The sequence below is a fragment of the Rhinoderma darwinii genome (assembly GCF_050947455.1).
Source record: "Rhinoderma darwinii isolate aRhiDar2 chromosome 5 unlocalized genomic scaffold, aRhiDar2.hap1 SUPER_5_unloc_20, whole genome shotgun sequence".
NCBI lineage: Eukaryota > Metazoa > Chordata > Amphibia > Anura > Rhinodermatidae > Rhinoderma > Rhinoderma darwinii.
Window position 1 is genome coordinate 443833 of NW_027461777.1, and position 72089 is coordinate 515921.

Genomic DNA, 72089 nt, shown 5'->3' on the forward strand with positions numbered 1-72089 from the left:
GGAACAAGGTACGGGTAACAACAGGAACGGGAAACACTAAGGGACCATTTGCAAGACAGACTGGGAAAACTAACAACGCTCAGGCATCGAACTAGGGGGCTGGACCCCTCTTATAGCCCAGGGTACTCACGGGTCAAAGGTCGTTCAAGATGTCTTGCGGGCTCCAGCGGAGGTGAGTGGATGCAAGCGCTGGCGTCTCCTGAGGAGGAGGCTGGGGCCAGCGCATGCCGACTCGTGGGTGCGGCTGTCAGCGGGAGGCTGGAGCTGACAGCCCGCAGCCACGGACATTACAGTAAGCAGCAGCAGCAAGGCCAGGAAACAGACTGAAAATAATCACAGGCAAAGGAGGAGCAGGAATTGAGGGTATAAATAGACAGAGGGTCGGGAGCTAGCTCCGTCTGGCCAGGCTGTGATAGGCTCTCCCACTCCTCATCCTCCCAGGCTGATTGGTGGACGAAGGGGGTCACTCGACCAGACTTAGGAGCAGGTGCAGAGTGAGTAACCACGGGCGTCGACACAGAAGCTGTGTCTGGCCGATCCTTTACAGTAACCCCCTATTATGAGGGGCCACTGGACCCTTACTAGGTGGACCTGGCTTATAGGGGAACCGAAGATGAAACCTCCTGAGCAATACTGCAGCGTGAACATCCCGGGCGGGTACCCAATTCCTCTCCTCAGGCCCGTATCTTCTCCAATGGACCAGGTACTGGAAAGAGTCTTGGACCATCCTGCTGTCCACAATCTTGGCCACCTCGAATTCTACCCCTTCAGGGGTGAGAACAGGGACCGGAGGTTTCCTCGCGGGAGCCAAGGATGGGGAGCAGCGTTTCAGGAGGGAGGCATGAAAGACGTTGCGTATTCGAAAATACGGGGGTAACTCCAGTCGGAAGGAGACAGGGTTAAGGACTTCAATGACCTTGTACGGCCCTATATACCTGGGAGCAAATTTTTTGGACGGGACTTTAAGGCGCAAATTTCTTGAAGACAGCCACACCAGATCCCCGACTGCAAACAAGGGGTTAGCAGAACGTCTTCTATCTACCTGGGTCTTTTGTATGCTCTGGGACACCTCTAGGTTCTTCTGAACCTGGGCCCAGACTGTGCACCGTTCACGATGAACGACATCTACCTCAGGATTGTTGGAACCACCAGGTGAAACGGAGGGGAACCGTGGATTGAACCCAAAATTACAGAAAAAGGGGGAGACCCCTGACGAGTTACTGACCCAGTTATTAAGGGAAAATTCAGCGAGGGAAATGAAGGAGACCCAATCATATTGACAGTCAGAGATAAAACACCTTAAATATTGTTCTAGAAACTGATTAGTCCTCTCCGTTTGGCCATTAGTTTCAGGATGGAAGGCCGAGAAGAAGGACAGATCAATCTCCAACTTTTTACAGAAGGCTCTCCAAATCAATGAAACAAATTGTACCCCTCTGTCAGAGACAATATTGACAGGAACCCCATGGAGACGCAGGAAGTGTTTGATAAAAAAGGTAGCTAACGTCTTAGCATTGGGTAGTTTCTTGAGGGGCACAAAGTGGCACATCTTACTGAAGCGGTCCACTACCACCCATACCACCGACTTGCCTTGAGATGGAGGCAGATCGGAAAAAAAATCCATGGAGATATGGGTCCAAGGTCTCTGGGGAATGGGCAAAGAACATAGTAAGCCCGCTGGTCGGGACCTGGGAGTCTTGGACCTAGCACAAATTTCACAAGCGGCGACGTAGGCCTTAACGTCTTTAAGCAACCTAGGCCACCAATAGTCTCTGGCAATGAGGTGCTTGGTGCCCAGGATGCCTGGATGGCCAGATAGTGCAGAGTCATGATGTTCCCTGAGTACCCTTAGCCAGAATTGCAGAGGAACAAACAGCTTGTTCTCAGGAAGGTTCCCGGGAGCTGAACCTTGATCAGCCGCAATTTCGGAGACTAAGACAGAATCAACAGAGGAAATGATTATACCTGGGGGCAAAACACAAGCAGGATCTTCCTCCGAAGGAGGGCTGGCCATGAAGCTACGCGACAGTGCATCAGCCTTAATATTTTTAGACCCAGCCCTATAGGTGACCAAAAAGTTGAATCTAGTAAAAAATAACGCCCATCGAGCTTGTCTCGGGTTTAGCCTCCAGGCAGATTCTAAGAAAACTAGATTCTTGTGGTCGGTAAGGACCGTAACCTGGTGACTAGCCCCCTCCAGGAAGTGGCACCACTCTTCAAATGCCCATTTAATGGCTAAGAGTTCGCGGTTGCCAATGTCGTAGTTACTCTCAGTGGGTGAGAACTTCCTGGAGAAGTAGGCACAGGGACGGAGATGGATGAGGGACCTGGTACCCTGGGACAAAACAGCACCCACTCCCACCTCGGACGCGTCAACCTCCACGATAAATGGCTCCATTTGGTTAGGCTGAATCAGCACTGGGGCCGAGATAAAGCATTTCTTAAGGATCTCAAAAGCCTGGACCGCCTCTGGAGGCCAATGGAGGAGATCAGCACCTTTGCGAGTGAGATCCGTAAGAGGCTTAGCGATGACCGAGAAGTTAGCAATAAATCTCCTGTAATAATTAGCAAACCCCAGGAAGCACTGTAACGCCTTCAGGGAGGCAGGTTGGACCCATTCCGCCACAGCCTGAACCTTGGCAGGGTCCATGCGGGATTCATGAGGAGTGAGGATTTGACCCAAAAATGGTATCTCCTGCACCCCAAACACACATTTTTCGGTTTTAGCAAACAGTTTGTTTTCCCGAAGGGCCTGGAGCACCTTCCTGACATGCTCAATGTGGGAGGACCAGTCCTTGGAAAACACTAGGATGTCATCAAGGTACACTACAAGAAATACCCCAAGGTAGTCTCTTAAAATCTAATTTATGAAATTCTGGAAGACCGCGGGAGCATTACACAACCAAAAGGGCATGACAAGGTATTCGAAATGACCTTCGGGCGTGTTAAACACAGTCTTCCACTCATCCCCCTCTTTGATGCGGATAAGGTTATAAGCCCCCCGTAGATCAAACTTAGAGAACCATTGGGCCCCCTGAACCTGATTGAAGAGATCAGGAATCAAAGGAAGGGGATACTGGTTCCTTACAGTGACCTTATTCAAGTTTCGGTAATCAATGCACGGCCTAAGACCACCATCCTTCTTCCCTACGAAGAAGAAGCCAGCACCTACCGGCGAAGTAGAGGGGCGAATGTAACCCTTGGCCAGGCATTCCTGGATATATTCTCTCATGGCTTCACGTTCGGGACAAGAGAGATTAAATATCCTACCCTTAGGGAGCTTAGCTCCTGGCACCAAATCGATTGCGCAATCGTATTCTCTATGAGGAGGTAACGCTTCAAAGGCCTTTTTAGAAAAAACATCAGCGAAATCCTGAATAAACTCAGGTAGAGTGTTCACCTCCTCAGGGAGAGAAATAAAATTAACAGAAAAACGTGACGTCATTCATTCATTACCCCATTTGGTAAGATCCCCAGTATTCCAGTTAAACGTGGGATTATGCAACTGCAACCAGGGAAGGCCTAATGCCAAATCGGACGATATACCCTGCATAACCAGTACAGAGCACTGCTCCAAATGCATGGAGCCAACAAGGAATACAAAAACAGGGGTATGCTGTATAAAATAACCATTAGCAAGAGGAGTGGAGTCGATACCCACTACTGGGACAGGTTTAGGCAAATCAATCAATGGCATAGCTAGAGATATAGCAAATTCCACAGACATAATATTAGCAGAAGACCCTGAATCCACGAAGGCACTGCCGGTAGCAGACCTACCACCAAAAGAGACCTGAAAGGGAAGCAAGATCTTATTAGGTTTCATATTTACGGGAAATACCTGTGCGCCCAAGTGACCTCCCCGATGATCACTTAGGCTCGGAAGTTCTTCTGGCTGCTTATTCTTACGCCTAGGACAGTTGTTCACTTGATGCTTGTCCTCCCCACAGTAGAAGCAGAGACCATTCTTCCTGCGGAAGTCTCTACGTTGTTGGGGAGACACGGAGGCCCCGAGTTGCATTGGTTCATCCGAGTTTTCCGTGGAAGAACGAAGCAACGGAACTTCGGGAGCCATCATGGGGGAGCCAGAGGAGAAGGCACAAAAACTTTCAAGTCGTCGTTCCCTGAGACGTCTGTCAAGTCATACCGCTAAAGCCATAACCTGATCTAGAGAGTCAGAAGAGGGGTAGCTAACTAACAGGTCCTTCAGGGCGTTCGACAGACCCAATCTAAACTGGCACCTCAAGGCAGGGTCATTCCACCGAGAAGCTACACACCACTTCCTAAAGTCCGAACAGTACTCCTCAACGGGTCTCTTACCCTGACGTAAGGTCACCAGCTGACTCTCGGCAAAGGCAGTCTTGTCAGTCTCGTCATATATGAGCCCGAGAGCAGAAAAAAAAGGTCAACAGAGGAAAGTTCAGGGGCGTCGGGAGCCAAGGAGAAGGCCCATTCTTGGGGCCCGTCCTGGAGCCGGGACATAATTATACCCACTCACTGGCTCTCGGAACCTGAGTAGTGGGGCTTTAGACGGAAATAGAGCCTACAACTCTCCCGAAAGGAGAAAAAAGTCTTCCGGTCCCCTGAGAACCGGTCAGGCAACTTGAGGTGGGGTTCAAGAGGTGAGGTGGGGGGCACTACCAGGGTAGCATCTTGCTGGTTGCCGCTCTGAGCCAGGGCTTGGACCTGTAGGGAGAGGCCCTGCATTTGCTGAGCCAGGGTCTCAAGGGGGTCCATAGTAGTGACAGGGACCAGGGTAGAAAAGGTTTATGGGCCTGTTATTATGTAATGGTGGGGTAAGGAGACAGACAGGTGAGCCCTAATCTACCAGCCACTCAGTCCCCGCCTACTTGCAACGGCCCGTCCTAAGCGACGGCGCACAACTGGGCGACGGTCCCCACGCTCACTAAGTGCACGACAGACAAACAGACAAGGGTACACAGAAGCTAAGCGAAATGGGGCTGTTGCCCACAGCAACCCCGTGAGCAACAAGAATAGTGAACGAGCCGAGTTAAACCAGCAGTGGACAAGGTACAAAACGCAGAGCAGGAGAATAGTGAACGAGCCGAGTCAAACCAGGAGAGGACGAGATACAAAACGCAGAGCAGGAGAATAGTCAGTCAAGCCAGGGTCAATATGAAGCAGAAGACAAGTAGTAAGCAGCAGCAGCAAGGCCAGGAAACAGACTGAAAAGAATCACAGGCAAAGGAGGAGCAGGAAGTGATGGTATAAATGGACAGAGGGCGGGAGCTAGCTCCGTCTGGCCAGGCTGTGATAGGCTCTCCCACTCCTCAGCCTCCCAGGCTGATTGGTGGAAGAAGGGGTCACTCGACCAGACTTAGGAGCAGGTGCAGAGTGAGTAAAAACGGGCGTCGACACAGAAGCTATGTCTAGCCGATCCTTTACATAGAGAGAAGGGAAGTACTCTTCACCTGAATACGCAACGGCTAATCCGCATCAATTTAAGGCCTGGTTTACACGAGCATGTGCGTTTTGCGCACGCAAATAACGTGGCATTTTGCGTGCGCAAACGGCACTTAACAGCTCCGTGTGTCATAACCATCTGATGTGCCGCTGCGTGCTTTTCGCGCAGCCGCCATCATTATGACACTCCGTTTGGATGTTTGTAAACAGAAAAGCACGTGGTGCTTTTCTGTTTTCATTCATACTTTTTACCGCTGTTACGCGAATCACGCTTGTCCCACGGAAGTGCTTCTGTGTGACATGCGTGGTTTTCACGCACCCATTTACATCAATGGGAGCGTGATGCGCGAACAACGCACAAATATAGGACAAGTCGTGCGTTTTTTGCAGCGGACTCACGCTGCGCAAAACTCACGGACTGTCTGCACTGCCCCATAGACTAACATAGGTCTGTACAACACGCGTGAAAATCACGCGCGTTGCACGGACGTAATATACGTTCATGTAAACAAGCCCTTATGCACATTTTAGGCAAAGCCGCAACAAAATCTGCAACGCAGATTATGTGCGGCATTGATGCGGACAGTGTCTGTAGAAAGACGCCACGTCTGGTCATACCCTTAAAATAGACTAAAGCAGCAAGTCTTCTAACATTCTCAATCCTTGTCTGAAATCTCAATTAAGCATGAGCTGCGCAAATCTTATATTTGTATTGACTGCCTATACCGACATGTGGACCTGCTTTATTTTTTATTTTCCTGCGTTTAGGGTACTATTGCAAATTTTAACTACACAGACTTTGTTTATTCCAAAAGTTATTTTTTTTTACATTTTTAAATTTTCTTCTTTCAAATACAAAATTCTTTCAATAATTTTCATCTATAAAATTGCTTCGCACTGAAAAAAATCGCATTCCCCCCCCCACGATAAAAAGAGAGCAAAAAAATAAATAAATATATATATTTTTTTTTTATTATTTTATTTTCCTGCTTTCAACCAAACAGTTTTTTTTAACATCTGGGGATACCTCATTACACCATCTTCCCCATTGCTGAGAACATTTTCTAGTTGCCTTCATGTTTTTACATGTAATACCTTTAAGATGGATGTATCTCAGGACCGCTACCTTCCATTCTGGGGCTCATTAGAGATCCATTGTTTCAGTATCATTTTTCTAGCAATATATAAACTACACCCTAGAGATCTTTTTGGGGAATTATTTAGAGTTGTCCCAAGACTACATCAAAGTATACATGTAATTGGACTGCAATCTATCTCAACGTTATAAATTCTATTCAAAACTTCTATAACCCTGTTCCAGTATCTTCTTAACTTTGGACAATTCCACAACAAGTGGATCAAATCTCCCTGCAAGCCCTAACATCTTGTACAACTATCCGTCTCTCGATAACCCATTGAATATTCCAAAGTTAACTACTTGTTTGAGATGGATTGGTCAAATCCTTTGTTAGAAAAGCACACAAAACAGTTCTTTGAGACGAGGTTATGTTTTATTGATAGAGAGAATATAGAAATGATAGCTGTTTGTACTGCTATTTCTCTTTCATGAAACCCTTTTTTAAAGATGTTACTTTTTGCACACATGGTGCGGGTCGGTGCGGGAAGTTCTGATATTTGCAAAGAACTTTTGATTGTTTTTCCTGCTTTGCACTTTTGAATTGTAAACATTAGGTTTTTTGAGATTCTGTTAGGAAAGTTTTATTTAAAATGTATGCTTATTTGATGCAATGAAATGAAATATACACTGAGCTATGCAGAACTTCTCAGGAAATGATTTTTCTGATAAAGTGTTAAATATGCTTTGCTTTCAAGTTTGGGGCAGTTGGATTTCTCAATAGAGACAGATGGACTTTAAGGAAGTTCAACTTTATCCCAGTTTCAGTTGTTAGTGTCAAAATATGCTATATGAAGCAAAACTGCATTAGACTAGTATTTTGTGTAAGATACTCACTGTCATGTGCAAAATGTCACCTGGTTGTGGTTAAAGCCTATATAAACGTGTGCTTATGTGATGAAGCTCAGACAACTGCTGATCTGCCATTTGTCTCCTTGCCGCAAGAATAAAAGAAGCACTTATTCAGATGAATCATTGAATTTTTATTGATAAGAATGGAAAATTCTCCCAACAGATTCCTGAAAGCGGATGGAAGGGGCTGATTTTGTAACCCTCTGATAAAGCAAAATTATAGGCTGATCATTTCCCACCAGCCAGATAGTCTCCAAGTTGTTGTATAATCATTGTCATATATTAACCTGAGATTTGAGCGTGGTCTCACAATCTGTCCATTCTGCACTTCTATGATCCTCTCTCTCAGGTCCTGCTCCTCAGATCTTAATAAGTTGATGTTTTCCTTAGGATCTTCTACCTCTTTCAGGACTAGCTCTGTAAGGTCACCCTGCACGGTGGGCTCTGGGTCTGAGCTCTCTGGTTGAGATGATGAAGAAGAGGAGGGTTCTTTAATGCTTTCTGATCTTTCTTTGCTCTCTCTACTTTTTTCTTGAGTGACTTTCTTTCCAGAGATTTTAGATTTAGCAACTTTCCACCAATATCTGACATCATCACTCATTCTTAGCCAGCCCCCTAAAACAAAATAACACAATTATAAAGCCGCAACACAAAGTACCTGCAATACCTTTATATACCTACAATATATAAACTATGCCTCGTTCACACTTTGCAGTGTTGGTTAATTTTTTGTGCAGTGAATGGATAGTTATGACTACCCATTTACACAACTGTTTGTGAATGCTGTGGTTTTGAGGGCCTATTGCATTTTTAACCTCATCATGCCTAAATCCTGGAATTTTTGTACACACAGGTTACGTGTATGGTGGGGTGCAGTGTACATCACTATCGCTGAGTGAGGACGAGCTCCAGTAATATTCTAGTAAATATTGTGGGCCGCCCAGAAGGATACAGGAATAATGTATATAAACAATTGTAGGTAGGAACAGCTGACTTTGTTTATGGCGACCAATCAAATTTAAGTTTCCATTGTACTATTGAAGGTTAAAATATGAAAGCAGAGATATGATTGGTTTCCATGAGCGGCAGCATTGTATTTTTCCTCTAAATTAGATTTAGACCCCCTGTGTATTCTTCTGAAGAGAACGGCGTATTCAGCGATGCACATTTAAGATTTATTAGGGCATATGGACATAATAGAGGGGGACCCCTTAATCAGTAACCCCCTTTATTACCCGGGTTGTGTAAAGTAATCAGGTTCCGATACTAAACTCCTGCATATTACTTCGTCTTGTAGCTCCTTCTGTTCACATGACATTCACATAGGAAGCAGCGTCTCATCCAGGAGAAGACGGAATAACTGCAGTCACACTTTCTATAAGAGCTTGATGTACAGACACCATACACACTATAAAAGACGACTTACTTCTCTTTATATTCTCCTCTTCTATCCAGCATTCAGGATCGATATTACGGATCTTTTCATTGAATTTCCAATCCATTGACCTGTGAAGTGCAAAAAAGGAAAAATGAAAAGATATGTGAATTATTGCATGTTATAGAACAACTTCTGGAGACACAGTCCTTTCTTTTACTGAATTTTATGTTACCCTATTTCTCATACTTGGGGTTTAAATTTATACTATGTTTTAATTAAAAAAATGGTACCTTGTCCTGACTCAGCCTCTAGGGCCTCATTTATTAATATAACCTGTGGGGTCTACATGTCCCAGCACAAAACGTAAAAAAGACATAAAATAAAATGATGAGAGTGAAATAAATAACATACCTTGTATCTGCAAATAATATGTCATCAAGATGAAACTGTGAAAGACAATGAATAAAGACGTTAGTTCCTATTTGTGACATACAAGGAACCCCACAATCCGGCATCTCTAGATTGTAAGCGCTAACGGGCAGGGGCCGCTCATTTGTCCCGTGGAATATATTATACCTGCTGTAGAAATGAAGGTTATTACTATTACTATTATTATTAAGGCTGGGTTCACACACCCTATTTACGGACGTTAATCGGGCGTTTTAGCCCCGAATTACGTCCGAAAATACGGTTCCAAAGCATCGGCACACATCTGCCCATTCATTTGAATGGGTTTTACGATGTTCTGTGCCGACGGTCATTTTATTTACTCGCGCCGCTGTCAAAAGACGGCGTGTAAAAAAGACGCCCGCGTCAAAGAAGTGCCTGTCACTTCTTGAGATGTAATTGGAGACATTTTCCATTGACACAATGGAAAAACAGCTCCAATTACGTCCGCGAAAAGCGCCTGCACTTGCCATTACGTCTGAAATTGCGGAGCTGTTTTCTCCTGAAAACAGCTCTGTGATTTCAGCCGTTACGGACGTGTACGTGTGAACATACCCTAATAAAGCATGAGCGGCTGAGCTGCAGGAAACATTATGTCAAAGATACAGGAGAAGGCCTTCAATCTCCATTAGACTTCACCAGAACGTCCTACTACAAGTCTCTTTGTTCTGTGCCATCAATTTCTCCTTTTCCATCACTAAACCTACAAAACCCCAGTAATTCAGTGGATAAAATCGTGACTCACAGGTTCCTGCTGGTTGATGTGATGGATTATATATTCCCACTGAAGGAAGGTTTTGTCACGTTCTTCTTTTGGGGAATGAACGTGAAATAAATGTTCTCCTTCAGTTTCCACAGACACAATTTGATATAATTGGTGGAGCTGTTTTGTGGCCATCTTGATTTTGGACACCGGCCACATCCTGCAGGAAATGAAGAAGACAGAGAATAAGATTTAGCGGAGAATCATTGTTGGAACAATTTCTCTATATTATAAGTTATAATTCTTACTACATTATAGTTCATATTATTATTATCAGCCTTTATTTAGACAGCACCACATATTACACAGCTCATTATGGGGGAGGGGGCTGTTATAACACAAAGTATATTGAGATTTATAGTAGATAAGACTTGTGGCAATATACCATATGATGCATTACTGCAAAATTAGTGAGGTTTTCTATGGTAATGTGATCAGTTTAGTGGACATATGGAAGGATATATAATTCCCATGATCCCTTACCTTCTAGGCATGAATTCATCCATTAGAGGGTTGTAATCTATCCATAGGAGTTCCTCCGCCAGAAATGAATCCTGCTGCCTTGATATTACAGCCAGCACTGTTATTAGAGGCGCTCTCCTAAACTCGATAATTTTCTCCCTCTTTCGTCCGATCTTCTCTTTTTTAATCAGCTGCGTAAGTAAATGGAGACAGAATTACACTCTGGGAGTATACACTTGTTTCATATATAGCCTTCCCTATCCTAACCTCTGTATACAGATACTAGTCACCACTGCTGTATACAGAGGACAGTGCTGTACAATGTACTGGACAGATCTACAACTTCTCTCACAGCAGAGCTTCATTCTCAGCCCAACCTGGAGATCAGACAGAACATATGGAAGATGTATGACCAATATTACTCTGAATATATTCACTGATAACATTCATAAAGCATCTATGAAAATAACACTCGTCCATATACAATCATCTCTTCATATACAACCTGCTGGTCAGATACATAGAACTGAAATTACCTCAGAGAAGATTCCATGGACGATCTGGGATGTTTTCAGGAAGACCAGTTCTCCAGATAATCTCTCCTTAAAGTCAGGGACATCGGTGATCACTGGGTTTATAAGATGGTCACTGAACTGTCTGCCTTCCCTTTGGAGGCGTTCTTCCGATTCGTCATCGGCGGCCCTAAAAGTTGAATAAATAATTAGGAAAATGAGAACATTGAATGACTGGATCATTATTGTACATGCAGCATTAGCAGTGACTTTAAAGAGAAAGCTGAATGTATTCTGTATACTGCATCTACTATACATGGAAACAATACAATAAATAAACAATGTCTCCTCTGACAGATCCCATTTATTCCATCAGGATGAAAACAAATGGTAAGTACATTAGTTGGAATCAGTGTGCACATATTCTGTATGGATGTCTTATAGGATCCAGGAACTTGGCAGACAGAACTATAAAGTATAATGTCGTCTCTGTTTTTGCTAGAAGCAACCATTGAGGACCATCATAACAACTTAACCCTTTCAAGACCGAGCTCATTTTGACCTTCATGACCAGCCCCATTTTCTCAAATCTGACATGTGTCTCTTTATGTGGTAATAAGGGGGGATTCACACGAGCGTGTATTGGGTCCGTGCGGGCCGCGTGGTTTTCACGCGCCACGCACAGACCAATACAAGTCTATGGGGCAGTACAGACAGTCCGTGCTTTTTGCGGAGCGTTTGTCAGCTGCGCAAAAAGCGCGACATGCTCAATATCTCCGCGTATTTCGCGCATCACGCACCCATTGAAGTCAATGGGTGCGTGAAAACCACGCTGGTCGCATGGAAGCACTTCCGTGCGAACCGACTGAAACAGCGCACCAGCTGTCAAAAGGATGAATGTAAACAGAAAAGCACCACGTGCTTTTCTGTTTCCAAACATCCAAATGGAGTGTCTTTGAGATGAGCGAACCCGGACAATCGAACCGAACTTCACCGGGTTCGGCCGAACTCGTTTTGGCCGAACCCGGCAAAAAAAATTCCGGTACGCGACGTCAGGAGATAGTCACTGTCCAGGGTGCTGAAAGAGTTAATTATGATTTTTCTCATTTTAAATGTATCTGCTTGTAAAACAGATAGTAATACCACACAAAATAGTTACTATTTTATATATTCCATATGTCTACTTTATATTTGCATTGTTTTTTGAACATTATTTTATTTTTCTAGGACGTTACAACGTTTAGAACTTTAGCAGCAATTTCTCACGTTTTCAAGAAAATTTCAAAAGGCTATTTTTACAGGGACCAGTTCAGTTCTGAAGTGGCTTTGAGGGCCTTATGTACTAGATAGACCCCATAAATCACCCCATATTAAAAACTGCACCCCTCAAAGTATTCAAAATAGCATTCAGAAAGTTTCTTAACCCATTAGGCACTTCACAGGAATTAAAGCAAAGTAGAGGTGAAATTTACAAATTTACAAATTCATTTGTAATACATTTTTTTCTGTAACACAGAAGGTTTTACCCGAGAAATGCAACTCAATATTTATTGCCCAGATTCTGCAGATTTTAGAAATATCCCACATGTGGCTCTCGTGTGATAATGGACTGAAATACCGGCCTCAGAAGCAAAGGTGCACCTAGTGGATTTTGGGGCCTCCTTTTTTTAGAATATATTTTAGGCACCATGTCAGGTTTGAAGAGGTCTTGTGGTGCCAAAACAGTGGAAATCGCCCAAAAGTGAGACGGTTTTGGAAACTACACACCTCAAGGAATTTATCTAGGGGTATAGTTAGCATCTTGACCCCACAGGTATTTTGCTATATTTATTGAAGTTTGTCTGTGAAAGTGAAAATCTACTTTTTTTTCTGAAAAAATATTAAAAAAAATAATATTTGCAAGGAATAAAGATTAAAAAGCACCCCAGAACTTGTAAAGCTACTTCACGCCAATATCCCATATGTGGTACTAAACTGCTGTTTGGACCCACGGCAGAGCTCAGAAGGGAAGGAGCGCCATTTGGATTTTGAAGCGCAGATTTTGCTGGATTGGTTTTCAGTTCCATATCGCGTTTGCAACGCCCTGGAGTAAGCAAAACAGTGGAATCCCCCCAAAACTGACCCCATTTTGAAGACTACACCCCTCAAGGAATTGTTCTAGGGGTATAGTTAGCATTTTGACCCCACAGTTTTTTTGCTGAATTTAGTGGAATTAGGCCGTGAAAATGAAAATCTACTTTTTTCTGAAAAAACATAGAAATTTTTAATTTTCACAATGAATAAAGGAGAAAAATTACCCCAAAATTTGTAAAGCAATTTGTCCTGATTACAGCAATACGCCATATGTGGTAATAAACTGCTGTTTGGACCCACGGCAGGACTCAGGAGGGAAGGAACAATATTTGGCTTTTGGAGCTCAAATTTAGCTGGAATGGTTTTCGGGTGTCATGTCGCATATGCAAAGCCCCTGAGGTACCAAAACAGTGGAAACCTCCCAAAAGTCCCTTTAGGGGACTGGAACGAGCGATCATTAGGTCGCTGGTACAATACACTGCAATACTAATGTATTGCAGTATAATGTCATTATACAGGCTCCTGTAACAGCGCGATCGCTGTTCCTGTCCGTTAGTCCCGGGTGTCAGCTGTAATACACAGCTGACACCTGCAGAATATGGAGCGTGCACAGCGCATGAGCCCGCTCCATAAATAACCCCTCGCACCACGACATGCTATTAAGTCGTGGTGCGCCAAGGCGTTAATGCGCAGCGGATGGTGCAAAGTGAAAATTTAAATTTTCCACTGATATGCCATTTTAATGTACAATATATTGTGCCCAGTTTGTGCCACTGAAGACAAATACCTCATACAATGTTGAGCGGGTTCTCCCAGATATAAAATGTCATATATGTGGACGTAAGCTGGTGTTTGGGCACGCTGTGGGGGGAGGGAACACCATTTGGCTTTTGGAGCGCAGATTTTGCTTGGTAACTGTTCTGTTTGGGGTTTTGCTGGTATTTCAGTTTATGATGTGGGGGTATATGTAATCTGTGCGGAGTACATCAGGGCATAATAAGAGGGTATAATAATGGGGTACATAAATAATAATTCGCAGATATGTAGCCGGTGTCGCACTGATAAATGGTGCCCAATCTTATCCGCTTTTGGAACACTCTGCACATTTTGCATCGCCATATTCTGAGAGCCAGAACTTTTTTATTTTTTCTCCAACGGAGCCGTGTGAGGGCTTATTTGTTGCGGGACAATCTGTACTTTTCATTGGTACCATTTTAGGGTACATGTGATTTTTTTAAATCACATTTTATTAGATTTTTTTGGAAGCAAAGTGACAAAGAAACATTAATTCTGACAATGTTTTTCGTATATTTTTTTTACAGTGTTCACCGTGCGGTATAAATGACATTTTACTTTATTCTGCGGGTCGGTACGATTACGGCGATACCATATGTATATAGGTTTTTTATGTTTTGTGGCGATTGCGCAATAAAATCACTTTGATGAAATTATTTATTTTTTGTGTATTCTGAGAGTCATAATTTTATATTTTTCCGTCAAAAAAGCGGTGTAAGGGCTTGTTTTTTGCGGGACAGGTTGTAGTTTTTATTGGTATTATTTTGGGGTACATGCGACTTTTTGATCACTTTTTATTCTATATTTTGGGAGGGTTGATGACCAAAAAAAAGTGATTCTTGACATTGTTTTTTAATTTATTTTTTTTGCGGTGTTCACCGTGCGGGAAAAATAATATTATAGTTTTATAGTTTGGGTCGTTACGAACGCTGTGATACCAAATATGTGTACTTTTTTTTAACATTTTCATTTTTTTCCTATAATAAAAGACTTATTATAGGGAAAAAAGCATTCTTTTTTTTTGTAACTTTTATAACTTGTTTTTACACTTTTATAAAACTTTTTTATTACTTTATTTTTTACTTTTTACTTGAAGCCTGGCAGCACTGATCGCTGCTATAATACATTACACTACCTAGGTAGTGTAACGTATTATAAACTGTCAGTGTGACGCTGAGAGTCACACTGACAGGAAGCTTATGAGAGCCAGCATCCGGCTGGTTCTCATAGGCTGCTGTGCATGGCAGACCCGGGCGCTGTTATATGGCCCCCGGTTCTGCCTTATAACCGACTGCAGCACCCGCAATCGGTCCCCGGGAAAGTTTGTTGTAGCAACAAACGTTCCACTTTGTTATAGCAACAAACTTTCCAGTTCGTTGCTACAACACACTTTCCCTGCGATCACATGACCGGGACCTGAACTAATCAGGTCCCGATCATATCTCCGGGACCAGAGGCAGGTGATAACAGCGCGATCCGGGTGTCAGCGCTACTCTGAGACACCCGGATCGCGCTTTTAACACCCACCGTGAATTCACGTCGGCACTGCACAGAGCCCAGCAAGTGCCGACGTGAATATACAGTGGGCGGTCGGGAAGCGGTTAAACTGTGTGACTATAGTTTCCCTCCTTATTTCAGGTTCTTTCCACGATTGAGTTGGCTCCGAGAGGAGATTATAGATCTGGACACTGCAGATTCTGCAGCCAACTCAATCGTGCAAGGATTGAAATTAGGAGGCTTGACGACTAAAGTGGATAACATCTGTAGAACCGAATTTGTTGTGTGTATTGTCATGTGTCCCTGTAATCTCTATTACATCAGGAGGACCATCCACCCGATATTCAAGAGATTCAGGCAGCATGTACGATCTATTGGGTACAAGGTAGGGATCTCCTCCTTTTAGTGAACGCATGCTTACATATCATGGAGGTAATCCCAGGGGAATGTGGATTGCGGGCATTTTGTGCATTAAACACGCTTTCACAGGGGGGGAATAGACATAACCTTTTGCTTCAAAAAAGAGGCAGAAATTGATCTTACAGGCGGAAGCCCTCGTTCCATTAGGTCTTATTGATCGCAAAGATCTAAGTGCATTTTTTAAGTTAAAGTATGTTATTCTATTCATCTTATACAGATGTAACTGCGTAGACTCTGTCCAAACATTTGTTGTGTCTTATGTATCACTGTAATGTACGATTTAAAGTTGCCTTGTTTCTATATAACGCCGAGGCCTTTACAAAGTATAAGGGTACACGTGAAACTGCCGTAGGTTAACACTCCACATCCCACTACTGCTTATGCTGAATAAAGTAGAAATCAACATTGCTAAATAGTGAGCACAGTGGTTTTTCTCAACATACAAATACTTGATCTAATGCTGCACCGCAGGGTCTAATGACTAATGTCTAATTTTCATAAAGGGAAGCTCTAACCGTGAAAGTGCAGGTGTCTCTAAGAAAGTGGCCATTCAGTACATAAATATACTGATAGAGATATATATATATATATATATATATATATAATACAACACATTCCTCCATAAATCATATCTAAATAGCAGTATTAGGGTAGTGGGGGTTATTACTCCATGCAAACAGCCCTTACAAGCTTGTCCACCATTAACCCCTTCCCGACATGCGCCGTACATGTACGGCGCTGTTGGGAGGTGCTTCCCGCAAAGCGCCGTAGATGTACGGCGCAGTGATGGTGCGGGCTCAGAAGCAGAGCCGGCACCATCACCGCGGGGTGACAGCTGTATTATACAGCTGGCACCCTCCTGTAACTGCCAGCACCGGAGCTACTCTCCGATCCGGCAGATTAACCCCTCAGATGCTGCGCTCAATAGAGCGCAGCATCTGATAGGTTTTCACCCTACCGGCAACCCAGTGATGCAATCGCTGGGTTGCTGTGGCAATCGGACGCCAGAAAATGGCGTCCGAGTTTGCCTTGTACGGGAGCCGATGAGGACCCGCCTGCGGCGTGTCCTCATAGGCTTGCTGTCAGTGAATAACTGACAGCGCTAATACACTGCACTTCGTATGTAGTGCAGTGTATTAGAGTAGCGATCGGGGCATCAGGCCCTCATGTCCCCTAGTGGGACAAGTCAGAAAAGTAAAAAAAAGATAATAAAAATGTGGTAAAACAATAAAAACACACACATTTCAAATAAAAATAAAGCTAAACTGACTTTTTTCCCATAGTAAGTCTTTTATTATGGGAAAACCCATAAAAAAAAAACAAAACTATACATAATTGGTATCGCCGCGTCCGTAACGACCCAAACTACAAAACTATTATGTAATTTATCCCGCACAGTGAACGCCGTAAAAAAAAACATGAAAAACAACGCCAGAATCTTTGTTTTTAGGTCACATTTCCTTCCAAAAAATGCTATAAAAAGTGATCAAAAAGTCACATTTACTCCAAAATAGTACTAATAAAAACAACAATCCGTCCCGCAAAAAATAAACCCTGACACCGCTTTGTGCACGCAAAAATAAAAAAGTTATGGGTTTTAGAATATGGCGACATAGAAAACAAATGATTTTATAAAAAAAGTGATTTTATTGTGCAAAAGCTGCAATACATAAAAAAAACTATATAAATTTGGTATCGCCGTAATCGTATCGACCCGCAGAATAAAGCTAACATGTAATTTATGGCGCACTGTGGATGCCGATAAAAAAAACAATAAAAAACGATTCCAGAATTGTTTGTTTTTGGTAATTTCCTTTACCAAAAAATGAAATAAAAAGTGATCAAAAAGTCGTATGTGTTCCAAAATGGTACCAATAAAATCTACAGCCCGTCTCGCAAAAAACAAGCCTGCACACCGCTCAATCAACTGAAAAACAAAAAAGTTACGGCACTAGTAATGCGGTGATGAAAAAACATCTGAATGTGCAGGCCGGAGGGGAACATTCCTTCAGTTTCAGGGCCCTAGTATTTAGGAACTAGGAAAAGGAAGGGACATAGCACATCCGCTGGAAGCGAGGGCGCCCGTATTATACCAGCGGAAAACTTTCCCAGCAATATTTCCCAAACAACGAAGGAGAAAAAGTCCCCAAAAGGTGCAGAGCGTTACAAAAGGGGGATAAGAAAGAAAACCGTTTATCAGTGTTACACCGGCCTGTGCATAACGGATCGCTTCACAGCGTAACACACATCTATGGAGAATTGTATTATTTACCCCATTATTATACCCTCTTATTATGCCCTGATGTTCTCCGCACAGATTACATATATCCTGATGTTCTCCGCACAGATTACATATATCCTGATGTTCTCCGCACAGATTACACATGCCCCCACATTATAAACAGAAATACCAGCAAAACTCAAACAAAACTACCAAGCAAAATCCATGCTCAAAATGGCGGTCTATTCCTTCTTAGCCCTACAGCGTGCCCAAACAGCAATTTATGGCCACAAGTAAGGCATTACCATACCCGGGAGAACCCGCTTAACAATTTATGGGGTTAGATTCTCCAGGGGCACAACATATTGTGCGATGAATAGGCAGATCAGTGGAAAAATTGCAATTTTCACTTTGCACAATCCACTGCGTATTCATTTCTGAAAAACACCTGTGGAGTCTAAATTCTCACTACACCCCTTGATAAATGCCTTTAGGGGTGTAGTTTCTAAAACGGGGTCACTTTTGTTTTGTACATCAGGGGTTTTGCAAATGCAACATGGCGTCCGCAAACCATTCCAGCAAATTCTACGCTCCAAAAGATAAGTACCGCTCCTTTTCTTCTGAATGCTACCATATACGTAAACAGCCTATTATAACCACATATGGGGTGTTACCGTACTCGGGAGAAATTACTTTACAAATGTTGGGGTGCTTTTTCTTCTCTATTCCTTGTAAAAATGAAAAATGTTGATCTAAAACTACATCTTGTTGGAAAAAAAAATTATTTTTCATTTTCATAGCTTAATTCTAATTAATTCAGCAAAAAACCTTTGGGATCAAAATTTTCACTATACCCCTATATGATTCCTCAGGGGGTGCAGTTTCCCAAATGGAGTCAATTTTGGGGTGTTTCCACTGTACTAGTACTACAGGGGCTCAGCAAATGTGACATGGCGCCCAGACACTATTCAAAATCCAAATGGTGCTAGTTCCATTCTGAGCCCTACCGTGTGTCCAAACAGATGTTTGTGACCACATGTGGGGTATTGTTTTACTCGGGAGAAGTTGCTTTACTAATTTTATGGTGCTTTTTCTCCTTCTGTCCTTGTGGAAATGAAAAAAAAATACCTAAACCTACATTTTATTTGAAAAAATGTAGATTTTCATTTTTACGGCCTACTTCCAATAAGTTCTGTAAAACACCTGTGGGGTCAAACTGCTCACTGTACTCCTAGATAATTTCCTCATGGCGCTCTTTCCATTCTAAGCCCTGCTGTGTGTCCAAATAACTGTTTATTATCACATGTGGGGTATTGTTTTACTCGGGAGAAATTGCTCTACAAATATTGTGGTGCTTTTTCTACTTTAGTTCTTTTGGAAATGAAAAAAAATTAGCTAAACCTACATTTTATTTGAAAAAATGTAGATATTCATTTTCATGGCCTAGTTCCAAAAATTTTTGCAAAAAAACTGGCTGGTCAAAATGCTTGCTACATCCCTAGATAAATTCCTTGAGGGGTGTAGTTTCCCAAATGGGGTCACTTTTGGGGGGTTTCCACTGTTTTAGTTCCACTAGACCTGTTCAAAGCTGACATGGTGCCTAAAATATATTCTAATAAAAAGGAGACCCAAAATCCACCAGGTGCTCCTTTGCTTCTGAGGCCGGTGCTTCAGTCCAGTAGCACACTAGAGCCACATGTGGGATATTTCCTAAAACTGCAGAACCTGGGCAATAAATATTGAGTTGCATTTCTTGGGTAAAACATTCTGTGGTACAAAAAAAATGGATTCAAAATGAATTTCTGGAAAAAAATAATGAACTTTGTAAATTTCACCTCTACTTTGCCTTAATTCCTGTGCAATGTCTAAAGGGTTAAGAAACTTTCTAAATGCTGTTTTGAATACTTTGAGGGGTGCAGTTTTTAAAATGGGGTGACTTATTGGGGGTTTCTAATATCTAAGGACCTCAAATCCACTTCACAACTGAACTGGCCCCTGTAAAAATATCATTTTGAAATTTTCTTGAAAATGTGAGAAATTGCTGCTAAAGTTCTAAGCCTTGTAACGTCCTAGAAAAATAAAATGATGTTCAAAAAACGATGCCAATCTAAAGTAGACATATGGGGGATGTTAGTTAGCAGCATTTTTGTGTGGTATAACTGCCTGTCTTACAAGCAGATACATTTAAATTGAGAAAAATGCTAATTTTTGCAATTTTTCGCTAAATTTTGGTGTTTTTCACAATTAAATACTGAATGTATCGGGCAAATTTTGCCAGTAACATAAAGTCCAATGTGTCACGAGAAAACAATCTCAGAATCACTTGGATAGGTAAAAGCATTCCGGAGTTATTACCACATTAAGTGAAACATGTCAGATTTGAAAAATGAGGCTCTGTCAGGAAGGTCAAAAGCGGCCAAAGAGGGAAGGGGTTATACTGACCTATTGGGCCATATGAGGTAATAGAGGGGGGCCCCATACTCATAACTCCCTCTATAAGACTGGAGATACATTTATTATTTGTGGAGTGATGGCTCCAATGTAAACTACGAGTGACAGTTACAGTCCATAGAGTTACACTGAGTTACATGTACATGAATATTAATCAGAAAGACATGGACATAAAGAAAAGTTGTGCACAAGTTAAATGCATGTCAAGTGCAAGGTCTGTGTCTATATATATTCTCCACATACATATACTGTACAAATATGATTACTGCTCAATAGTCATTGTAATGCAGGAGAAATCAGTATCTGAACATCCCAGGGCAGATTGTCTGTAGCTGGGATCCAGCAGCTCTGGGGGTAAAACACACAATCCCTTGTTATGATTCCTGATGGAACAGCAGATCTGGGATATCTACTTCTCTTACATAACCTGAAGAAATAAACCTTTGTTCACACTATAAAATACAGGATTTATTTATTCCCAGTGTGAACAGGGACAAGCTTCGTAGAGACAAAATGTTTCTACAAAACATCATCTCGTGTTTAATAATATTGTGGAAATCTAAACATTTTAGAAACACTTGAGATTCTCCTCCTTCACTTACCAGATATTTTTTTCGGCCCGGGTCAGACTGGAACTCTTATCGAGTTTCAAACCTTTCTTCACTTTCCTCAACATTTTGTAATCACTTTGCTAATTAACGAGACGTGCAGCGCACAAGAACCAATCAGCAAGATTCTAAAGGCCCCGCCCTGGGAGAGCTGCCCTTATAGTAGTAGTGATGTCACAATGAGCATTGGTATGTAGTAGTGATGTCACAATGAGCATTGGTATGTAGAAGTGATGTCACAATGAGCACTGGTATGTAGTAGTGATGTCACAATGAGCATTGGTATGTGAGCAGCAGGTACATTGATGAAGAACATATCAGTGAATATTATATACAGAGCTGTGTAGATAGTTCTTCAGTGTCAGTAATCATGGATCTTTCCGGAAGCCAGAGGCGTAGCTAGGTTCACCAGCACCCGGGGCAAAGATTCCGTTTGGCGCCCCCCGCAACCTCTTTCCCGACATCTCCTTCCCCCTCGCCGTGTTTGTTTTCTCTACCAATCGACGTGTCATTTCTTTTTATGTAACTCGAGCATATAAACATTTGTACATTTCACAAGCAATATGGTTCTATACACAACACCAGAACCAAGCTCAGTACATATATACAGCCCCAGAAGCAAGCTCACTACATATATACAACACCAGCACAAATACAGCTCAATTTAGTGCAACCCCTGGTGTATAGGTGTGTACGGCGTACAACTACAGCTCCCAGCATGGCCCAAACAATGATAAGGATATGCTGGGAGATGCTGTTTCACAAAAAATAAATCCTATCATAATCATACCACCCATCATCTCTCTGCACATCATACAGTGACTACAATACTGATTAGAGGCAGAACAAACATTTACATTAAGTGACTCACCGGTGACGTCTCAGATTCTAGTTCTTCCTCTCCATCCGGTCCAGACCTCTATGATGACTTCTCCCGGTCACAGCCCATTTCTGCAGTTTGCCGCTCAGATGTCTTCAGCTTCTCACTTTACCTACATTTCTGCACCTATAAATAAATATAACGTTATCATTATACCACACACTACGCCCCTACATATAATAGCGCCATACACTGCACCTCTAATTATAATAGCACCATACACCGTGTCCCACACACACACTGTGCCCCCTGTAGATAGTGCCTGCCATAGGGCCCCTGTAGATAGTGCCCCCATATAGACCACCCCTGTATATAGTGTCCCACAAATAACTCCCCCTATAGTGCTCTACAGATAGCCCACCCCTGTATATAGCCCCCTGTAGATATAGCCCACCCCTGTATATAGAGCTCTACAGATAGCCCAACCATGTATGTAGCCCCCCTGTAGATATAGCCCACCCCTGTATATAGTGCTCCACATATAGTCCACCCCTGTATATAGTGTTTCACAGATAGCCCACCCCTGTATATAGCCCACCCTTGTACATATAGTCCACCCCTGTATATAGTGCTCCACTAGATAGTCCACCCCTGTATATAGTGTTCCACAGATAGCCCACCCCTGTATATGCTATATACAAGGGTGGGCTATCTGTGGAGCACTATATACAGGTGTGGACTATATGTACAAGGGGGCTATATACAGGGGTGGGCTTTCTGTGGAGCACTATAGGGGGAGCTATTTGTGGGATACTATATACAGGGGTGGGCTATATCCACAGGGGGACTATATACAGGGGTGGGCTATATCTACAGGGGGACTATATACAGGGGTGGGCTATATCTACAGGGGGACTATATCTACAGGGGGACTATATACAGGGTTGGGCTATCTACAGGGAGACCATATCTACAGGGGGACCATATCTACAGGGCTGGGCTATACACAGGGCTGGGCTATACACAGGGCTGGGATATACACAGGGCTGGGATATACACAGGGGGGCTATATCAACAGGGGTGGGCTATACACAGGGGGGCTATATCTACAGAGGGGCTATATCTACAGGGGGCTATATACAGGGGTGGGCTATATACAGGGGGAATATATCTACAGGGGGGGCTATATCTACAGGGCTGGGCTATATACAGGGTGACTATAACTACAGGGGGGCTATAAACAGGGGTGGGCTATCTATGGAGCACCATATACAGGGGTGGGCTATATCTACAGGTGTAGCTATAGCCCACCCCTGTATATGGTGCTCTATAGACAGCCCACTCCAGTATATAGCCCCCCTGTAGATATAGTTCCTCTGTATATAGCCCAGCCCTGTAGATATAGTTCCCCTGTAGATATAGTTCCCCTGTAGATAAAGCCCCCCCCCCCGTAGATAAAGGCCCCCCGTGTAGACAAAGTCCCCCCCCCCCGTGTAGACAAAGTTCCCCCCTCCCCTCGCAGATACAGCCACACACTTTTATTACAATTTAAAAAAATAAAAAAATTCAAACTCACCTTATTCCCGCTCCCACGCCGTCCGGCAGCCATGGAGACCTGCTCTCTTCTGCGCAGGTCTTCAGGGAGTTGAACACAGCATCTAAGAAAGGCGCTGATTGGCTGGGCAGGATGACTTTCCCTGTCAGTCAGTCAGCGCCTTTCATCGACGGAAGCTTTACTGGTACAAAAGGTACCAGTTGCTTCATTCGTGGAAAGGCGCGGAAAGGCCGGGCACGGAACGTGCCCGGTCATTCATTGCTTCTAATTGTACCTGTGTCCTTGCGACACACGTACAATTATAGTGCAGGAGGAGGTGGCGCTGGCGCCCCCCTCTGAACTGCGCCCGGGGCACATTCCCCGCCTGCCCCCCCCTAGCTACGCCCCTGCGGAAGGTATTCTGTTATATGTTATGTGATTTTTTCAGTTTGTTTAGTATTTGGTTCTGTCACTTGATGTTTTTATTTCAGTCCAATCCATTTTTGGGAAAACACCTCATAGATTCCATCTATAGCCTAGATTCTAATAATTTCATAATATAAAGTGTACCCCCAATTATATGTAATAAATAACATTGTGCAGCACTTACTGATTACTGTAATATACTCTACTACTGTGTTTTGTCCTCTTGGACTGTTCCGCATGGACTTTTATATTACCCATACTGCACACCTCTCATGTAATACACAGAAGGAGACAGCAGGGCCGCACTGTTCATGAGATGAGCATCTGAATTCAATGGGAGAAGAAGGCTGCAATACCTGTGAATCGCCACTAAATGTGTCTGCTCCATCAACCGAAAAATAAAAAAGTTATGGCACTAGTAATGCGGCGATGAAAAAACATCCCGATCTGAAGACCAGAGGGGAACATTCCTTCAGTTTCAGGGCCCTAGTATTTAGGAACTAGGAAGGGAAGGGACATAGCACATCTGCTGGAAGCGAGGGCACCCGTGTTATACCAGGGCAACACTTTCCCAGTAAAATTTCCCAAACTACTGTAGTATATCTGGGGCAATAATGGGCTGCATATTGTTACAATGTTATATGACTTGACCCAGAGTGCTGGGTGTGGTCACTCAGCAGTGGCGGATTAAGTGTACCCTGTGCCTTGGGCTGTTGACACAACTTGGGCCCCCTTCTCTCCCCTCGCACGCAATTCGACCCCCCCCCCCAACCCGCTGACACAGTACCCGTCAGTGCGACTAACCTGACGGATACAGGTTTTAGCACTAGATACAGACGCTATTTATTCAGGATATAAAGCAGCTGTATCTCAAAAAGTAAAAATAATTTTTAATAAAAAGTATTTAGAAAGTTGCACCAAACACACTGTTTTATTAGAGAAACAAAAAAAAAGAATAAAAAAAAAGGTATCACCTCTCTTTAACCCCTTAATGACCAAGCTTGTTTGGACCTTAATGACCAAGCCAGATTTGTCAAATCTGGTATGTGTGACTTTATCAGAGAATAATTCTGCAATAGTTTTGCATATCCAAGGAATTCTGACATCGTTTTTTTGTCCCATGTTGTACTTTATTTTATTGGTAAAAGTAGACTGATACGATTTGTGTAAATTAATGAAAAAATATCTAAATTTATGACATTTTGTAAAAATTAACATTAACATTTTTCCCTATTTGGAACTGGCAATATGTCACATATGTGTACATACATACTGTACATTTTTTTAATTAAATATATATTTCCATCTCTTTACTCTATTCCAGCAGCAATTTTGAAAAAATAAAATACATTTTGAACAATTTAGAAGACTTACAAATTTAATAATCATTTCATACATTTTGAAGTACATTTTGTTTTCCTGCACCAGGTTTTCAGGGCCTCATAGGGGTCAGAATGATGGAAACCCCCACAAATGACCCCATTTTGAAAACTATACCTATTAAGGTATTTATCTAGAAGTGTAGTGAGTATTTTGACCCCACAGTTTTTTTGTAAGAACTCATGCAAAGCAGGTGAAAAAAAATAAAATTCCACTTTTTCCACAAACGTGTTATTGTAAAGACAGATTTCTTTGTAAAGCGAACATGAGAATAAAGAAACACACCCAAAAATCTATCACCCTGTTTCTCCTGTCTTCATAAATACCACCATTGTGGCCCTAATACGCGGCCTGAACACACGGCAGGGCCCAAAAGGAAGGGAGCACCTGGAGGCTTTCAGGATACATATTTTGCTTGAAAATGTTTTAGACCCCACCGCATATTTGGAGAGGCTTTGAGCTGCTAGACCGATAGAAACTCCCCATAAATTACCCCATTTAGAAAACTAGACCCCCTTTGATGCCACAAACATTTTGACCCCACAGTTTTTTGCTAAATTTAATGTAAAGCACGTGGAAAAAAATAAAATTCCACTTTTTACACAAATGTGTCATTGTAAAGACAGATTTCTTTGTAAAGCGAACATGAGAATGAAGAAACACACCCCAAAATCCATCAAGCTGTTTCTCCTGTTTTCAAAAGTACCCTCATTGTGGCCCTAAAACGCTGCCTGGACGCATGGCAGGGCCCAAAAGGAAGGGAGCACATGGAGGCTTTCAGGGCACAATTGAATAAATTATAGGCCCCATATCAAGCATTTAGAAGCAATGAGCTGCCTGAGCAAAAAAAAAAAACACCCAGAAATGACCCCATTTTAAAAACTAGACCCCCTAAAGGTATTCATCTAGTGGTGTAGTGAGCATGCAAAAGAGAAGTGAAGCTGTGTATTTATAACGGATGCATGTCGCTATAGACGTATTTGCCTGTACTTATGACTATGGCTTGCTAAAGAAGCAGTTGTCCCTCATCTGATGTCATTGTGGACAGAATTCTGTCCTAATATAAAATCAGTCAGAGAGGAAAAAATAAACTATACTGGAGTGACGGGCAATATTTAAAAAAAAATAATGGAGGAAAATGCATCCAACTATGTTGCAAACTCGAGTCTGTTCACTCAACACCTGCACGGCTGTCATGACAAGGTTTTTTTTTTTCAGTGACTGGTTGTACAACGTCTCTTTAGCTCCATCAATCCCTATATGACGAACGTGCCAACTGATTCTGCCCAGCAAGGTAGGAACTGTTATGTGCACAAAACAACCAACGGTTAAAGTATATATAAAGGGGCAGTGTCCAAAACCATCTATAGGAACAGTAAGGGTATGTTCACACAGGCGATTTTCAGCCGTTCTTCGAGCCGTAAACGCCCCGAAAAACGTCTAAACATGCGGGGGGCTGAACGCCTCCTAAGATCTGCCCATTAATTTCAATGGGAAAAACGGCGTTCCGTTCCCACAGGGCGATTTTAAAAACGGCCACGTAAAATAAAGCAACGTAAAAAGAAGTGCATGTCACTTCTTGAGCCGTTTTTGGAGCCGTTTTTCATTGACTCAATAGAAAAACAGCTCCAAGAACGGCCGTAAAAAACGCCGCAAAAAACACAAGTTGCTTAAAAAACAGCTGAAAATCAGGAGCTGTTTTGGCTTGAAAACAGCTCCGTATTTTCAGACGTTTTTTTTAAGCGTGTGAATATACCCTAAAGGATCACTAATCCCCAAAATGATGTCAGTATTTCCAGAAGCATTGTCGGATGCAGGAGGTCCTGCGAAAACCCAAATGTAGTAAAGCCCATAGTGTATTGATTAGGAACAGCTCGATTATTAGTGATCCTCCAAATAAAAAAAAAAGATCATGCCCGTATCACCAATTAGAAATATTAATAAAAATAACAGCTTTGTTCAAAAGAAAAAAAATGATCTAAAATATGAAAGGGTTAAAATATTTTCTGAATAAATAAACTCTACTACCTCTCCCAAAAGAATTCCTCCCCACTTGGAAAGCCCACAAACTAAAATGAAAATATAAATTTAAATTTAGTTGAAATGGGCACATCGGGCAGTAGAATCGACTATCCCTCCTCCTTCCATGCTTACTGGAAATCCGGCACCTTTTTTTGGGGATATCTTTGCGTCTCGGTGGAAGGGACGGGGTGAAGAAAATGGCGCTCTGAAAGACTTTGCACATCGTCAGACTTGTAGGGTTATGCAGGGTCATTGGAGTAAAATAGGAGACGCTCAATAACCTCCTCCTGGAACTGGAGGAAGGTGAGCGTTCCTTGTGTTTTTTTATAAAGTACAAACCCATTATAGGTAGTGATCTGAATTAGGTAGATTGCTACCTTTTTGTACCAGGCCCTGGTCTTCCGCTTCACTAAATACAGTTGAAGTATCTGGTCCGACAGATCTACACCCCCATGAATTTATTGTACTCTGTCACACAGACAGGCCTACGCTTTTCCACGATGGCCCCCTCTCTCTAACAGCCACCGTGGTGCCTGGATGCATAGTGGACAACATATAGATGTCCTTCTTCTCATTCCACTTTACTACAAGTAACTGCTCGCTTACCAGTGTGAATGACGCCCCCCTTTCCACACGTCTGGACACCAATTGCTTTGGGAATCCCACTCTGTTTTTATGGACTGTTTAGCAGGCCCCTGTATTTGCAGCATGGAGGGATTTAAAAAGGGGGACACTGCTATAAAATTATTAGTGTAGACGTGGTACCCTTGGTGCAGGAATGGCACCATTAGGTCCCACACAATTTTGCCAGATGTGCCAATTGTCTATGGGCAGCCTGGGGGATTAATTTGGCGGTCTTTGCCTTCATAGATCAAGAAACCACAGGTGTAACCTGTTGTGCTCTAGCACACTTTATATAGTTTAACGCCATATTTTGCACTTTTGGAGGGGATGAACTGCCGGAATGAAAGACGGTCTTTGTAGCTAATCAGGGATTCATCCACCGATAAATTTTGATCTGGGGTGTAGAATTTGACGAAAGATTCTTGTAGGAGGGAAATTAAAGGCCTCAATTTATTAAGGCGACCGTAGCTTGGTTAATTTCTTTGGGGGACTTGGGAGGTATCTGTAAAATGCATGAAGCGCATTATAGATTCATATCGGTATCGGGACATAACTGCTGCAAATACAGGGGTAGTGTGGACAGCTCTTGATGCCCAGTAAGAGCGGATAGTTGTTTTTTTGACCAACCCCATATTTAGATTAGGCCTAAAAAAAAATTAAGCTCAGGGACACTAGTAGGGGTCCATGATGAGTAGATGGATGTGGGTTTCTGTGCAATAAACTGTCTTGCATAGATATATGTCTATTGGACAATTAACTCCAGGACTTGGTCACTGACAAATATGTGGAAGAAGTTCAAAGGGGTATAATTAGCAACATCCACATTTATTCCTGGGATTGCTGACAGTTGCGGGACCTGGAGGTAAATTAAATTGCAGGATCCCAGAACATGGGAGGCCCTGCACCACTTGACCCTGCACCGGGGATTTGACAGCAACAATTGATTCTACCACCATAGGGCCTGGGGTCCAGAGGTAGAAGTATAACTTGAGCCGTCACTGTCTGAAAAAAGTTCCACCTCTGAAGCAGTCGGTGTGGCTGCCTGAACTGCCGGAGCATATCAAGGTGTACGCTTGCTCCACAGTAAACCTTCTCTGAGCCATTATTTAGGTAGAACTGTAACCATTAGGCTACTACGTTTTTTTACGTTTTATGTCTAAAAAACATTTTCTTTGTTTTTTGCTATTTTTTTTCAAACTAAGAAAAAAAAAAAAAGTTTATCACTAGGTAGATAAATAGATTCCTAAATCCAGCGCCAAAAAATATATGTAAAACTGGCTGATCACTTGTGCTCACACAGGGGATGAGGGGGCACAAATGGGGTGATCAGGGGGCACAGACATGAAAAGTTTGTGGTTTTTTTCACTTTACTTCATTTGTACAGCTCAGGATTTGGTTATAGTGTCTCTCTCTTCACTCACAGATCAACTACAGTGAGGGGAGAGGAAGACAGCCAATGTCCTTGTTGTATTTTCTAAACAGACTTACATAGATCACTGCAGGGACCACTCAGATTGATCCCTGGCTGTTACTATTTGCCATATGCTGCCACAGGCAGCATTGGCAATATGCAAACGGCGCATACCGTTATCAGGGACAGGGTGGTGGGCGGGCGAGGGTCTAATAGGTGCTGGCCCTTATTTTTACTATTTCTCTCTTTTCTCACAGAATATATTCTTAATATAAAACTTTTGACATGTCATAGTGATATGTCAGACTTTTTAATCGGTGGGGGGTCTGAGCACTGAGACCCCCACCGATCGCTAAAGTGAAGCGGCAAAAGCACTCGATTGAATGCTAAGCCGCTTCGTTTCTGATCGTCATTCCTCGGAGTGGTACACCACTTGCTCGGCTTTTCAAGAAGAGCAGATCAGAAACTAAGCGGCACAGCGGTCCTTCTGCCACTTTGTTATAGCGATCCATGGGGGTCTCAGTGCTCGGACCCCCACCGTTCAAAACTTCTGACATTTCACTATGACATGTCAGAAGTTTTTTAGTAGTTTAGTTACACTTTAACCCCTTCCCGCCGGATCACGTATATTAACGTCATTAAAACCGGTGTCTTACCGCATTTTGACGTTACTGTACATCATGGAGATGAAGCTGGCTCAGGAGCTGAGCCAGCAACATCACCGCCGGGTGACAGCTGTATGTTACAGCTGGCACCCTGAGGTATCGGCCAGGACCGGAGCTGGCCTCCGATCCGACCGATTAACCCCTCACATGCTGCGTTCAATAGAGATCGCAGCATGTGAGGAGTTTATAGCCACCGACACCCCAGCAACGTGATCGCTGGGTTGCCGGTGGCTGCAAAGGCGATCGGAGGGCTAATGCTTACCTCCCGATCAGCCTGTAACGGAATCCTCCTATGCCTCGTCGTCGGCGGGGCCCAGGAGGCTTCCGGTACCATCGGCAAGATGGCGCCGCCTTAGCTTCCGGCTCAGAAGCGGAGCTGGCGTCATCAGCAGTGGGTGTCCACTGTATGTTACAGCGGACACCCCGATCTATCACCAGGAACCGGAGCTAGCTCCGATTCCTGGCATTAACCCCTTCGATGCAGCGATCCATTGTGATCGCTGCATCCTAGAGGTTTGTAGAAAATCGGCAGCCTTGCCATGCGATGGCAAGGCTGGCGACTGTTACTATGGCAACAGGAGCCCTAACAATGGGCTCCTGTCTGCCATTACGTAAGCTGATTAGGCCCCGCCCAGAGGCGGAGCCTGATCGGCTTGCTGTCAGTGAACAACTGACAGTTCCAATACATTGCACTACATAGGTAGTGCAATGTATTAGAACATCAAACAAACAGTTGGACATTCAAGTCCCCTAGTGGGACTAAAGAAAAGTGTAAAAAAAAAGTGTAAAAAAGTAAAAATAAAAGTTGTAAAACATACAATAAAAGTTTAAAATAATAACACAAAACACAATCGCCCTTTTTCACTTATCAAGTCATTTATTATAGAAAAAAATAATAAAGCCATACATATTTGGTATCGCTGCGACCGTAACGACCTGAACTATAAAAATATTATGTTATTTATCCAGCGCAGTGAACGCCGTAAAAAAAAAACCTCAAGAACACTGCCATAATTACTGGTCACTGTCTTCCAAAAATTGAAATAAAAAGTGATCAAAAAGTCGCATGTATCCAAAAATGGTACCGATAAAATCTATACCTCGTCTCGCAAAAAACAGCTGCATCGACGAAAAAATGTAAAAGTTATGGCTCTCACAACTTGGCGACAGAAAAAATACATTCTCTTTCCAAAAGTAATTTTATTGTGCAAAAAGTTATAAAAAAAGTTCTATAAATTTGGTATCGACGGAATCGTACTGACCCGCAGAATGAAGGTAACATGTAGTTTATAACGCATGTTGAACGCTGTATAAAAAAAAATACAACTAAAAAACTATGGCAGAATTTCTTTTTTTTTTGTCACCTTGCTTCCCAAAAAAAGGATAACAAGTGATCAAAAAGTTGATTGTACCCCAATATGTACCAATAAAAGCTACAGCTCGTCCCGTAAAAAAAGAGCCCTCATACCACTACGTCTATGAAAAAATAAAATAAGTTAAGGCTCCAATGATTCAGGAAAGAAAATTATCCAGTTGTGCCGGCCCGAGGGGAACATTTCTTCTGTTTCAAAAGGCGATGTATCAAGGCACTAAAATTAGGGAACCAGGAAGGGGAGGGCCCAAACATATCTGCTGGAAGCGACGGTGCCCGTATTATACCAGGACAACACTTTCCCGGCAAAATTCCCCAAACTGCAAAGGTGCGGAGTGTGGACCAAAAGGGGCATAAGGAAGGACATTTATCAGTGCGACACCGGCCTGTGCAGAAAGGATCGATCACAGCGTAATACACATCTATGGATCATTTTATTATTTTTTTTACCTTATTATTATACCACCTGACTATGCCCCTAATGTACTCTGCCCAGCTCAGATGTGCCCCACATTATAAACGGAAACAACAGTGATACTCCAAACAAAACTATTACCAAGCAAATTCCACGCTCCAAAACCCAAATGGCGCTCCCACCCATCTGAGCCCTACAGTGTGCCCAAACAGCAGTTTACTTCCACATATATGGCATCACCATACCCGGGAGAACCCTTTTAACAATTTTTGGGTGTGTGTCCCCAGTGGCACAAGCTGGGCACGACATATTTGACACTGAATTGGCATATCTAGGGAAAAATTTAAATTTGTACCTTCCGCAGCGCGATCGTTTATGGAAAAGACACGTGGGGTGAAAATGCTCACTACACCTCTTAATAAATGCCTTGAGGGGTGCAGTTTCCAAAATGGGGTCACTTCTCAGGGGTTTCTTTTATTATTTCACATCAAAGCCTCTGCAGTTGTGAACCAATACTTTATATGTCGCCAAATTAGGCCTCAATTTTACATGGTACTCTTTCACTCCTGAGCCCTGTCGAATGTCCAGGCAAAAGATTAGGGCCACATGTAGGGTGATTCTAAAACAGGGAAACACCGCATAATAATTGAGAGCTGTCTTGTTATGGTGGCACAAGCTGGGCACCACATATTGGCGTATCTAAGGAAAAATTACCATTTTCATTCTCCCACATCGTGTGCACACGAATTTCTGCAAAACACCTGTGGGGTTAACATGCTCACTACACCCCTAGGTGAATACCTTGAGGGTGTTGTTTCCAAAATGGGGTCACTTCTGGGGGGGATACACTGTTTTGGTCCCACAGGGACTTTGCAAATGCAACATAGCGCCCAGAAACCAAACCAAATGCAGCAAAATCTCTACACCAAAAGCAACTGGCGCTCCTTCCCTTCTGAGCCCTGCCGTGTGCCCAAACAGCATTTTATGACCACGTGTGGGGTATTGCCGTACTCCAGAGACGTTGCTTTACAAACGTTGGGGTTCTTTTTTTCCTTTATTTGTTGAGAAAATTAAAAATTTGGAGCTAAAGCTACGTCTTATTGAAGAAAAAGGATTTTTTTTGTTTTCACTGCCCAATTCTAATAAAATCTATGAAACACCTATGGGGGCAAAATGCTCACTACACCCCTAGATGGATTCCTCAAGGGGTGTAGTTTTCTCAATGGAGTCACTTTTTTGGCGTTTTCACTGTTTTGGTACCTCAGGGGCTTTGCAAATGCAACATGGCCTGCGCAAACCATTCCTGCTAAATTTGAGCTCCAAAAGCCAAATAGCGCTCTTTCCCTTCTAAGCTCCGCTGTGTGTCCAAACATCCGTTTATAACCACATGTGGGGTATTGTTTTACTCGGGAGAAATTGCTTTACAAATGTTGTGGTGCTTTTTCTCCTTTAGTCCTCGTGGAAATTAGAAAAAATTAGCTAAACCTACATTATCTTTGAAAGAATGAAGATTTTTATTTTCACGGCCTACTTCCAATAATTTCTGCAAAAAACCTGCGGGGTCAAAATGCTCACTATACCCCTAGATAATTTCCTCAAGGGGTGTAGTTTCCCAAATGGGGTCACTTTTGGTGGATTTCCACTGTTTTGGCACCGAAAGAGCCCTTGAAACCTGACATGGTGCCTAAAATATTTTCTAATAAAAAGGAGGCCCCAAAATCCACTGGGTGCTCCTTTGCTTCTGAGGCCTGTGTTTCAGTCCATTACCGCACTAGGGCCACATGTGGGATATTTCTAAAAATTGCAGAATCTGGGCAATAAATATTGAGTTGCGTTTCTCTGGTAAAAACTTCTGTGTTACAAAAAAAAAATAGATTAAAAATGAATTTCTGCAAAAAAAAATGAAATTTGAAAATTTGCTCTTGCTACCGCCCAGCCTCTTCCTGACTTCATGGAAGTCACCCTCTGTAACTTTCCATAATTCTCATAGTAGTGAATGGCAGTTACGGAAGCAGCGTAGCATGCGAGCTACGCTGCTTCCGTAACTACCATTCGGTTCTATGGGACTTACGGAAACAGTGTAACTCAGCAAACTATGCTTTTTTTTGTAACTCCCGACATTGAAGTCAGGAAATGTCCGGGAGGCAGCGAGAAAGAGGTAGAACATGGTTTAGGGGGCCCCGTTCTTAAGATAGGTGCGGGTCCCAGAGGTGGGACCTCTTTGGCCACTTTTGACCTTCCTGACAGAGCCCCATTTTTCAAATCTGACATGTTTGACTTTATGTGGTAATAACTTCGGAATGCTTTTACATATCCAAGGGATTCTGAGACTGTTTTGTCATGACACATTGGACTTTATATTACTGGCAAAATTTGCTCCATACATTCAGTATTTAATTGTGAAAAACACCAAAATTTAGCGAAAAATTGCAAAAATGAGCATTTTTCTAAATTTAAATGTATCTGCTTGTACGACAGGCATTTATACCACACAAAATAGTTGCTAATTAACATTCCCCATATGTCTACTTTAGATTGGCATTGTTCTTCTGAACATCCTTTTACTTTTCTAGGACGTTACAAGGTTAGAACTTTAGCAGCAATTTCTCACATTTTCAAGAAAATTTAAAAAGGCTATTTATACAGGGGCCAGTTCAGATGTGAAGTGGGTTTGAGTCCCTCATATATTAGAAACCTTCAATAAGTCATCCTATTTTAAAAACTTCACCCCTCAAAGTATTCGAAATAGCATTTAGAAAGTTTCTTAACCCTTTAGACGTTTCACAGGAATTAAAGCAAAATAGAGGTGACATTTACAAATACCAGAAAAATGCAACTCAAAATTTATTGCCCAGGTTCTGCAGATTTAGAAAATATCCCACATGTGGCCCTAGCGTGGATTCTTTGGGCCTTCTTTTTGTTAGAATATATTTTAGGCACCATGTTTGAAGGGCACCACTAAAAGTGACCCCATTTGGGAAACTACATCCACCAAAGAAATTATCTAGGGGTATAGTGGGCATTTTGACCCCACAGGTTTATTGCAGAAATTATTGGAAGTAGGTGATGAAAATGAAAATCTACATTTTTTCAAAGAAAATGTAGGTTTAGCTAATTTTTTCTCATTTACACAAGGACTAAAGGAGAAAAGGCACTGCAAAATTTGTAAAGCAATTTCTCCAGAATAAAACAATGTGGTTGAAAATGGCTGTTTGGACACGGCAGGGCTTAGAAGGGAAAGAGCGCCATTTGGCTTTTGGAGCTCAAATTTAGCAGGAATGATTTGCAGAGGCCATGTCACATTTGCAAAGCCCCTGAGGGACCAAAACAGTGAAAACACCCAAAAACTAACTCTATTTAGGAAACTACACCCCTTGAGGAATTCATCTACGGGTGTAGTGAGCATTTTGACCCCACAAGTTTTTCATAGAATTTATTAGAATTGGGCAGTGAAAATAAAAAGACGTAGATTTAGCTCAAAATTTTTCATTTTCTCAACAAATAAAGGAAAAAAAGAACCCCAACATTTCTAAAGCAATTTCTTCCGAGTATGGCAATACCCCATTTGTGGTCATAAACTGCTCTTTGGGCACACAGTAGGGCTCACAAGGGAAGGAGCGGCATTTGGATTTTGAAATGCAGATTTTGCTGGATTGGTTTCTGGTCGCTATGTCGCATTTGCAAAGCCCCTGTGGGTCCAAAACAGTGGAAACCCCCCCAGAAGTGATCCCATTTTGGCAACTACACCTCTCAAGGTATTCAGCTAGTGGTGAAGTGAGCATGTTAACCCTGCCGGTGTTTTGCAAAAATTAGTGTGCACTCGATGTTTCAGAGTGAAAATGGGATTTTTTTCTATAGATATGCCAATATGTGGTGCCCAGCTTGTGCCACTATAACAAGACAGCTCTCTAATTAACCCCTTCCCGACATTTGACGTATCCATACGCCAAAGTTGGGTAGGGGAAGTATGGAACGAGTTCACAGAGTGAACCCGCTCCATACGATGCCAGTGTTTGCTGTATGTTACAGAGTAAAGAGCGGCATCTCGCTCGAGTCCGATCCCGCTCGTTTATCTCGTTAAATGCTGCGGTCAATAGCAACCGCAGCATTTAACTCATTAGAAAGAGGGGGGCGACCCCCTCTAACAGCTCATTGCGCCCCCCACAACGCAATCGCGCGGGGGTGGGGCGATGGTTTCTATGGCTGCCTGGGGGCCTAATGAAGGCCCCCAGGTCCGCCGTCTTTGTGCATCTATTGAGCCCTCACATAAGTACTTACATTAGTATTGCAGTATATTGTGCAAGCGATCTGACGATCGCTGGTTGAAGTCACCTAGGGGGACTAATAAAAAAAAGTAAAAATGAGTTAAACAAAGTTTTTTTTTTTATGTAAAAAAAAAAGAAAAAAATTAAAAGTGCAAAAAAAAAACATTTCCCCATTTTCCCCCTAGACAGAGGCGTAGCTAGTTTCTCCTGCACCCGGGGCAAAGATTCACCTTGGCGCCCCCCCCCCCCAAACTCTTTCCCGACATCTCCTTCCCACTCACAATGTTTGCTTAATCAACCAATCAATGAGGTGTAACTTTTTTTTCACTTTTATTTTAATGTAACTGGAGCATAAAGCCATTTGTACATTTTACAAGCAGTATAGTTCTATGTGCGGTCCTTGTTTTGCGGATCCGTGATATGCAGCCCTATAAATGGCAACGGTTGTGTGCTTGAGGCCTTGGGCCTCATGCCCACTTCAGTTTTTTTCATCAGGGTGCTATCCGTTGTTTGAACTGATAGCACCCTGACAAATTTATTTCAATAGGTCCATGCACACTTCCATTGTTTTAACTCAATCGTGCCGCCGTTCCCTCAAAAATAGGGCAGGTCCTACTCCTGCCCGTTTTTGACGGAACAGTCTCTGCATTTGCATTGATTTGGTCCGTGAAACAACGGACTGTACACGGAAGCCATCCGTGTGAGGTCCGTGATTCACGGAAACCGTCATTAGCGGCAGTACAACGGCCGACGGAAGTGTGCATGAGGCCATACAGTCAAATCCTTCCTCCCCACTAAAACAGATTATACAGAATCCCCTCACCCAACTTATTTATATGCATACTCACACACCTCCGACACAAAAACGATTTATAAACACACTCACACACCTCCACACACACCTCCACACACACACACACACACCTCCACACAAACGCACACACACACACACACACACACCTCCACACACACACACACACACACACACCTCCACACACACAAACCTCCACACACACACTTCCACACACACACCTCCACACACACACACCTCCACACACACACACACACACGCACACACCTCCACACACACACACACACACCTCCACACACACACACACACACACACACACACACACCTCCACACACACCTCCACACACACTTCCACACACACCTCTATACACACACACACACATACACCTCCACACACACACACAAACACACACCCCCAAACACCTCCAAACACCTCCACACACACACCTCCACACACACACAGACACACACCTCCACACACACACACACACACACACACACACACACACACCTCCACAAACACACAACTCCACACACCTCCACACACCTCCACTCACACACACACACCTCCACACCTCCACACACACACACACACACACACACACACACACACACACCTCCACACACCTCCACACACACACACACACACACACACACACACACACACACACAACTCCATACACACACACTTCCACACACACACCTCCACAGACACACAGTCAAATCCTTCCTCCCCACTAAAACAGATTATACAGAATCCCCTCACCCAACTTATTTATATGCATACTCACACACCTCCGACACAAAAACGATTTATAAACACACTCACACACCTCCACACACACCTCCACACACACACACACCTCCACACAAACGCACACACACACACACACACACACACACCTACACACACACACACACACACACACACACACACCTCCACACACACAAACCTCCACACACACACTTCCACACACACACCTCCACACACACACCTCCACACACACACACACACACACACACACACACGCACACACCTCCACACACACACACACACACACACACACACCTCCACACACACACACACACACACACACACCTCCACACACACCTCCACACACACTTCCACACACACCTCTATACACACACACACATACACCTCCACACACACACACAAACACACACCCCCAAACACCTCCAAACACCTCCACACACACACCTCCACACACACACAGACACACACCTCCACACACACACACACACACACACACACACACACCTCCACAAACACACAACTCCACACACCTCCACACACCTCCACTCACACACACACACCTCCACACCTCCACACACACACACACACACACACACACACACACACACCTCCACACACCTCCACACACACACACACACACACACACACACACACACAACTCCATACACACACACTTCCACACACACACCTCCACAGACACACACACACACACACGCACACACACACAAACACACCTCCACACACCTTTACACACCTCCACACACAGCTCCACACACACCTCCATACACACACTCCTCCACACATACCTCCACACACACACACACACACCTCCACACACAAACACCTCTACACACACACACACACACACACACACACACACACACACACACACACACCTCCACAAACACACAACTCCACATACACACACACACACACCTCCACTCACACACACCTCTGCACACAAACACCTCCACACACAAACACCTACACACACACACACACACACACACACCTCCACACACTTCCACACACACCTCCACAAACACATACACATACCTCCATACACACACATACACACACCTCCATACACACACTTCCACACACCTCCACACACACACCTCAACACACACACACACACACACACACACACACACACACACGCGCGCGCGCGTGCGCGACACACACACCTCCACACACACACACACACTCACCTCCACACACACCTCGACACGCACAAACACACCTCCACAGACACACACACACACCTCCACCACAGATACACCTCCACCCACACACACACACACAACTCCACACACACACTTCCACACACACACCTCCACACACAAACACACATGCACACCTCCACACACCTCCACACACCTCCACACACCTCCACACACACACACACACACACACACACACACACACCTCCACAAGCACACAACTCCACACACACACCTCCCCACAAACACACACCTTCACTCACACACACACCTCCACACACACACACACACACACACACCTCCACACGCACACGCACACACACACATACACACACGCGCGCGACACACACACCTCCACACACACACACACAATTATACACACCTCCACACACACACACACACACACACAGACACACGCACGCACACACCTCCACACACACACACACACCTCCCCACACATACCTACACACACACATACGCACACACACACACGCACACCTCCACACACACACCTACACACAGACATACACACACACACACCTCCACACACACACACACACACACACACACACACACACACACACACACCTCTACTCACACCTCCACACACACCTCCACACACACCTCCCCCTACTTGCACATACACAGCTGTACTTATCAGTTCGGAGCTCCGTAGTGGGATCTTCATGTTATGAGGGGTCACACGTTGCAGGCAGGAGAATAGCTGTGGATAAGACTGCTCCTCCCCATCCCTCTCTTCCTCCATCCTCCCTGCTTGTCTGTCTGCTAGCTGGAGCTGAACACTTCAATGGTGTTCTGTTCTCCTCACAGGCAGAGTGTATGGCCGGCTGCATTATATGACGTCACATGTGACGTATAATGCAGCTGCCCGGAGCACACACACACACGCTCTGCCTGTGCAGGAGAACATCGTGCATACATTACACAGCTCCCACTCCTGTCCCATGTGCTGCCCATGGCACTAAATGTCTATGGGGGTATCGGCCCGGAGGGCACATGCCTCCACTCCCCTGGTCGGCGCCCCCCCTTCCTTCCGTTGTAGTTGCATCTGGGGCACATGCCCCGCCTGCCCCCCCTAGCTACGCCCTTGCCCTAGAGCATAGTAAAAAAAAAAAAAAACTTAATTGGTATCGCCGCGTCCGTAAAAGTCTGAACTATTACAATATATCATTATTTAACCCGCACGGTGAACGCCAGAGCCTCTATTTTTTTGGTCAACTAATCTCCCACAAAAAATGAAATAAAACGTGATCAAAACGTTGCATGTACACCAAAATGGTATTATTAAAAACTACAGCTTATCCCGCAAAAAATAAGCCCTCATACCACTTAATCGACGGAAAAATAAAAAAGTTACGGCTCTCGGAATTTGGCGACACAAAATACATTTTATTTTTTACACTTAGGTTTTTACTTGTAAAAGTAGTAAAATATAGAAAAAACTATATATATTTGGTATCGCCGTAATCGTATTGACCCAAAAAATAAAGTTAACATGTTGTTTTAATTGCACAGTGAATTCCGTCAAAAAAACTACGCACAAAAAACCATGGAGGAATCGCTGTTTTTTTCATTTTCTACCCCACAAATAACTTTTTTTCCCATTTTCTACTTCATTATATAGCACAATAAATGATGCAACGGAAACCTACAACTCGTCCCGCAAAAATCAAGCCCTCATAGGACTATATCGACGGAAAAAACGAAAATGAAAATCTGAAAAAAGGGCTGCGGCGGGGAGGGGTTAATATGCTGTGTTTCCCGGTTTTAGAAACACCCTACATGTGACCCTAATCTTTTTCCTCAACATTTGACAGGGCTCAGGAGTGAAAGAGTACCATGCAAAATTGAGGCCTAATTCGGTGATTCACAGAGTATTGGTTCACAATTGCAGTGGCTCTGATGTGAAATAATAAAAGGAACCCCTGAGAAGTGACGCCATTTTGAAAACTGCACCCCACAAGGCATTTATTAAGGGGTGTAGTGAGCATTTTCACCCCACAGGTCTTTTCCATAAATGATTGCGCTGCAAATGATGCAAAGTAAAATTAAAATTTTTCCCTAGATGTGCTATTTCAGTGCCAAATATGTCGTGCCCATCTTGTGCCACTGGAGACACACACCCAAAAAATTGTTAAAAGGGTTTTACCGGGTATGGCGCTGCCATATATGTGGAAGTAAAATGCTGTTTGGGCATGCTGTAGGGTTCAGAGGGGAAGGATCACCATTTGGCTTTTGGAGCATGGATTTTGCTTGGCAGTAGTTTTGTTTGTACTTTTACTGGTGTTTCCGTTTATAATGTAGGGGGTACATGTAAGCTCGGCGGAGTATATAAGGGGCATAGTCAGGTGGTATAATAATGGGGTAAAAAAAACAATAAAATAATCCATAGATGTGTGTTACGCTGTGACACAATCCTTTCTGCACAGGCCGGTGTCTCACTAATAAATGGTCCTTACTTATTCCCCTTTTGGTCCACACTCGGCATCTTTGCAGTTTGAGGAATTTTGCCGGGAAAGTGTTGTCCTGGTATAATACGGGCACCCTCGCTTCAAGCAGATATGCTTGGGCTCTCCCCTTCCTGGTTCCCTTATTTTAGGGGCCTTGATAATTCGCCACTTGAAACAGAAGAAATGTTCCCCTCGGGTCGGCACAACTGCATATTTTTTCTTTCCTGACTTATTGGAGCCTTAACTAATTTTATTTTTTCATAGACGTAGTGGTATGAAGGCGTTTTTTTTTTTGCGGGACGAGCTTTTATTGGTACCATTTTGGGGTACATGCGACTTTTTGATCACTTGTTATCCTTTATTTTTTGGGAGGCACGGTGACCAAAAAACAGCAATTCTGGCATAGTTTTTTAGTTTTTTTTTTATACAGCGTTCACCAGGCGTTATCAATTACATGTTACCTTTATTCTGTGGGTCAGTCCGATTCTGGCGATACCTAATTTATAGCAGAGGCTGGACGGCAGCACGGAGGGCTTAACGGGAAGCCTCCATGACTGCCGTAGGAGGGAGGGTTCAGCCAATAGGAAGGACAGGTTAGGTGAGGGAGGAGGGAGAGATGGGAGGAGCCAGGGTGTGGTAACTGTTCCTCCCGCTGTTTTCGGCATTGAGCCGGAAGAAGCGGGAGGAGAAACAAGCAAAAAACTTAGCTTCCACCCACCCGCCCTGAATTAGGTTCCATTTATGGGATTGGGGTGTGGGTTTATCTGTTTCTTGTGCTTTTGATGTATGCTTATGTAACTTGTGTTTTGTTTTATTTCTTTTAAGCAGGTCCGGGTGTCATGGCAGCTGGCGGGGGGAGCCTTGAGGTTGGTCAGTACAAAATGTTGGGGGGGTCGCAACGGGGGTATGCGTCCCCCAAAAAATGGTAGATCATTTGAAGACTTCATAGGGTGTTATCCCTTTGAAGTGGTCTTCTGGTGGTTGGAGCCATCTACAGGGGTGAGCGGTGCTTCCGAGCTGGTTTACAGCTGGAGGTAAATAGTTGGTGGTGGTTTGCAGATGGCTAATTTAAAGGAAATCGGAAAAATGGCTTCAAGGACTTCCCCTGCTCTGTTTAGTGTTAATTGACCCATGTTGAGTCATGTGAATTATAGTAGGAATTCTCTGGTCGAATTCCTAAAAGAGTTATTTGAATGTTTCGGATTAAATTGCATTTAATCAATGTTAAATAAATAAACGGCTGCTGTGGCCATTTCACATCCAACCTCGGTTGTCACGTATCTTTATTGGGAAGGGGGCGAAAAAAGGGGAATAAAGGTAAAATGGTTAATCAGCACATGACTCTACTTAGGCTAGTCAAGCACTTTTTTATGTTTTACAACTTTGTGCACAATAAAATAACTTTTGTAAAGAGAATGGATTTTTTTTGTCGCCAAGTTGTGAGAGCCACAGCTTTTTAATTTTTTCATCGCAGGAGCTGAGGGCTTGTTTTTTGCGAGAAGAATTATAGTTTTTATAGGTACCATTTTTGGGTACATGCAACTTTTTGATCACTTTTTATTTAAAGTTTTGGAAGAAAAGTGACCAAAAAATAGCAAGTATGTCAGTATCTTTTAGTATCTTTTAGTTTTTTTTTTTTTTTACGGCGTTCACTGTGCGGAATAAATAACATAATATATTTATAGCTCAGATCGTTACGATCGCAGCGATACCAAATATGTATGTCTTTATTATTTTTTTCAATAATAAAAGACTTGATAAGGGAAAAAGGGCGATTGCGTTTTATGTTATTGCTTGAAACTTTAAGGGTATGTGCAAACGAGAACTGGCTTTTACGTCTGAAAAGACAGACTGTTTTCAGGAGAAAACAGCTGTGTCGTTTCAGACGTAAAAGCTCCTCCTCGCATTATTGCGAAGCGTCTTTGACGCCCGTAATCTTGAGCTGCTCTTCATTGACTTCAATCAACAACGGCTCAAATTTCGTTGCAAAGAAGAGTCCTGCACTTCTTTGCCGAGGCAGTCAATTTACGCGTCGTCGTTTGACAGCTGTCAAACGACGACGCGTAAATGACAGGTCGTCGGCACAGTACTTCGGCAAACCCATTCAAATGAATGGGCAGATGTTTGCCGACGTATTGTTGCCCTATTTTCAGGTGTAAATCGCCTCGTTTACGCCTGAAAATAGGTCGTGTGAACCCAGCCTTATTGTATTTTTGGCAACTTTTATTTTTTCTTTTTTTGCACTTTTTTTTTACACTTTTCTTTAGTCCCACTAGGGGACTTGAAGCTCCAACTGTTTGTTTGATGTTCTAATACATTGGCACTACCTATGTAGTGCAATTTTTTAGAACTGGGCGGGGCCTAATCGGCTTCCGTAATGGCAGATAGGAAGCCATTGTTAAGCATACTGTTGCCATAGTAACAGTCGCCAGCCTTGCCATCGCTTGGCAGGCTGCCGATTTCATACAAACCACTTTGATGCAGCGATTGCATTGGATCGCTGCATTGAAGGGGTTAATGACAGAAATCAGAGCTAGCTCCGTTTCCTGCCTTTACAGTGGGATGTCCGCTGTAACATATAGCGGACACCCACTGTTGATGACGCTGGCTCAGCTTGTGAGCCGGAAGCTGAGCCGGTGCCATCTTGCCGATGGTACCGGAAGCCTTTTGGGCCCCGCCGACGACGGTTCATAGGAGGATTTCGTTGCTGGCAGACCGGGAGGTATTGGGCCTCCGATCGCCTTTGCAGCCACCGGCAACCCAGCGATCATGTTGCTGGGGTGCCGGTGGCTATAAACTCCTCACATGCTGCGATCTCTATTGAACGCAGCATGTGAGGGGTTAATCGGTTGGATCGTAGGCTAGCTCCAGTCCTGGCCGATACCTTAGGGTGCCAGCTTTAACATACAGCTGTCACACGGTCGTTATGTCGCTGGCTCAGCTCCTGAGCCAGCTCCATCTCCTTCACGTACAATTACGTGGTATTGCATGAAAACACCATCTCCCATCACGTAACTGTACATGAAAATGCGGGAAGGGGTTAAAATCAATTTGGCGAACCTCTTTGAAAGAGAAAGGGCTTCTCTGTGGATATCCTCCTGCAGGGGATGGTTTCGGCCTACCTTCCAGGAATGGGAGACAGGAGGCCAAGCGAAAGACCTGCGTGCACCCCATGGGCACCTCCCGACTCATGCTGCCCCGGTTCTGAAGGTTGTTCGTCGGTGGGGTCTGGAGGCGAGGGAGATCAAGACCATGTCGAGAAAATTTCTTGACAGAAAGGTCTTGTTGACCTGCTTTCAGAAGCCCCTGGCGCTCAGGAACTGCCCAAGTAGAGACCTCGTGGTGGGATTAAAACTTTTAAACTCTGTGAGGATTCCCCAGAAGTTTTAGGATCTGGCTTGGCGCTGCTTCCATGGAGGCTGTATGTAAGGGGCAATCTGAAGTATAGAAACTCAGATGAAAGAGGTTGTCCTCGGGAGGAGTGCGGTGACACGCTGGAAAGCATGGACCATTTCTTGCTTCGGTGTCCCTTCAATGAAGAGGTTTACAAACGGGTGGGAGCTTCCATCGGTTGGCCCGGTCTGACTAACCTCTCCTTACGCTGGTTGGGCCAATGGGGCATTCGGAGAACTGGGTGGAAGGGATCATTGCACTTATTTTTTAGTTAGTTTAGTGATCAGGTATTTTTGTGTTTCGTGTCGACTCAGTTTAAAATCCTCCTGGAGGACGAGGTGTGTAGGAATATCATGGGTGACCTGGTGAAGGTCCGGTCTCTGGAGGTTGAGAGACTGGGTGCATCCAAGGCCTCTCGACTTTGGAGGGGCTTTAATTTTAGGTGCCTTAGGTCGAACCAACCTTTAGGGGGAGGGGAGGGGGTGCCCCTGGGTATTAGACTGGGGGTAGGGGTCTACACCTGGCCATGACACCGTGAAATAGTGATAGGGACAGAATGAGGGACAGCCGGAGGGACAGATTAGTTTATAAAGTAATAAGGGATAGAGATAGGGAAGCTGGATAGGTTTAGCGATAGGGACCGGGGTGGTGGTTGGGGGTGGCTTTGGCCTCTGGGCTGGTGCTCTAGGGGGGCTTTCCTCTCCTTCCCCTCTGTTGATGGGCTGAGTAAGCACAAGTAGGTGTTTGTTTTGAGCTTTTGGAGACAGAAAAAGGGTTTACAAGCGGCCAAACTTAGGTTTTCGGGTTTATGTATATAGTATGCTATTTGGTTATAGTTATGTGTCTGTTATGATTTGAATGGTGTATAGGTGTATGCATGGGTTTGTGTGAATGTTGAGGTAAGATGGGCAGTACATAGGTGGGGGGCCTGGGGGTGTGCCCAGCCTGATTCTGGACTACGTGGATGTGAAGAGGAGATGTGACGTTGGATCGGGCTGGGTCGGTGTGTTGGGTGTTGGGGGCCAGCATCCGAACTATGCGGACATGGGAGGACATGAGGCGTGATGCTGGTCAGGGGAGGTGATGGGTGGTGATGAAAAAGTTAGTACGTATAAGGTTAGGCATGAATGTGGATAAGTTAAATTAAATAAAAAAAAAATAAAAAAATCTAAAATAAAAAATCATTTAAAAAAAAAAATCATTATTTTTTGAGGGTTTTGTACTTTTTTTTCATTTACATAATGCACTGAAGTAAGTGCACCATGGGATGGTAATTTTTTATTTTTTAGAGTTTATTATTATTATTTTGTTATTTCTATTATTAGTGTGATTATTATTCATTTTGTTTTATATATGTGGTGATTTTGGTTTTTAGGGGGCCATTGGTTGGCACAAGGTTATAAGAGTATGTTATAATAAGTATGCTGTATATAGTGTTATAGTTATGTTTCCTTGGGGTTGGGGGGTATAGGTGTGTGTATGAATGAGTATGGGATTATAGTTATGTATGCATGGGGATGTATGTAAGAATGGTCAGGCTGGGTAAATTAATTTTGATGTACAGAAATGTACATACATTTTTTTTGTTGTGTTTTGCAAATATTGTATATTTTGTAATGTTTTATATTTTTTATTAAAAGAGTACCAGCAGTGACTAATGAGGAGGGAGGTTGTGTCTGAGTGCTGCTGCTGTGTCTGATTTGTGAGGACCACACCCAGGATGGAGGGAGTTTCCTTTTTTCACCAGCCCAGGTTCATATCACCTGCCTGGGCTAAGGAAACGTCTGTGAAGGAGGCTCCATTCATACATGGAGCCTCAGACCTCTACCCCCTTGAGCATGCAGGCGGGGGGTAGAGGGTCTTCCCAACCTGTTGGGAAGATGCAGCCAGCATCAGGGGTGTGAAGGTCATCCCGTGGAAAGATCTGTGTGGCCCCCCCTGATGCTGGGGCTCTGGAAGGTGTCGAGAGGAGAGACGTGGAGGAGGAGATGTAAGTACGCCCAGGTGGAGGCCCAGGAGAAGGCCCAGGAGAAGGCCCAGCAAGGCAAGATACCCGACCCAGGGACCAGAGTACGGTCGAGGAGTGGGGGCTACTGCGGTCGGGGAAGTCGGTGGAAACCTTCAGCCCCCGCCTAGCTGCCCGACTGGAAGAATACCGGGACCTCAGTAAGTCCCTGCGGCAGCTACGGGAAGATCTGGCAGTCGCCAGGGGACGAGCCGCGAAAACAACAGGCGCCAAGAGGTCCCGGTATAGTTTCCAGGTAAAACAAATTCTGGAGGAAGTGAAGGCGGTGGAGGAAAGGAGATTGGAGATCGTGGCCGGTGGGGGAGCCTTCGGGGAGAAGCTGGAGAATGACGAGAGGTTTTCCCTGATGGCATCCCCCACGCAATGTAACCAAACCCCCTACAAAGGGGAAGAAAGGAAAAATGAAGAGGCTGCTAAAAGTGCAGAGGCATTGGAGGCTGCAGAAAAGGAAGCCAGGATTACAGAGGCCGCAGAAGTGGAGGCCGCAGAAGTGGAGGAGAGTCTGGAGGTGGAGAGGATGCCAATCCGGGAGGAGACGAAGATGGGCTCGGAGGCCCCCTGGGAAGGCAGTAATGGAGGGGCAAGTGGGGAACTTTCCTGCAGCCAAGGTGTACAAAACTTTGAATCGGGCAGTGAGCAGCCCCCGGGGGTTGCTCACGCAAATACGGCTGCAGGAGTCCCCAGTGTCCCTCCAGAACATTTGTTTTGGAGCTCAGTTGCCACCGGAGGAGGACAAAGTGCAAAAGAAAAAGCTATGGAAGATAAGACGGAAGAAGACAGGTGGGGTATCCTATAAGTATTCCTACCTGTCTTCCTTGCGTTTCGGACCAGGTGAGAGCTCCGTTCGGGACGCAAGCCCCGCAAATCCCCCAGCTTCGGCCTCTACAGTGGAGTCGGAGCGGGAAAGCGGGCAGAATAAAATGGTGTCGGTTCAACTCAATGTGGCCAAGATGGCGCCGGACGCCGTCTCCTGTAAAGGAGGCGGTGCAAGCGGCCAAGAGGCGTTAGGGGGCGTATCCCAGTGTCCAGTGTATGGGGAACCTCAGAAGCCGGCCTTTGGTCCAATACCCTATGATGACAGATGAACCAACACATGGATGCAATGGTAAGTTTGGTTTCCAGGTTCTGGGTTGTCCCTGGGTACAACAACACTGCTACCCGATATGTGCAGACATGTCTTCTCTGTGCCGGCCATAACACAGGGAGAACAGTAAAAGCCCCCGAGTAGCATACCGCAAGGCCATTGTACCCATTGCAGCGACTGCAGATTGATTACATACAGCTACACAAGGTTGGTAGGTATGAATATGTCCTTGTCTGTGTTGATATCTTTTCAGGATGGCCTGAAGCATGATCTGTGGCAACAGCCAATGCAAAAAAACGGCTAAGAAGCTGCGTAATGAAGTGATATGTAGGTCTGGTGTTGCAGAAACCATAGAAAATTATCCAGCTACACATTTCACAGGGGAAATATTTAGAGAAGTAATGTCAGCATTAAACATTCAAAGCAGAAAATTACCACAGCACTGGACCACAAGTGGGTGCACGCCTCAATAGGACCGGATCCGTGGTCCCCAATATCAGATAGACAAAATAGACGAGGAGACAGCACTTCCAAAATATGTCAGCTTTTTAATCACCCGTGCGACGTTTCAGTCCAGCAGGACTTTTCTCAAGCATTAAACATTGAACACACGTTCCATAAACCCCATCACCCCCAGCGTAGTGGGGCGGTAGAAAGAATGAATTGGTACACTGAAGTTAAAAATTCAAAAGGCAATGTCTGAGACAGGAAAAACATGGACAGAATGCCTTCTAATAGCGTTACACTCAGTCAGAGTCACTCCAAACAGAAAGATCTTACTGCATTTGTGGGAGCACTGAATAAAAATAGAATTTCTTTGTATTATCGTGTTTATGGTTCCCTTCCAGATCCAGATTTCCTTGCAGGGTCTCATTATGTTAAGCCCAGAGATTGGATAATGATAAAGACACACGTCTGGATAACTCTTGAGCCCGGATGTAAAGAACCGTATCAAGCCAGCTGACCATTTCCACTTCGGTAAAACTTGAAGAGAAAGCTTCCTGGATATTTACCGGTCACTGCAAGAAGGTTCTGAACCCCGAGGCTTCATCATTGTAACCTATCTTTTACTCCAATGTATTACATCCTTAAATCCCAAAGGAGAATTGAGACAAGATTATCAAATATCATCAGACTGTCGTAAAAAATGACTAACTTGTGTCCGATGGTTGGAACTTGACATTGTACGATTACCATATGTGGACGAATGTCAGCGTCCCTCATACAATAGTAGGGCATGTTTTTGACCCTTGATGGGTGGTCAACATTACTAAAAGAGTGCATCCGTGGATGATGGACTACAGATAAGGAATCCCAGGAAATTGGAAAGGGGTCAATATGATGGCACTTAAGCTGGGAGATACTACTAGTAGTAAATTGAAAATTAGCTTTTAGAAGGCCTCAGATTATCTAGGCTGTCACATGCCACATTCAAATGACTGTTTAGGTTGGTATGTGCACGATTAAGCTTGTGGATGGGCATCAAATTTTACGAAAAGAGAAAATACCACCTGTACCCAAAGGGGAGCTATTCCTGATCTTGGGGATAATTCTAATCAAAGTGATCCTTCCATATACAGACAGGAAAGATATCATAGCCCCATGGGTAACAAGACTAGTGAACCCTGGTGCCTTTTCCATAATTCACTAAGACTTGTGGAATTAGCAGATATGATGGTACATCATAGGAGTGGCGCCTTTAAGCTTCCGGATGATATCTATATAGTGTGGTAATAATGCATATAAATGGATACCTATGGGAGCAGAAGGAACCTGTACATTAGCTAGACTCCAGTCAGCCACATGGGTATGGGAAGATAATGATTATCCTTACAGTAACATATCAAACCATATGTTGTTCAAGAGGGAAGCTAACCCGAGTAAGGCTAAATCCCTAGTATATGTTCCCTGGCAAGAAAAGTTAGGCCTATCACTCATACTAGTAGGGCTATCTGTAAGAAATGCACATAATATTGAAAAGCTTGCTGACTTATTTGACAATATTACAGAATATGTTTTTGATGCTTTAAATATAACTAGCACATTTACCAGTTAGCTTATCTTAGTAACTATCCAGCATGCTGTAGTTCTGGACTATCTCATACCATCCCAAGGAGGTATGTGTCAGATAGTAGGCCCTGCCTGCTGCCATTATATAGAACCCTCTGGCCTGTTGCAAGTCACGTATGATATAGAGCAGGATAATAGCTATAATTAGTTATAAAAACCCAACGCAGATTAAAGTTCTATGTGTAGAAAAAGGAGAAACATTGGGACATAAAATAACTTCTACATCCCTGCTTCCAGTAACAGTTCCCACGCCTCAATTCATTAAGGATGATGGATGGATATGCGCCTACTGTGATGGATGAAACCCCTCTCAGGTCGACATATGTGTCCATCGTGGTGGTGTTAGGAAAGAATCATATAATTAGGAATAGATTTGTGTGGCCAGGAACACCCCACTCTTAGGTAAATGATTTATAGATGATCTGTGGGAAAGGATCTCAAGGCAAGTTTGATGATCCCACTGTTTATGTGGCTACCCGTGTAATCCGTGATATACCTGTAAAGGATCTGCCAGACACAGCTTCTGTGTCGACACCCGTGGGTAATCAGTCTGCACCTGCTCCTAGGTCTGATAGAGTGACTCGATCTGCTACCACTCAGGCTGGTAGGCTCAGGAGTGGGAGAACCTATCACAGCAAGGCCAGACGATTCTAGCTCCCGCCCTCGGTCTATTTATACCTGCATTTCCTGCTTGTCTTTGCCTGTGATTCTTTCCTGTTTCCTGGCTCTGCTGCTCCTGCTATTATTATTGAGCTTGCTTCATTTTGACCCTGGCTTTACTGACTACGCTCCTGCTCTACGTTTCCTGGTTTGACTCGGCTTGTTCACTACTCCTGTTGCTCACGGTGTTGCCATGGGCAACTGCCCCATTTCCCTTAGCTTCTGTGTGCCCTTGTCTGTTTGTCTGTCGTACACATATTGAGCGTAGGGACTGTCGCTCAGTTGTACGCCGTCGCCTAGGACGGGCCATGCAAGTAGGCAGGGACTGAGTGGCGTGTAGATTAGGGCTCACCTGTCTGTCTCAATACCCCGTCATTACAATACCACAGTTTCAGCTGTAACTCATGATAGGTAGATTCCCCAATCTAATGGACACCATACTAGGTTAGGAAGGGATAGGAGGATCCGAGTTTTCACCTTCAGAGGATATCGGTTCCCATAGGGATAGAATAGTTGGATGCAGTATTTTGTCAAAAAGAGGGGAACTGTCAGTAATAAATCTAATACCTGTTAGATTTATTTTGTATTAATATTATCAATACAAAATGACTGCATTATATTGTTTGAGATATGTATTAGATGTGTATTAGATATGTTTTTAATCTTCTCTTAAATGAATGCATTCCCTATCCCCTAAGATAGGGTAAAGATTACATCATCTGGCATTCCAAACAGATGAGTACCAGGAATAAAGTCATTACCTTATATGGAAGTATTGTTGGGTGTATACCTATATGTACTTGGCATCATCTGATTGGTTGTGTCTTAAGTGAAAGCATGAACCTATAAATAAAGGCTCCGTCCACAGCCATTTTAGATTTCTGTACATCAAACCATTGTATGTGCAATCTCTCCCGATCGGTCATTTTTGTAAATATGAATGAATCCTGGACAAATTCTGTTATGGAGAAAAGGAACTCAAGAGTGATGGGGATTAATTTCACAGTTGGGCATATGTGAGCTGGGCAAAGTACATCAGGGGCATAGTCAGGTGGTATAATAATGGGGTAAAAAAAAAAACAATAAAATAATCCATAGATGTGTGTTATGCTGTGACACAATCCTTTCTGCACAGGCCGGTGTCGCACTGATATATGTCCTTCCTTATCCCCCTTTTGGTCCACACTCGGCACCTTTGCAGTTTGGGGAATTTTGCTGGGAAGTGTTGTCCTGGTATAATACGGGCACCCCAGCAGATATGTTTGGGCCTTCCCCTTCCTGGCTCCCTAATTTTAGGCCCTTGATTCTTTGCCTCTTAAAATCGAAGAAATGTTCCCCTCGGGCTTGCACAACTGCATATATTTTATTTCCGGACTTATTGGAGCCTTGACTAATTTTATTTTTTGATAGACGCAGTGGTATGAGGGCTGTTTTTTGTGGGACAAGCTGTAGTTTGTATTGGTACCATTTTGGGGTACATGCGACTTTTTGATAATATTTTATCAAATTTTTTTGTGAGGCAAGGTGACCAAAAACCGCAATTCTGGCATAGTTTGTTTAGGGTTTTTTTTATACAGCGTTCACCATGCATTATAAATTACATGTTAACTTTATTCTGCGGGTCAGTACGATTCCGGCGAAACCAAATTTATAGACTTTTTTATGTTTTACAAATTTTTGCACAATAAAATTACTTTTGTAAAAATAATGTATTTTTTCTGTCGCCAAGTTGTGAGAACCATAACTTTTTCATTTGTTTGTCGATGGAGCTGTATGAGGGCTTTTTTCATTGCAAGACGAGCTATAATTTTTATAGGTATCATTTTTGGGTACATGCGACTTTTTGATCACTTTTTATTCCAATATTTGTAGGTCAAAGTGACCAGAAAACAGAAATTCTGGTATAGATTTTATGGGTTTTTTACCACGTGGAATAAATAACATAATATTTTTATAGTTCAGGTTGTTACGGTCGCGGCGATACCAAATATGTGTGGTTTATTAATTTAAAAATAATAATAAAGGCCTTGATAAGGGAAAAGGACGATTGTATTTTATTTTATTACTTGAAACTTTTTTGACACTTTTTTTAAGTTCCACTAGGGGACCTGAAGGTCCAACTGTCTGATTTTTTTTTTCTAATACATTGCTCTACCTATGTAGTGCAATGTATCAGATCTGTCAGTCATTCACTAACAGCAAATCGATTAAGCTTTGCCTCCGGGCGGGGCCTAATCGGCTTACATAATAGCAGAGCAGGAGACCATCGTTAGGCTTCCTGTTGCCATAGCAGCAGTCGGCGGCCCTGCGATTGCAGGGCAGGGCTGCCGATCTGCCGCCAACCACAAGGATGCAGCGATCGCTGCATCTAAGGGGTTAATGGCAGGGATCGGAGCTTGCTCCGGTTCCTGCCATTACAGGTGGATGTCTGGCCACCAGAGGGAGTACTTCCCAGAATTACAGCAAGGTGAATAAGGTAAAGCAAGCTGACTCACAGCTGCTGTAAATGTGTAAGGGAATCTCACCCCCCTCCATATTTTTGTCTACAAGCCAGGAAAAGGTGTCTTCAAATTGCTAAGCATTGTCCGGCTCCCATTTTGGGAGTGATTGTACAATGCAGCTGGTAGACGCTATAGGACACACCAAAAGGCTAAGGGTATGTTCACACGCTTAATAAAAAACGTCTAAAAATACGGAGCTGTTTTCAAGGGAAAAAAGCTCTTGATTTTCAGGTGTTTATTAATCAAACTTGCTTTTTTCACTGCGTTTTTTTACGGCCGTTTTTGGAGCTGTTTTTGTATAGAGTCAATGAAGAACTGCTTCAAAAACAGCTCAAGAAGTGACATGCACCTCTTTTTCGTGGGGCGTCTTTTTACGTGCCGTTTTTTGAAAATAAGGCGTAAAAAAATGCCCCGTTGGAACACAACGCCATATTTCCCATTGAAATCAATGGGCAGATGTTTGTGGGCGTTCAGCTTCTGATTTTTCAGCCGTTTTTTGAGACGTTTACTGCCCGAAAAGTGTCTGAAAACACTACGCGTGCACATACCCTAAAAATGATGAAAGTGAAGTGAATGACTTTTCAATTGACAGGTTCACATGGCGTGTATTTGGAGTGATTTTTTGGTGCATTTTACGTACCAAAGACTGCATCAAAAAACGGTTGATTGCACTTATCATTTACATAATTGGTAAAGTGCGCTGTTAGTATATACAACCCGCTTTTTTAGACACGTGTTTTTAAAAAACGCGCTGTGTAAATATAGAAGTGTCGAGTCAATTACTATGCACGTAAAACACGCCAAATGTTCCCATAGTCAATGGGAGTCCTAATTATTCGCCAAAATGCACACACAAAATGCGTCAAAAAACACGCAAACAAGGTGGCAAATGCTTGATTAAGCTTCCCATTTACATCAATGGGAAAACGAGCCGTTACTTCTTTATGCAAGCGTTTTAAAATATAATTTTGCATAAAAAAGATCAGTGTGGGGGGGTTGTGTGTGGCACAGCTGCATGTTTGGCGGGATTTGTGTGTGTGAGTGTGGTGGGGGGTGCTTGTCGCTGATTCTTCAAAGCACCTGATAAGCGGCTATGAAGGATCAGCGGTGCCCTTGCATACTCCGTTGCACAAAAATAGGACACAGTTCTTCTGCGCACACTACGCACACACACAGCTCTGCTATACACACAGCTCTGCTACACACACACACACACACACACACACACATATCTCTGCTACACACACACAGTTCTGCTACACACACAGCTCTGCTACACACACAGCTCTCATACACACACACAGCCTTTGCTACACACACAGTTCTGCTACACACACACACAGCACACAGCTCTTGTACACACACACACATACAGCTCTGCTATACACACACACACACACACACACACAGTTACAGCAGGTGTGCGTGGGTGGCCACGAGGGGGGGGGTGTGGCAGGGGGTCCGCTAGAGACAGACATGGACAAACACCTTACCTGCAGTGCTGCCGGTCTTCCTAATGGCGCCGGCTTTCCAACTACAAACCAGCTTCTATGCTGGGTCGCTCTGAACTGTGCCTGCGCAGTACAGAGTGACATAGCAGAAGCAGAGGATACAATGAACGAGAGCCGTATACACTCTAGCTGCCGTATTCCATCTGTGTATGTGTTAATAAAAAAATTTTTTATGTGATAAAATAAATAATGTCAATATAATATTTTATTAAATAAAAACACATAAATTAATAATAATAAAAAAATCATGACACTGTCCCTTTAGGGTATGTTCACACGCAAACTCAAAAACGTCTGAAAATATGGAGCTGTTTTCAAGGGAAGGGGTTTATATTGAAAAATGATATCAATAAAAACAAACAATCACTTCCATTGAAAAAGTGGGGCAGGCCAGCATGTTTTTCAGCAAGGTTTTTTTCGCTTTAGGATTTTGTATGTGTAATTCAGTATTCACTCAATGGTTAGATGGGTAAAGTTATTTCACTCAGATAAGCTCCTTAGGCTGAGTTCACACATAGCGGCCACAGCACGGTGATGTGACCAATAAATTGCGCCCACATGCGATTAAACCACAAAAATGGCACTTTTTTTAATGACTGTTAATGGCAGCGCGGTTTTTCAGGTAAAATTGCTGTTTTGCTGTCAAACCACGACACCATCCACAATCCACAACCTATTAAACTTACATGAGTGAAATATTTTAAACTATTGAGTGAACGCTGAATTGCACATACAAAGTCCTGAAACCAAAATAATAACTTTGTCGAAAAGCTCGCCATCCGCCAATCAGCTGCGCTGTGGATGCTACGTGTGAACGCAGCCTAAAGCTTGTATCTCCATGAGCAGTCTTTTAGGCCTGATTTACACGAGCGTGTGCGTTTTGCGCGCGCAAAAAACACTGCGTTTTGCGCGCACAAAAGGCATTTGACAGCTCCGTGTGTCATCCGTGTATGATGTGTGGCTGCGTGATTTTCGCGCAGCCGCCATCATAGAGATGAGGCTAGTCGACGCCCGTCACTGTCCAAGGTGCTGAAAGAGCTAACTGATCGGCAGTAACTCTTTCAGCACCCTCGACAGTGAGTTCCGATCAAAATATACACCAACCTGTGAATCAAAAAAAGACGTTCATACTTACCATGAACTTCCTGCTTCCTCCAGTCCGGTCTCCCGGCCGTTGCCTTGGTGACGCGTCCCTCTCTTGTCATCCGGCCCCACCTCACAGGATGACGCGGCAGTCCATGAGACCGCTGCAGCCTGTGATTGGCTGCAGGCTGTGCTTGGCCTGTGATTGGCTGCAGCTGTCACTTGGACTGAATTGTCATCCCGGGAGGTCGGACTGGAGGAAGAAGCCGGGAGGTTTATCGGTAAGTCAGAACTTTTCTTTTACACGTTCATGTATATTGTGATCGGAAGTCACTGTCCATGGTGCTGAACCAGTTTAACTCTTTCAGCACCGTGGACAGTGACTGTCTCCTGCCGTCGCGTACCCGAACATTTTTTGCCGGGTTCGGTCAAAACGAGTTCGGCCGAACCCGGTGAAGTTCGGTGCGCTCATCTCTAATTTGACACTCCGTTTGGATGTTTGTAAACAGAAAAGCACGTGGTGCTTTTCTGTTTACATTCATCCTTTTGACAGCTCTTGCGCGAATCACGCAGTTCGCACGGAAGTGCTTCCGTGCGGCATGCGTGGTTTTCACGCACACATTGACTTCAATGGGTGCGTGATGCGCGAAAAACGCACGATTATAGAACATGTCGTGAGGTTTACGCAACGCACTCGCGCTGTGCAAAATTCACGCATCGTCTACACTGCCCCATAGACTAATATAGGTGCGTACGACATGCGTGAAAAGCACGCGCGTCGCACGCGCGTATATTACGCTCGTGTAAATGAGGCCTTATGCCCATCATTTAATCATTATATACTATCAGTTTTGTCAATTGGGCTGGGGCTACACACGATACAGGTCGAACATCCAAAGATCACTGTGTCGTGCTGCGTACATTCACCGCTCCATTCACTGTCTATGAGACTGATGGAAACAGCCAAGGGCTTTACTCGGCTGTTTCCGTCATTCCCATGGACTTTGAATAGAGCCACAGAGCGCACGCTGGACAGCCGTTCCATTCAATGCCTACAGTCGAGCATTGAGGAAGATCTGGGGGTTCGGGACTCCCGTTCTTAAGATCGCTGGTTGTCCCAGGGCTGGGGCGCTCAGCGATCAGACAATTATCCCCAATGCTGTGGATCGGTGATAATTGAAGATTCTGGGAATATCCATTTAAGGTGTAAAGTCAGCTTTAGCCGAAACCTTCTGGAATTAAAGCACATGTTCCAAAGCACTGAGATAACTAATCTGGTGTTATACAGGCTACACCCACCCCATGCCAATGTTTTTATACTTGGGCAGAAATACATTTTGTTTCCAGCCGATTAAACGTAAAAATAATCCATTCACAGACTGTGATAAACTAACTTTTTTTATTTAGAGCATTTTTCAGAATTATTAGCGTTTTGTTTTTTTATTTGATAAATGTTTCAAAGTGCTAAACATGTGAAATGCAACATTTTTCTTAACTGTAACACCTCTGAATTTCTAGTACACTATTCTTTGACATATGTCTACATGGCCAAGGGATGTCTTTGCAATATTTTGGCCTAATGCAGGAAATTAAACTGAAGAATACAGTTTTGGCAATTTGGAGAAAACCGTTTTGGAAAAAACATGTTACAGACGCGGTCAGCCACATCATTGACAAATTAAACCCATATGACAAGCCATACAATATAATGAGTACTGCTGATATAATGGTCATGCTAAAAAGTAATCCCCACACAACATACTTAGACCCCCAAGCCACAAGAAAACATGAAGCTACTTTCAGATGGTTACACACATTATAACATGTTTTTAGCATGACATTTTCTTGCTGTGTCTCAGGGTGTTCTTCAGTACATGTATCACTATCCTCTAATACATCTATTTGATTCGCTATGTCTTCCGGGAGCACACAGTTGTTATGTGACATGCGTTGCCTGGTGGGTAAACATTCCATGGGGGAGACACGAGATTCCATTCCTATGTTTTCTGAACTATTTTCCGTTGTTCCATCTCCAGAAGAATCCTGGTTTGCTGTTGTCAGTGCAGAAAATGGTATTAATTTATCTACTAGCCACTCTATAAAAAACATAACTGTGGAGCTTTGAAGTCCAACCATAAAAGATCGAATAACCTGGATTTCGGGTTCATCGATTTCACTTTTTTCTGCGTTGAAAAAAATGATGTTGATGAGCAGACTGCACATGAGAATCACAAAACTACACGAAAGTCTCTGAAATCTGGTCAAAGTTAATGGCAAATTAGTGAGGAAAACGGAAAAACACAAATGTTCTTCTCTGAGCCGGCAAGATAATATAATATAGAAATATTCTGATTTTTCTAGCGGCTGTTGAGTATTCATAGGAGAGAATGATCTATGTATTAATCCATAATGTCTTTCAGCGTCAAGCCAGGTCTGACACACAAAAAACCATTCTTGGTCACTAAACATTTTTTCAATTTTAACTCTGCTTAGGAACCAGCCAGGAGAATTCCCAGTATTATCATGCCATATTCGGATTTTAGATATGTCTCCTAAGGGGTAGCTAGTAGTAAACATAAATGTATCTATCCCTCCTCGTCTGAATAACTGACGGCCAGGGAATGTTAAACACAATACACGGTGGTTTCTCTCTGTGCCCATAATTTCCAAATACACTTTTGCTGTGGTACCAGATCCAAAGCCACTGCCAGTATAAATAGTAACACTATAACGATGTTCATGGCCTGGGCTATTGGCTGGTAACCTTATTGCATCTCGGTTTGTCTGGTCACTTATATCTTTATTTCTCGCCCACATAGACAATCCCAGATAAGTAACGCAAATGACAAGAACAGAAAGCAATGTCACTAAGTTTGACTGTAAAGATCGGACAGTAACTTTCGTTAAATCTATTGGATTAGGCAGAACGAATACTCTGGCTGATAGAAATGTGTGTCTTTTTTTGAGAAAGGGCACATTTCGTCTTTGTGCTTTTGTCAAACCCCCACAAATGCAATGTATCACTGTATTGTTTGAAAAATGACCTACTTTACAGTTCCCTTCATTCCAATTATTTTCCATGTCTTCAAAGTCTAAGCAAGCAATATTAAAGATAGATGCGCGCAATAATTTTGTTTTGCGCCAAACAACAAATGTAGTGGTCAGTTCAATTGTAATATTGTGTATGAGCGAGATCTCAGGGAAAGATTCCAATGGAATGCGAATCATTTTGGAATTCCAAGTCTTTATGTTTTCGTCTTCGCTTGTTTTTGCTTGCTCTTCTGAATTAGGAATACGGAAAAATGCAACAGGGTTATTTGTGATATTATCCCCAATGTGAAGTGAAATATCAAAGATGATGCTTTCTGCATAAAAAAACTGCACAAACCACTCTGCCTCCGATGTTTGGTCAACTTCAAAACAAAATATTCCACTTGTTGTTTTATGAACATCTGGTGAAACCCAAATATCAAAAACGGGAGGTATATTCTTTCTTTTCATAATAACATCAACTTGAGTAGGATGTAAATTCATTAACCTTAAAACCCAGTTATCACCGTATCAATATCTCTTCCATTTTTTAACCACGGCAGAGGATCCTCCAGGAATTCATAAAACGCATATGTTACAATAGCATCAACAGGTACAGTCGATTCATTATCATGTAATTTTAGGAAAAAAGATGGGAACGTATTCTCTGTTTTTCTATGTGAGCCAGAAAGATCCCATTTTTCTTCTCTTTTTAATGTGATCCTAAAATTATTGGTTACCATGGACGTTTCCGATTCTCCAGGAACTTTCCCAAATGATACAGCATCTGTCACAGTCTCCAGTACAGATAAAGTGTTCTTAAGCACGTCCACAGATGGAAGAGGTATTTCAGCTGCAAATCTGTCCATCTTTATTAATGAGGCATTCAGAACATTGGACAGGGATTCTAGTATACCAGAGCTTAACTTCTCACTCTCTACGGAACCAATGATTCCTTTCCTATATTTGGTTAAGGCGACACTAACTTCTCTTAACTTTGTCAATGCAATGTGTTGAGATTTTGTATTCACTTCTTTGGCCTCTTCTGTAAGTTGGCTGATACTTGTGATTATTTGGTTGACAGCCATGATATTTGTGATCATTATACTAGATGACATGTTCAGAAGACTTTCTCTCAATTCACTTCTCTTATCCATCAAAGCTTGTACAAAGGTGTCGGTCTTAAAACTGTTTAAAACAGAGGCTATCATGTATATAAAATGCCCTGTTTTTAAAAAGTCTCCAGTGTCAAGAAAAAATCTCATTGTGGGGTCATGGGCATGGGAAATAAGCTCTTCAATGGATGATTCTTCTGGCTGATCCTCATATGAATTGACCACAGTTACACTTAGGGCTATTTGTGTGTATGAAGAAAGAGCATCGGACACTTGAACATATACGGTCAAAATATAGGAATTATCAGGGGCTCCGATTGGCAGCAACAATGGTGACGTGGAACTGTTATAGCCATCATAAATAATTACACCTAATGAGTTTTGCTGCAATGAACTTATGTAACTTACTTTATCTAAAGCTGTTAGAACTTTATAACGTAACGGTAAATTTTTGTCCGAGAAGCCTTTACAACTAACAATGAATTTAGTCTGCAAAGCGATGCCAATAGACGGCTCAATATTACAGCTGCCAGCTTTTGGAGGGGAATTAACATAAAATGTGTATTTATAAGCCGATGGTGCACCAGTCCAAGTCGTAACTGTTAGATCAAGACTATACCACATATCTGCAACATCTATAAATGCTGAAGCCATGAAGGACATGTAGGCAATAGACCTTCCAGTAGTGGTCTTTGCCTTCCAGTCAAAGCTCAATTCTGTTGAACTCTGACGTATAGACCATTCATACTGGGGCCGGCTTGTTTTACTACAATCAGTGCATTTTCCTGACAAAGAAAATCGTTCAGTTGGAACTAAAATTCTCCGACAATTCTCTATACATTTAACACTGACAGCAGGTGGAGACCCGGGAGCAATGAAAACGGTCTGATCAATATAGGCTGTCCTGTTTGCTTTACTAACAGACAGTCTAAAATGGTAATGTCTGTTGCCTTGTAAGGTTTCAGGCTCCACAGACTGGCTGACAGCACTTGGGTTCACCCATAATAAGCTTATTTGTTCTGACTGACAGCTTTCTCCTGTACTTAGAGTCATAGTCTGGTAATCAGATGCAGTTTTTGAGCAATACCATGAAAATGTCAGCCCTTCAAATGGATCTAGTGAATCTGGGTCATATGAAGAATGCCCGTCAAGAGTCCACTTTTCACTGAAACCAACAGTCCTATAAGAGCCCCCTGAAATGACAGCTATCAAGTCACTCTCCCTTACCTCCACAACAACAGAATCTGTATTGGCACGTGAGGACTCTTCATCATCATCAGCAGTAGCAATGTCAATGGAGACGTTAAAAACATAAAACCCATAATTTAAAGAAAACTCTGGAATTTCAATATTGTTTTGATTTACTGCTAATACTTGTGGCAATTGTAAATAGTTATCCCAGACTGGTGTGTCAGATTCTGAGGAAACGCTATAGATTCTCCACAAGATATTTACCCCGTGCATGGCAGAGCAATTTACTTGTATGGCTACAAAAATGGAAAGACGTGCTCCTCTTGTTGACACTATAATTGCTGGATGTGCAGGTCTTTCTATGTGGAATTCATCTATCTGACAGAAGACTTTGTAGCAGTATACCGAGGTCTCTAATACTTTCCTGTCATGTCTGCCATACACAGCTTTTAGGACGACAGGCTTCACTCCACTTCTAGTAAAGTTCACCTTGGCTACAAAGCCTGCATAATACCTGGGGTTGAATGGTAGGACAATGCCTGGTATGAATGATGCTGCATTGGAAACCTTATCTGTATAGGTTTATGTTGTATTTCTGAACAGGTAGTTTTTTTTAGACCCATATAGTTCTAGTATAAAGGTCCATTCACACTGTAAAGATGGATGTTGAAATGGTATAAACCAAACTATGTATATGGATGTATACAGTAATGAAGATCCACTACTGAACAGGTGAACCTCCAGACCCGTATCATTTAAAGACTTATACAAAAGGCTTTTTCTGTTTAAATACACGGCTACTGTGAGAGAGAATTTTTCTGTATCTACAAACTTAAGCTGGAACAAATATACAAAACTTTCCTGTTGAAGGAATATAAAGTGGTCGCTGCCATTCATGTCCTCTTTATTCTCAGATGAGAAGTGCAGGCCACTTGTTTGACTAAAGTAGTAGGTGTTGCTTTTTTTAATACTAGGGTTTAGTTTTATAGAGAATGAAGATTTAAGGTTGACGGTCAAGGCAACAGCACCTTTGGTGTACAAAAAATCCCCATTGACTTTTCCTATTTTGCTCCCATTGGTTAAGAAATGTGCAACTGCAAATCCATGTCCACTAGTACTGAAAGGTGATGAACAAAACACGGTGTTAATTGCAGATTTGGTGAAGGCCACATCCCAATTCCCTATTCTATTTTCATCTGTGAGCTGAAAGGCAGACACTTTATTTGTCAATTGCTCAAACATCCAAGAAAGTTTTACCTCAGTGTTAGGGGGAAGTAGGGGAGGGGTGGCCCTCAGTACATACAGCAGAGCCCGTTCAACTTCTATAGACACAACCAGCTCGGGCATCATGTTATTTTGGAGAGTAAGAGAAGCCACATATTTTCCCACTTTGCTATATCTAACATGGACCTTGTAGTTGTAGTAGGTAGAACAGTAGTCACGTAGACCTGCCGGGTAAGCCGAGTCTTCAATCTCTGTGTGGTAATTGCTTGGTATAACAGTCGCTGCCTCACCTTGCCTGCTGGAAAATTCATATTTCCAGGCACTGCTCTTCATCTTGGCACACCAACCAAAATATACAAGTTCATACTGCTGAATGGGGGATGGGGGACTGAAGAAGAACTTGACATCTTGTTTGTACAACGTAATGGTGGTTTTCTTGTGAATACAAGTAGGTAAAGAGCAGGTGGGAGTGATGCAATGTACAGTGACTGTATCATCAACAGTGGTGGAGACTTTTATGGTGCCAGACCAGGCCAATGTATCAAATAGTTTTTCTCTATTTCTGTGCCAGGCACAATTTGGTGGGGGGCCATTCACATCCACTGTAGAAGTTGGGTCAAATGTAAATTCAGTCTCTGATTTCCAAATGCAACTGACCTGTGTCTCGTTGTCCTTCCGTGTGTAGACCCTGTCTGAGGGGTCTGAGCATAGGACCCTTATTGGACTTTCTTTTATCGCCTGGCCCAGAGCAATTGTTACAATAATGCTCCCGATGATAATTGTCATGAACATTATCAATAATAGTTATTGTATAAATGTAGGAAGAAAACAACCACTGCTTCTTCAGCATTCACCATCAGCCAAATATGGCAGGTACCAACGGTTTCTAACTGACTGCAGGATTCAAAATGCAAGCAGCAACCTGATTGGTTGCTATGGACAAGTCTTCCACATTTCCTGTAACAGTTATTTTAACCCTTTCTTTTTTTTTCTTTTTTTTTTAAATCTTTATTATTTTCCGTAAAAAAAACAAACACATATAAGTATAGAATACATAATATATCAGACATTGAATAAGGTTACTCCGAATACAGTACTATACAATTACATAAATACACAACTTTTGCACAACTTGTTTCAGACGATAGATTATAATTAGTAGCAAAATTCATATTGGTAACTTCTAGCAGGAGGATAATACCAGTTATAGCATATCCTGATAGTGCTAGGGGTAACTGCATTGCACAGACCTCTATCAGACGTCTAATTCAGGTCACCTTGTTCTTACCTCTGATATTATTATTGATTTAACAAAACCCCCTATAAGTGAATACTTCTAATACAACGTCAGAAAACTATGACCAGCTATGTGTCACAATCACAGAAACCTAATAAATATGGAGTCCATCTGTCATCTAGACCGTGAGGAATCCCATTATATAGTTGTGTATTACACTGCCCAACTTATTACCCCCCACCCCTACAACTACACCCCTCCATACTTTCACATAAAAAGACCAAAAAAAATCATGTATAAAAATCTCCACTACCCTACCGTCCTGCACCCCCAGTCACTATATTATACTCCTCCTGGGGCATATTCCGAGATGCCCATCTATCCCAACATCTTTTACAGCCTCTCTCTGAGGATGGAGAAATCTGAATATCTGACCCTCATCTCAATTACCGGAGCCTCTTTCCTTATTCAGTTTTTCACAATTCACTTCCTAGCATAGAATTAGGGACATTCACACGAGCATGTCTGATTTCTGTGCACAAAAATCAGACCGTATTTCCTGCATTTCATGTTCGTGTGCCCTCAGTGTGCTTTGCGTGTGCCATCCGTTTTCACCTCCGTGATTATCCTCTGCAAGCACTCCCTTTTCTATTTTTTTTTATTTCTCTGCATTTCTTAGCAACTGATGCATGAAACACGCACAGCACACGGATATCATCCGTGTGCTGTCCGTGTTGTTAACGCACCAATAGACCTCAATATTTGACAACGTCTGCAGAAACGGACCAATAAAGGATATGCACTGAGTTTCACGCAACGGACACCCGTTGCGTGAAAATTCACGCATGTCTGAATAGCTCCATTGAAATGCATTTGTTCGTGTGCGGTCAATTATTTAAACGGACAGCACACGGACGAGGATCAAACTCTTCTGAATGAGCTAAAAGTCACCACTCTGTTTTTAATCCGTCTTCCAATTAGTCCTATAGGTAGAACCTATAAAAATAGGTAGAAATTGTTTATACTGCAATAAGGGGCCTTTTTCTATAATATATGTAAATTGTCCGATTCCTCCTCCCCACATCTCAGGCACCCTGAGTCCCTTAGTGCAGTGGTCCCCAACCACCGGGCCGCGGACCAATACCAGGTCGTGGATAATTTGATACCGGTCCGCGGTATCCGCCACGGTGGCTGCAGGGAATACCGCGTGAAAAGCCGCACCAAACTGTGGTGCAGTTTTTCGCCTGGAATGTCCATTGCGGAAAACTGCAGCATTTAGCCGGCCTGCTAGCTGGCCAGCCCCCTGGGATGACATTTCATTCCAGGAGACAGCTGCAGCCTGTGATTGGCGTCTGACGTCATCCAGGCCGGCCTCCTGGGATAACGTTTCATCCCATGTGACCACTGCTACAGCCTGTGATTGGCTGCAGCGGTCACATGGGATGAAACGTCTTCCCAGCATGCCCGCCTGGAGGAAGAAACACAGACTTCTGGGTAAGTATAAGATTGTTTTTTTCTGAGTTGTGTTTTTTTGTGGTGGAATCGATGCGATTTCGCCCTAATGAACGCAACAACTGCTATTTGTTGTGGGTTTCACCTCCCCGTTGAATTCCCCATTGAACCCGCAACAAATAAGCAGTAAATAGAATTGACTTGCTGCGGAATAAAACTGCACCGCATGAAAATTTCTGAGCGTTTGTCAGCTCAGTATTTACGCAGCATGTGGATGAGATTTGTTCCATCTCATCCACTTTGCTGCTACTGTATTATGCTTCTGATATTTCGCAAAACAAATGACGCTGCGGAAAATCCGCAGTAATTACGCGACGTGTGATCTCACCCTAAAAACGTTTCCCACTTTACTTTATTTCCATCTAATTGCAGTCTGCAGGGTGTTTTGTGATGCGTGTGATCCAACCAACACCCCCCGCCCCCCCGCGTGCGCCGATCCGTGGAAAAATTGTCTTGCATGAAAGTGGTCCTTGGTGCAACAAAGGTTGGGGACCGCTGCCTTGTTGGGCACATTTAGGTCAATTTTCCAGGGGAATAATAAAACCTATGTATGGTATAGAATGGAGAGAGTCTTTGTGCTGAATTTAAAGCCATATGTTTAATCCCTGATATAATCTCTTGTCAGCTTCTATCTTCCAATTCTCCTACTACTCCTGCCTACCTTTTTTTTTTTTTATTAAATGGGGGAACTTTATCAATTTCTGACTAAGTAATTTTTTATAACATTTTGCTATCAATCCTTTCTCGTTGATCGGCGCTCGTTTACACGACCCAGGATGGGCCGTGTAAAACCACCTTAAGTGCGTGGGTCAGCTGCAGATTAAAGAATGATGCTCGATCAGTAAGATTATATTTTTCAATATAATTTTACGTCGATTTTTACGTTGTTTTGACAGAATCAATAGCGCAGTCGACTGCGCTATTGATTCCATCAAAAAAACGGAACCCGTTCACAACGGTGACAAACGGAAACCATTAGCAAAGTTTCCTTCACTATTGAGATCAATGGTGATGCAAACGAAACCTAAGGTTTACATTTGCCTTTCCGTTGGGGGGTTAAACCCACGGAAACCTTCAACGTAAGGGCAGCGCTCATGTGAACAGGTTCTTATTTATTTATTTGTTTATTTAGTTGTATTTAAAAGTTTTAAATGTTGATGGATAATAAAATTGGCTGCTGTGGCCTTTGAAAACCAAAAGTAGTTGTATTTATATGGTTGTATTCGAAAGGGGTGATAAGGGTTTATCCAAGGATATAGAAAATCCTAAATAATTGTAAGCGGGGGGGATTTAATGGTTAGAGGAAGGTTGAGTAGTCTACAATCCCTTCAGTCAGGGGTTTTGTTCTTTTTGGAGGACAAGTTGTAGTTTCTACACGTACCATTTTGGGGAGGCATACACTAGTATGGTACTGAAATGTCCTAAATCCGAGTCATTTCTGTTGTGGATGTGCCATAGGTGTGCAGCAGATCTGCATGAGGATTAGCCACATGTCATTCAATAGGACTAACCTTCAGATTTTCTGTGTGGATACAATGCTCCTCCCAATGTCCTTTTCAGTGAGATGCGAGGCACAAACATATATATATATATATATATATATATATATATATATATATATCCCCACAAATGATCTTCCTGTGCTCTCTAAAAGGGGTAGTCCTAGCACCCACAATTTGAACCCTTTATAGATATTATGACACTGGTGCTCGTTAGTGACTGACCATAGGTGTTTTTATGGAAGCCACTAAGAGGCTTTATTCTGATGCAGTTGACTATTTACAGCGCTGCATCACAATACATTTTAGCGGGGGGAGCAGTTAAATCTCCCTGCTCTCAGCTACCGGAGGGTGTGACCGCAGGGTGCCAATGGTTTCTATGGCAGCCGCGGGTCTAACAATGGCCCCCAGGTCTGCCTCTAGTTAATGTCAGTTTTACACTGACAGGCGTAATACAGAAGTATTGCAGTGCATTATAAAAGCAATCAGATGATCACATAGTGAAGACCCCTAAATAACACAATAACATTATTCAGCGGGTTGTTACGATTGCAACGATACCAAATTTGTATAGATTTTGTATGTTTTACTACTTTTACACAGTAAAAACGCTTTTTTTTCAAAATTATTTGTTTTTGTGTCTCCATATTTGAAGAGCCGTAACGTTTTTATTTTGTCGCCGATGCAGTTGTATGAGGGGTTTTGTTTTGCGGGAAGACTTGTAGTTTTTATTGGTACCATTTTGGAGTATATGCGACTTTTTATCACTTTTTAATCATATTTTTTTAAAGTCAGGATTCACAGAAAACAGCAATTTTTCCGTCGTTTTTTATTTAATTTTTTTACGGCGTTCACCGTGTGGGTTAAGTAATATAATAGCTTATAGTCAGGGTCGTTACAGACGTTACAGACGCGGCGATACCAAATTTGTGTAACTTTTTTACTTTACGTTTTCTAATACTAAAGCAGTTTGTAAGGGGAAAAAGTGGGTTTTTCATATTTTTTTTTCACATTTTTTTTATTAACTTTATTAAACTTTATTTTTTCACTTTTTTAATAGTCCCACTAGGGGACTTTAATATGCGATTCTCCGATCGCTATTGTAATACACTGCAATACTTTTGTATTGCAGTGTATTACTGCCTGTCCATTTAACACGGACAGGCATCTGCTAGGTCATGCCTCCGGCATGATCTAGTAGGCGTTCGGTACAGGCAGACCTAGGGGCTTTTATTAGGCCCCCGGCTGCCATTGGAGACACAGACAGTCGGCGATCTTATCGCCGGGTGTCGGTGGGAGAGAGAGGGAGCTCCCTCCCTCCAAAACCACTCAGATGCGGTGCTCGCTATTGAGCACCGCATCTGAAGGGTTAAACGCACTGGCGTAGCTATAGGGGTCGCAGCGGTCGCAATTGCGACCGGGCCCCGAAGCCAGGGGGGCCCACGGCCCCCCGCACCACATCAATAAAAAGTTACTATAGTAACTCGGGCCGCGGGCCCCTGTTACTATAGTAACATACTTTACTTACCTTCCTGGTTCCGGATGGCAGCGGAGGTCCTGACGTCAGGCGCTGTGCGCAGCGCATGACGTCACAGCGCTATGCGCCGCGCACAGCATCGAGACGACAGAACTCCCGCCGCTGCCGAAGAGGAAGGTAAGGTTAGCCCTGACTGGCGGGGACCGACTCCCGGGACCCGCCAATCAGCTGTTTTGAAGGGGCCGCAGCACTCGTACGAGAGCTGCTCCCCTTCATTCCTGTCACTTCATTCCGGTCACACTGTGAATCCGTGTCGGCGATTCACAGTGTGAGCGAGTAGTGAAATGAAGGGGAAGCAGCTCTCTGATTTGCGGGTCCCGGGCGACACATCAGCTATTGATGGCCTATCCTGTGGATAGGCCATTAATGTTTAGGGACTGTACAACCCCTAAGCCTATGATGTAGCAGGCTTAGAGGGCCCATGAGACAGGATCACAGATTGTGTGATCCTGTCTGCTGGGCCCTGTATCTTTGCCAATCAAATGGTAGGCTTAGATACATGGCCCATGTGTGATCCTGTCTGCTGGGCCCTGTATCTAAGCCAATCACATGGTAGGCTTAGATACATGGCCCATGTGTGATCCTGTCTGGTGGGCCCTGTATATAAGCCTACCACACTGTAGGCTTAGATACATGGCCCATGCGTGATCCTGTCTGCTGGGCCCTGTATCTAAGCCAATCACATGGTAGGCTTAGATACATGGCCCATGTGTGATCCTGTCTGATGGGCCCTGTATATAAGCCTACCACACTGTAGGTTTAGATACAGGGCCCCAGCACACAGTAATCTTATACTGTATAAGATTACTGTCTGCTGGACCCTGTATCTAAGCCTACATTGTGGTAGGCTTAGATACAGGGTCCCACAGACAGTATCACACATGGGCCCTGTATCTAAGCCTAACACGTGTTACTAATCATTTTTTTTGTGTTTTCTTACAGGTTCGGTCGTTGGACTACGTCGGATTCCAGGATTACTTCGATGACGGCTTTTTTTTTTATTATCAATAAAATGGTTAGTGAGGGCTGTGTGGGTTTTTTTTTATTTCAATAAAATATTTTTTCTATGTCTTTGTGTTTTTTTTTAAACTATATTTCTACCGCCTTAGTAATGGCCGCCGGCTGATTGACGACGTCCATTGCTAAGGCGGGGCTTAGTGTTAGCCGGTGCAGCGGCTAACACTAACCCCCTTTATTACCCCGGTACCCACCGCAACCAGGGGTGCTGGGAAGAGCCGGGTACGATCCAGTACCTGACCATCTGTAGTGATGGTCGGCCACTGGGGTGGCCGCAGGCTGGTATTATCAGGAGGGGAAAGGCCAAAAACAGTGGCCCTTCCTACCCTGGTGATGATAGGCTGCTGCTTTATTGTATCTGGCTGGTTATGAAAAATGGGGGGGACCCCACGTCATTTAAAAAAAATTAAAAAAAAATTGGAAAGAACGATGTGGGGTCCCCCGACGATTTTCATAACCAGCCAGATACAACACAGCAGGCAGCATTACAAGGGTGGGAAGGGCCACTGTTTTTGGCCTTCCCCAGCCTAATGCTACCAGCCTGCGGCCACCCTGGTGCCTGCCCGTCACTACAGATGGTCGGGTACTGGTTCGTACCCGGCTCTTCCCAGTACTCCTGGTGGCGGTGGTTACCGGGGTAATAATGGGGGTTAGTGTTGGCCTCTGCACCTGCCAACATTAAGCCTCGCCTTAGTAATGGGGGTTGTCAATCAGCCAGCGGCCATTACTAAGGCGGTGATAATAAAGTTTAAAAAGATACAAGCACATAGAAAAAATATTTTATTGAAATAAAAAAACATAACCCTCATTAACCATTTTATTGAGAATAAAAAAAACCGCTGTCATTGAAGTCCTCGAATCCGACGTAGTCCAACAACCGAACCTGTAAAAAAACACAAACACAAAAAAATAATCAGTAACACATAAAGAAGCAAAATTATTATTCTTACCTATCCTGGGTCCAGCGCTGGAGACGCAATGTCTAATCCAATCATGTGTGATACTGTCTGCTGAGCTGTGTATCTAATCCAATCATATGTGATACTGTCTGCTGAGCTGTGTATCTAATGCAATCATGTGTGATACTGTCTGCTGGGCCCTGTATCTAATCCCGTCATGTGTGATACTGTCCGCTGGGCCCTGTATCTAATCGTATCTTGTGTGATACTGTCTGCTGAGCTGTGTATCTAATCCTATCATGTGTGGTACTGTCTGCTGACCCACTGTATCTAATCCCATCATGTGTGGTACTGTCTGCTGAGCCACTGTATCTAATCCTATCATGTGTGGTACTGTCTGCTGAGCCACTGTATCTAATCCTATCATGTGTGGTACTGTCTGCTGAGCCACTGTATCTAATCCTATCATGTGTGATACTGTCTGCTGGGCCACTGTATCTAATCCTATCATGTGTGATACTGTCTGCTGAGCCACTGTATCTAATCCTATCATGTGTGATACTGTCTGCTGAGCCACTTTATCTAATCCTATCATGTGTGATACTGTCTGCTGGGCCACTCTATCTAATCCTATCATGTGAGATACTGTCTGCTGAGCCACTGTATCTAATCCTATCCATAGTTGATAGGGTCGTAGTGCTATAGATATGCTATGCTGTCTCCTATACACACATTTTTTTTTGGGCGGACACATATGTATTGGGGCTATTTCCCCTGACATTTTAAGCCCTGAGGGTATGTTCACACGGCAGCGTCCGTTACGGCTGAATTTACGGTGCTGTTTTCAGGAGAAAACAGCACCGTAATTTCAGCCGTAATGGCATGTGCAGGCGTCTTTCGCTGCGTCCATTACGGACGTAATTGGAGCTGTTTTTCTATGGAGTCCATGGAAAACGGCTCAATTTACGTCTGAAGAAGTGACAGGCAATTCTTTGACGCGGGCGTCTTTTTTACGCGCCGCCTTTTGACAGCGGCGCGTAAAAAAAATGACCGTCGGCACAGAACATCGTAAGACCCATTCACATGAATGGGCAGATGTTTGCCAACGCTTTTGAGACGCATTTTCGGACGTAATTCAATGCTAAAACGCCCGAATAACGTCCGTAAATAGGGTGTGTGAACCCAGCCATAGTGACGCCCCCGGCTGCTAGTGCTGCATTGTTGGGTCACTTAGGAGACCCAGCGATGCAGCTGAAAGCTGCGGACCGTCGGCCATGAGAAGTTTGCGGGGGGGCCCAGTAAGAATTCTTGCATCGGGGCCCATGAGCCTTTAGCTACGCCCCTGGTTAAACGGGTGAGATCGATACTAATGTCGATCTCACCCGGTCGAGCAGGGATGTTCCCAGCCCTCAGCTACGTCTGGCAGCTGAGAGCAGGGAGATTTGACAGCTCCCTGCTCTGTTTACTTTATTCTGATGCAGTGCCGTAAAAAGGCATATGCATCAGAATAAAGCCCGTTAGTGGCCGCCGTGAAAAGGCGTATTGGCGGTCACTAACGGGTTAATAAAGTTTGTAATAAATAAATGAAATTCCCAAGTAAATAAACATGAAAAACCCACTTTTTCCCCTTACAATTTGTTTTATTATGAAAAACCTGTAAAAAAGTTACACATTTGGTATTGCTGCGTCCGTAACAACCTCAACTATAAAGCTATTGCGCCCTTTAACCCGCTCGGCAAAAGGCGTAAACAATTTTTTTAAAAAAGTGCAAGAGTTGCTGTTTTCTGGGCATTCTGCCTTCAAAAAAAGGTGATAAAAAGTGATCAAAAAGTCGCATGTACACCAAAATGGTACCATTAAAAACTGCAAGTCTTCCTGCAAAAACAAAGCCCTGATACAGCTGCATCGGCGGAAAAATTAAAAAATTATGGCTCTTCAAATTTGGAGACACAAAAACAAATAATTTTGAGGAAAAAATGGTTTTTTACTTTATAAGACCTGATTCACACGTCCGTGGGACGGCCGTTGAAATAGCAGCCGTCCCACGGACCTATGTTTTTCAATGTGGCCGATCACACAGCCGTTGTTTGAACGGACCGTGTGAAGGGTCCGTGGGAAAATAGGGCATGTCCTATCTTTTCACGCATCACGCATCCCTCCATAGACTCTCAACTATGGTGGATGCGTCACATCGCGTCCCGCAGCGCTGAGCAACAGATGCACCTCGGAATGTAAATTTAGGATGCAA

General features: G+C 43.4%; 1 protein-coding gene across 2 annotated transcripts; it reads right to left on the minus strand.

Moving 5' to 3' along the window:
* Window positions 1-7575: 7575 nt before the first annotated feature.
* On the minus strand, window positions 7576-39638 carry LOC142687190 (uncharacterized). 2 transcript variants are annotated; one of them, XM_075847556.1, is made up of 7 exons: window positions 39426-39638; window positions 10998-11163; window positions 10483-10652; window positions 9982-10159; window positions 9201-9235; window positions 8838-8917; window positions 7576-8026 (listed from the first exon to the last, which is right to left on the minus strand). In XM_075847556.1, exons 1-7 carry the CDS (start codon window positions 39545-39547, stop codon window positions 7629-7631), a joined length of 1149 nt encoding a protein of 382 aa, XP_075703671.1. In that variant the 5' UTR covers window positions 39548-39638; the 3' UTR covers window positions 7576-7628. The 2 variants fall into 2 exon arrangements, with proteins under 2 accessions (XP_075703671.1, XP_075703672.1); XM_075847557.1 differs by lacking the exon at window positions 39426-39638 and adding an exon at window positions 21033-21147.
* Window positions 39639-72089: the final 32451 nt, after the last annotated feature.

Coding starts and splice junctions, on each gene's coding strand:
- LOC142687190 (XM_075847556.1), bottom strand. CDS start 39,547: ATGGAGGAAGAGAGGGATGGGGAGGAGCAGTCTTATCCACAGCTATTC. Junction 11,164..39,425: donor GAACTGATAAGTACAGCTGT/GTATGTGCAAGT, acceptor TTCAACTTTTAG/GGCCGCCGATGACGAATCGG. Junction 8,027..8,837: donor AGAGGAGAATATAAAGAGAA/GTAAGTCGTCTT, acceptor ATTTTGTTTTAG/GGGGCTGGCTAAGAATGAGT.